The sequence below is a fragment of the Indicator indicator genome, chromosome 39 (assembly GCF_027791375.1).
Source record: "Indicator indicator isolate 239-I01 chromosome 39, UM_Iind_1.1, whole genome shotgun sequence".
NCBI classification, from domain to species: domain Eukaryota; kingdom Metazoa; phylum Chordata; class Aves; order Piciformes; family Indicatoridae; genus Indicator; species Indicator indicator.
The window spans coordinates 1,077,881-1,143,844 of NC_072048.1; the positions used below are offsets into that span (position 1 = coordinate 1,077,881).

At 61.0% G+C, this 65,964-nt stretch overlaps 5 protein-coding genes across 5 annotated transcripts; 1 reads left to right on the forward strand and 4 right to left on the reverse strand.

Moving 5' to 3' along the window:
- Nucleotides 1–8,482: 8,482 nt before the first annotated feature.
- On the forward strand, nt 8,483–28,828 carry MED24 (mediator complex subunit 24). The gene is given in 26 exon segments (XM_054396798.1): nt 8,483–8,514; nt 8,735–8,868; nt 11,625–11,707; nt 12,267–12,305; nt 13,958–14,031; nt 15,111–15,334; nt 15,814–15,925; nt 16,391–16,541; nt 16,776–16,889; nt 17,592–17,639; nt 17,817–17,899; nt 18,237–18,323; nt 18,651–18,762; nt 19,340–19,482; nt 20,656–20,693; nt 21,342–21,424; nt 23,011–23,189; nt 23,297–23,396; nt 23,702–23,877; nt 24,700–24,964; nt 25,084–25,265; nt 25,535–25,628; nt 25,969–26,068; nt 28,141–28,245; nt 28,408–28,556; nt 28,712–28,828. Coding segments are annotated over 25 exon segments (2,988 nt in total). The 5' UTR covers nt 8,483–8,514; nt 8,735–8,738.
- A 2,726-nt stretch (nt 28,829–31,554) lies between these two features.
- On the reverse strand, nt 31,555–33,547 carry CSF3 (colony stimulating factor 3). The gene is made up of 5 exons (XM_054396800.1): nt 33,355–33,547; nt 33,012–33,181; nt 32,452–32,559; nt 32,166–32,312; nt 31,555–31,725 (listed from the first exon to the last, which is right to left on the reverse strand). Exons 1-5 carry the CDS (start codon nt 33,545–33,547, stop codon nt 31,555–31,557), a joined length of 789 nt encoding a protein of 262 aa, XP_054252775.1.
- A 2,452-nt stretch (nt 33,548–35,999) lies between these two features.
- Nucleotides 36,000–40,906, reverse strand: PSMD3 (proteasome 26S subunit, non-ATPase 3). The gene is made up of 12 exons (XM_054396838.1): nt 40,720–40,906; nt 39,849–40,039; nt 39,401–39,538; nt 39,064–39,200; nt 38,744–38,934; nt 38,505–38,608; nt 38,286–38,400; nt 37,790–37,909; nt 37,579–37,682; nt 37,012–37,167; nt 36,844–36,894; nt 36,000–36,448 (listed from the first exon to the last, which is right to left on the reverse strand). The coding sequence occupies exons 1-12, from the start codon at nt 40,904–40,906 to the stop codon at nt 36,371–36,373; spliced, it is 1,572 nt and encodes a 523-aa protein (XP_054252813.1). The 3' UTR covers nt 36,000–36,370.
- Nucleotides 40,907–42,602: 1,696 nt separating this feature from the next.
- Nucleotides 42,603–47,030, reverse strand: GSDMA (gasdermin A). Its single transcript, XM_054396865.1, has 9 exons — nt 46,817–47,030; nt 46,493–46,703; nt 45,578–45,743; nt 45,409–45,502; nt 44,673–44,879; nt 44,433–44,587; nt 43,927–44,071; nt 43,299–43,372; nt 42,603–42,869 (listed from the first exon to the last, which is right to left on the reverse strand). Exons 1-9 carry the CDS (start codon nt 47,028–47,030, stop codon nt 42,648–42,650), a joined length of 1,488 nt encoding a protein of 495 aa, XP_054252840.1. The 3' UTR covers nt 42,603–42,647.
- A 6,164-nt stretch (nt 47,031–53,194) lies between these two features.
- ORMDL3 (ORMDL sphingolipid biosynthesis regulator 3) lies at nt 53,195–56,606 on the reverse strand. Its single transcript, XM_054396841.1, has 3 exons — nt 56,423–56,606; nt 54,327–54,478; nt 53,195–53,666 (listed from the first exon to the last, which is right to left on the reverse strand). The coding sequence occupies exons 1-3, from the start codon at nt 56,594–56,596 to the stop codon at nt 53,531–53,533; spliced, it is 462 nt and encodes a 153-aa protein (XP_054252816.1). The 5' UTR covers nt 56,597–56,606; the 3' UTR covers nt 53,195–53,530.
- Nucleotides 56,607–65,964: the final 9,358 nt, after the last annotated feature.

Sequence of the window (65,964 nt, forward strand, 5' to 3'; positions counted from 1 at the left end):
GCACACGCCGGCGCCACACGTGTGTCCCTGCCCGGTGCCATATGCTCACCTCACACCTCTGCTGGAGTATGGCACCCTACTCTCAGCGCCATGCAGTGCCCGGTGCTGTGGGGCACGCGTGGCAGTGTGTGGTGGGGCCGGCAGGCTGCAGGAATCCCAGGCATGCGCAGCAGCTGGGCAGCCCGAGCCTGGGGGATGCCATGGGCCTGACATCAGCCCACCCTGTGCCATAGGGGACCTGCGTGGTGCCCCCTTGCTGCCCACACAGGGGCTGTGCCACGGTACAGGCTGGCTGAGCCCAAGTCCACATCCACCCTGAGGCTCAGCAGCTCGGGCAGGCGGCCGTGGGGACACTGACCTGCCCTGGCACTGACCGGGCACCCGCAGGCCGCTGTGGCCTCTGCCTGCCACGGGCCCTGGATCACCACCACCGCAGGTACCTGTACTGTGCCCCCAACCATGGCTACCATGACCTGCAAGGTACTCCTGGTGCCACATCCAACCAAAGCCACAGTGCCCAAGCACGCAGTCAGGACAAGGTGGCAGCCTCGGCTCTGCTGTCCACACTCCTCTTGGCTACTTTCAGGTGTGCCAACATTTTGCCATCCTACCAGGGCCACTGGCTGCTTGGCAGAGGAAGAGCCACGATGCTGCTTCCCCAGCACCATGCCACTCATGCCAGGATGTGGCCAAATCTCTGTGCTTGGCTTCTCCTGGCCACAGAGGTCACCCCACAGTGACCTGCAGGCGCCTGGCATGTGCCAAGTGCCCACGGGTGCCGCTCACTGAGGCAGCTGTGGATGCCCAGCCCTGCGGGTGCCCCTGTTGCTGTGCCATGATGCTGGGGAGCTATTCTCAGCCCTTGGAGCTTGGCACAGGGACGGCGACGTTTCTAAATCGGGGGCTCTGGTTCACGTGCACCGGGACTGGGGGAGGCTCTTGAGCTCCACCTCGCCACGAGGTGCCCGCAGTTGGCACTGGCGGCAGGACGCAGGACCCGGGTCTGAGCCTGGCCTGGGGGTGTCCATCCCACATGAGAAGGGGACTCAGGGGACAGTCCTCGTGGTGCCTCCACGACCACCTGACCCCTGCCTGGCCGGGCGTCCACAGTGCCAGGGTCACCTCCGTGTGACCCTGCCCTTGGGGGTCCCTGATGCCAGCAGCACCCTGCCAGTTGCACCCAGCCTGTGCGGGGTCCCCGGTCGTCCTGCCCACGCCCACCTTCGCTTTCACGGCAGCCCCCCCCCCATTCTCCTGCTCCCCCCCGGCCTGGAAGAGGGGTCCCGGGCGTCCAGCCTTGCCCCCGCCCTCCACCGAGCACCGGCGGCTGGGCAGGGTCCAGCGGAACCGGGGCGGGGGACAAGGGGTGGGACCCTCGGTGTGGGGGGGCGGGATTCGGCCCCTGTTCCAGGCTCTGCCGGTGGGAGCGGGGAGCGGAGCGGGGGGAGTCTCGCTTCCTGGAGCGGCCTTCCCCGGGAGGGAACGAGGATGGGGGTGCGGGGTACCGGGGGTGCGGGGTACCAGGGGTGCACGGCCCTTAGCGTGCCCTACCGGGACCCCCGCCCGCGGAGCTGCCCCGCGAAGGTCACGGCCGCAGCCAGCCTGGGGGTGTCACGCGGGGATCCCCACCAGGGATCCTCCCGTGGGTGCGGGGCTGCACGGGCATCGCGGGGGGGACCCACGCAGCCGCACGGCAGCTGCGGGGGAGGGGGGGATGCGCCGCGCCCCCACCCTGCGCCAAGACCCCCCGGGCGGGAGAGCCCCCCCCAAACCGGTTCCACCGGGACCTGCCCCGGCCCCCTCCCATCCCGCTGGAGCCCCGGGGGTCCCCGGTGCCGCGGGGGTCAGGCGGGGTGAGGCGCGTCCTGGGCCCTCATTCCGTGGCCGGTGCCAGCGGTGTTAGCCTCGCGGGGGGCTGGGGGAGTCACGGCGGCTGAAGGTCGACGCGGGGCCGCCGCCTCGGCCGGTGCCGGCGAGGAGGTCGAACCGGAGGGCCGGGCAGGGCCGGTCGGTCCCGGGGTGACCTTGGCCGCGGTGCCCGCTCGCTCTGCCTCAGTTTCTCCGCTTCGCACCGGAGCTCGCCCGGGACCGCAGCCCTTGCACCGCCGGTGGCACCGGGACGGCCGCACAGCCCGGGCAGAATCCGTCCCTCCCGGGCTTGAGCTAGGGGGACACGAGTGGTGTGTCCCACACACACGAAGGACCGTGGGGAGAGGCGGACGCCACGCCCCGCTCAGCCCGGGGGTGCGGGACCTGACCCCCCGACCCGCCCCACAACGGGGACGTCTCCCTGCCCCCAACCCCCACCCCGCGCTGCCCCCGCCCCAACCGGGAGCGGCCGAACCGCCCCCCCACACACTCCGCGCCTCCCCCCGACTGCTCCCAGCACGGAAAAAAATAATAATAATTAAAAAATTAACAAAAAATTAAAAAATCGCCGACATTCCTGCCGGGAGTAGAGAGCGGGCGGGAACGGCCACGGGGCCCACCCTCGGTCTTGTGTCCCGTCCGTGCGTGTCCCCCCGCCCCGCACCACGATCACGGCCTGCCCACGGCACGGCCCCGCGCCCGTCACCGCAGAGCCACGCCGGGCCCACGGGCCCCGCCACGCCGCCACGGCCACGCAGCCGACGCGGGGCCGGACTGGGGTTGGGGCGGGGGTTGGGGGGGGCGGGAAGCTGCCCGCCGTGCAATGCTCTCCCCCCCACTCCCCCACGGGCCGTGCCGTGCCGTGCCGTGGCTGGCGGTGGGCAGCGGCCGGGCCCCGCGCTGCAGCACCGGAGGCGGAGAGGGAAAAGGAGTGGGGGGGCTTTCACCCTGTTCCCCACACACATACCACCACCCCACCGAAAGACAAGGCCCCCCCGCCTCCGGTTCCCGCCCCACCGGGGGCCGCGGCCCCCCCCCCGCCAAGCGCCCGGATTTTTCAAGAAAAATATTTACCCGTGGCTGTTCCTCACGGTGCGCTCGGGCCGGGTCCCCCCCAGTCCCCCCCAACGACGCCGTTCCCCGCCTGTCCCGGACCCCCGCCCCGACACCCCACACACACAACCCCCCTCCAACTGCACGCACCGAACTGCGCCCGGGCTCAGCCCGCGGGCGCCCGGGGTTTGGGGTGGGGGTTGGGGAACCGCGGCCGTCGGTAAACAACCGGGCGGCGGCGGGACTGGGAGCAGGGACGGGAGGCGACGGCGAGACCTTCTCGGGCCGTACCTGGAGGGCGGTGGGCGCGGAGCGGGGACCGGAGCGGGCACCAGAGCGGGGACCGGAGCGGGGCGCAGCGGCGGCGGCGGCGGCGGACGGTGCGTGGCTCCTCCCCCGGCCCCGCCGCGCCGCCCGCCCGCCCGCTCCGCCGCGGCCGCAGCCCCCTCCGCCGGCCGCTGCCGCTCCCTGCACCCGCCGCGCCCGCCCCGCGGACCCGCGTGGGGGGACCCACGGGAAGCAGCGGAGAGGAGCGGGAGAAATGGGAGGGACACACCCGCGGGACCGGGGGGGTGAGGGCCCGGGGACGGTGCCCGCGGTTGGGTGGTGGAGGGCACATGTAGAGACACCGGGATGGTGCCCACGGGGATGCCGTGGCAGTGACAATGGGGACAAGGGAAGGTGCCCACGGGTATGCCACGGAAGTGACAGTGGGGACGGTGCCCACAGGGTTTGGGTCAATACCCGTGGTAGGTTTGGGACGGTGCCCACAGAGGCCCAGGAATGATTCCTGTGGCACAGTGGAGGTGGTGCCCACATGGACAGAGGATGCTGCCCACAGGGATGCTGTGATGGTGACAGTGAGGACAGGGAATAATGCCCACGGGGATTCCGTGACAGTGACAGCAGAGTGCCCACAAGGGCTGGAGATGGCACCCTGGGGAAGACATCCACAGGGCCCCAAGGATGGTGCCTCTCACAGGGTGGGGATGATGCCCACAGGGGTGCTTTGACAGTGACAACAGCGACAGGGGATGGTGCCCACAAGGATGGAGGTCAGTACTTGAGAAGTGCTGGGGAAGGTGCCCAAAGGGCCCCAGTGATGGTGCCCACGGCGTAGTGGAGATGGTGCCCATCACAGTGTGGGGATGGTGCCCACAGAGACTAGCAACAGTGCCCAGAGAGATGCAGTGCCAGTGACGGCTGGGATTTGGAACACTGTCTGCAGGGTTTGGGGAGAGGACCTGAGCTGAATTGGAGACGATGGCCACAGAGGCCTGGGGATGGTGCCCATCACAGGCTGAGGATGATGCCCACAGGGAGCTGGCTACAGCGTTCACAAAGATGTCATGACAGCGCCAAGGGTGACAAAGAACGATGCCCACAGGGGTTGGGGACAGCACCCAGGGGGAGCTGGGGACAGTGCTCAAAGGGCAGCTGGGACAGTGCCCCTGGTGGAGTGGAGATGGTGCTCTTGGGGGGCTGAGGTCGGCACCCACAGCGAGTGGGGACAATGCCCATGGGGCGAGGGCCAGCTCAGTACCCCGGGGTGGCACACGCCTGGTACAGGAGTACCCCCCCCGCCACGGCCCCTCCCCGAGCAGGGTCCCACCCCACGGGGCACCCACACGGGCGGTGGGTCCTGCCCAGGGAGTGTGGGGGGCTGGCCCCCGCCATGGGGGTGTCAGCGTGCAGGAGAGGGGGTCGCCGGGGAAGAGCTTAGGGGTCCCCCCAAGAGTTCTCTCAACCCTCCCGTCCCATCCCACCACCTCCCAGCAGTCCGTGCGTGCAGCCCCCCCGGACTACACATCCCATCATGCCCGGCCTTAAAGGGCCGCTCCGTGTCCTGTGCCCCCCCCCCGCCCTGGGTGTTGTGCCTCGGCCGCAGGACACCCGGCGGGGCTCAGCCCTTCCTCGGCTGTACAGGCAGTGCAGTGGCACCCAGGGGGACGGGGATCCCCAAGGGACAAGGAGACGGGAGTGGGGGGGTGTCCCCAGAGGAGGGGGTTTCCAGGGGATAGGGGTACCCAGGGGATGGGCATGAGTGGGGCGCGGCAGCAGCCAGAGGAGGAAGGTCCTGGGGGGACAGCGGCTGTCAGGGCACGGTGGTGCTCGGGGAATGGGGACAGCAAGGGGACAGTGCTATCCGGGGGATGGGGCATACCCGGGGATGGGGATACCCGGGGGGATGCAGGTATCTGGGGGATAGGGATCCCTGTGGCACAGGGGAGACCCCAGCCTCTGCCCCGGGCCTGGGGGCAAAGTGACAGCGTGGGCTGCTGGTGGGTGGCCTCATGATTCCCACGGCCCCCTTGGTCCCCATACCCCCCCTGCTCCCCTTAGCCCCCTGGTCCCCATAGCCCTGTGGTTCTCCTTGTCCCCTAGATTCCCATGACCCTCCCGGTCCCTGTGGCACCCCAGGGCCCCCATCCTCAGGGGCTGGCGGCAGCGGGGGTGCCAGCGTGGCAGGGGCAGGGTGGCGGGCCCCCCGGGCTGGCCCCCGCCTGTACCGTACAGTTTATCCTCGGCAAACACTGCACGTCTGCGGCCACCCCCCACCCCCCCCAACAACGCCGTCTGCCCGCGATAAGGCTGTGGCCGGGACTGGCCCACCGGGCTCGGCCACCTTCGCACCACACCATGTCCCCAAATCCCCCCACCCACAGCCACCAGCCGCCTCCATCCCAAGGGGGAAACTGAGGCAGGGATGGGGGTCACCCGCCGGCACACGGACGGGCACCTCTCCCACCCATCGCCAGCCTCCTGTACGCCCTCCATCAGCCTGCGGGTTACCCCCAGTGCCATCCCCAGGCCTTTCTGCCCCCTGCCCTGGTGCAGGGTGGAGACCCCACGCTCTGCAGCAGCCCCCAAACTTGGGGGGGTGGGCGAGGGACGCGGAGGGGGCTGCACTACTCTCGGGGCGCAGCGCGGTCGGCAGGAACAGACTCATTAAAATTCATCCCAGCGCTCTGCTCCACCGAGCCGCTATATATAGCCTGAGCGCAGTGCCACGGCCGAGCTGAGCCCCCCCCTCCCCGAGCCCCCCAGGGGCCCCCTGGAAAGGGGGTGATGCCGACTGCCTGCACCCCCATCACTGGAGGTCCCCATGGGGCAGGGCTCGCTGCTGGATGGGGCTCTGGGTGATCCCGCGGGGGGGGTCTCCCCACCCCAGGCTGTGTATTCCCATCCGCCCTGGATTGTGTCTCCCCCCCACCCCGAACTGGGGGTGTGTGTCCCCCTGCTCCCCTCGCCTTCCCCTCCTGAGAACCAAACCCTTCACACCCTACCAACCACCAGCACAGGCGGCTGGGAACCACCCTGTGCCCCCCACCCCAGCAGCCACTGGCACTGGGGGTCAGGCTGCGCCGGTTCCCCCGCGTGGGAAGACGAAACCCCCCGCGCTGGCCCCTGCCTGCCCCCGGCCCCTTCCGGCGTCCCCCCCTCCCCGGCTGGAGGCAGCTGGGCTGGGGCGTCCAGCCAAGGCCAAGGCCACGGCCGGGGCGCGGAGCCCAGGTCTCGACGCCTTCCCCCCGACCTTGGCCCCCCTCCACGTTGGCCCGGGGGGCTGCGACCCCCTTAGCGCATCCCACGCCTCCCCCCCCAACCACACACACCCATGGGGTTGCTTTGCCATGGAGGAGGAGGAGTCCGGAGGGGCTCCTCCGGTCACCCAAGGGACAGGGACTGGTGGGTCCTCCCCCACCATCTGTGGGGAGTGGCATCCCCCCCGCCCCCGCCCCGGCACAGGAAATCCCTCCTGATGAATAGCCCCCCCCCCCCAACCTCCGGCACCAGGGCCCCCCGCACCCAGGCAGCCGCTGCTGCCTAATCCCGCCCCGGCGCGGGGGGATTTGCAGCGCCCCGGCCCCATGAATGATTCACAGGGGGGAGATTAAGGGGCCTCGGGGCCCCCCCGAAGAGGGCTGAGGGACAGCAGACCCCCACCCCCCCGCGAGGTCCCTACTCCACAGCTGTAGCTCTTTCACCCCCTTCCTGAGCTTCATGGGGCTCACCCACTGCCCGTGGGGGAGAGGGGGGGTTCTTGAGGACCGGGGGGGGTGGTCCCTGCTCCCCATCCTCCCGTTGCCATGGTGATGGCTGGCAGCAGCCGTGGGGGTATTTTTAGCTGCTGGTACTGCCTGGGGGTGGGGTGGGGGGAGACCAGCCCCATGGCTGCACGTGTGCACACACACAGCCTGGCTGCAGCTCACCCATGCACACCCACGAGTGTGCCCACCCACGGGCACCCCCTTGCACACCTCCCCCCCCTCCGTGGGCACCTAGCTCTGAACACACACACACACACACACACACACACACACACACACACACACACACACACACACGCACACACACAGAGAGACGTGTGACTGGGTGATGACTTAAGTGCACACGTGTGCAGGAGCAGGCACATGCGTGTGCAGGCAGCCACCACACAGCTCTGCATCCCCCTGCCTGGCACACGTGGGCACCCCCCTGCTCACAGGCACCCTCCCCCCTGTGTGTGCACCCATGGCCACTGCCTGCCATGCTCACACTCACGTGTCTGGGTGTGCAGCTGTGTCCACACGTGTGCATGCTCACACACCTGTACATATCCACGTGCATGTTCTGACACAAGCACACACACAGAGCTTTGTGCACAGATGTCCTGTGTGTACCCCCATGTTTGCACGCACCCAGCCCATGCCCTCCCCCCATGTCTGCACACCCAGCTCTTTGCATGCACCATCTTTGAACCTCCACACCCTTGCTCACGCCTTGTTTGCACACTCACACCTTTGCACCCCCCCTGCATTTCACAGCGTCCCCGGTGTGGTGAGGGTTGTAAGGCACCTCTGGAGCTCAGCCAGTCCAAACCTCTCTGCTCCAGCAGGGCACCCACAACAGCTTGCCCAGGAGCACAAGGCCAGGGGGGTTGAAGCTCTCCACACAAGCAGACTCCACAACCTCTCTGGGCAGGCCACTCCAGGCTTGCAGCACCCTCACAACAAAGAATTTTCTCCTCCTGTTCAGGTAGAGCCTCCTGGGTTCCAGTTTGTGCCCCTTGCCCCTTGTCCTGTCCCTGGGCACCACTGACAAGAATCTGGCTGCAGCCTCTTGCTCCCCAGCCTTTATCTCTTGCTAAGCATTGCTCAGATCCCCTCTGGGGCTGCTCTTCTCCAGGCTCTCAGCCCCACGGCTCTCAGCTTTTGCTCCTCACAGAGATGCTCCAGGCTCCCCCAGTCTTCTTAACCCTCCACTGGACTCTGCCCAGTAGCTCCTTCTTGAACTGGGGAACCCATAACTGGTCCCAGCACTGCAGCTGTGACCTCACTGAGGCAGAGCAGAGAGGGAGAAGAACCTCCCTCAACCCGCTCTCGGCCACCAAAGTCACAGCGTTGGCTACCAGCACTCGCAGAGCCTACCCAGCAGCTCACCCTCTCACCCACCATATTGATACCCCCTACAGCCTTAACCCCTAAACTACATCTCCCAGCGCCCCCCGCGTCCCTCTGACCCAATCAGCGCTCTCCTTGCTGCTGGGTGCCAAAATGGCGGTGCCCAGGCGTTAAGGGAAGCTCTGGCCGGTCGCTGCGGTGCCGGGGGAAGGTGAGGGCTAGTAGGGAAGCGACGAACCGGCGGGGTTGGGGGCGTCTCCGGGGTGGGAGCCTGTACTTCTGGTACGGGGACCGGCTCTGGAGTCCTCTCAATCCGCGCTGGGGTGGCTGAGGCCTGGCTGCGGCCTCAGGAGCTTTACCCCAGACCTCTCTATCTTTAGCCCCCCTCCTCAAAAAGCTTGTTCTGACCCGTTCCTCTCTTCCTTCTGCAGAGCTATGAAGGTGGTAAACCTGAAGCAGGCCATCCTGCAGGCCTGGAAGGAGAGATGGAGCGACTATCAGTGGGCCATCAACATGAAGAAGTTCTTCCCTCGTGGGGCTACCTGGGACATCCTCAACCTGGCAGGTCTGGGAGGTGTGGGGCTGGGGGAAGAAGTCTCAGGGAATGTGGGGTTGGGGGCAATGCAGGTGGGAAGAAATGGGGTGGTTTGGGCTTTTGTCTTGGGGTGACTTTCTAACGGTGGTCTTGTTGCTTGGACTTGAGATTAAGCAGGGCCTAAAGCTCAGCTTGTGATGGAGGGCTGGGGCAAGTGATGGGAGTTGAAATGCTTCTGGTAAGGTGACTGGGATCATGGAATTGTTTTGGTTGGAAAAGACCTTTAAGATCGTGGAGTCCAACCAATCTCTAATTCTGCCAAGTCTGGTGCTAAACCATGGTCCTTAGCTCCTCATCTCTGCCTCTGTGAAACACCTCCAGGGATGGGGATTCAACCACCTCCCTGGGCATCTTCTTCCACAGTTTGGGTTGGGATGGTTTGGGTTGGAAGGGAACTTCTTGATCATCCAGTTCCAACCCTCCTGCCATGGGCAAGGACACTTTCAACTAAACCAGGCTGCTCAAAGCCTCATCCAGCTTGGCCTTGAACACTTTCAGAGCATCTGCAACTTCTCTGGACACCTGGTTCCAGTGCCTCACCACTCTCATCATCAAACTTTGCTTCCTAACATCTAACCTAAATCTCCCCTCTGTCTGTTTAAAACCATCACCCCTCATCCTATGCCCACACTCCCTGATAAAGTACCTCCCCAGCTTTCCTGTAGCCCCCTTTGAGCACTGCAAGGCCACCAGAAGGTCTCCCTAGAGCCTTCTCTTCTCCAGGCTGAACAACCCCAACTCTCTCAGCCTGGCCTCAAAACGAATCGCTCTGCTCCATCGCCACACGCAGGTTCCCTTCACTGCCTCAGTTTCTCCCCCCTCCAGAGGGGCTGAGGACCCCATCTGCCCTGTCACTGTGTCCAGCCAAGGGAGTGAAAAGCTCTGTGAAGGAGCCAGGTGCTGCTTCCCACCCCCAGCTTTCTTTTCCCATCCCTATTCAAGGGCGTTTGACATGAATCCTGCCAAACGTTGGTACCTGCTGAGCTCTGTGGTTTAAAGATTTGCCAGGCTTTTATGCCAATTATAGAAACTTGTTGCTAGGTTTGTTTGGGGGGGGAATTTATTTCATTTAATCTTCTTTTTTTTTTTTTTTTGTTCACCCTGGTGCAGCAAGCATGTGTGTGCAAGCCCTGGAGAAATAAACAGAGGGTTTGCTGCACCAGGGGATGGAAAGGGAAACAGCTGTGCTGCAGGCAGAGATGCTCCTCACCCCACACCAAGGCAGGGACCTTTCCCCACCAGTTTTGTTTTGTTTTTTTTTTTCTGATGGGTTTTGTCAAACTCCACCCTCAAACTGGTTTTGTCCCCTACCTGTGCTGCTGTCAGCATGGATGTGCTCAGCCCCATGCCATGCGGGGCTGCAGGGGCTGAGCTGGAGCTGTGGGGCTGGAGAGGCTGAGCTGGAGCTGTGGGGCTGCAGGGGCTGAGCTGGAGCTGTGGGGCTGCAGGGGCTGAGCTGGAGCTGTGGGGCTGGAGAGGCTGAGCTGGAGCTGTGGGGCTGGAGAGGCTGAGCTGGAGCTGTGGGGCTGCAGGGGCTGAGCTGGAGCTGTGGGGCTGCAGGGGCTGAGCTGGAGCTGTGGGGCTGGAGAGGCTGAGCTGGAGCTGTGGGGCTGGAGGTGACAGACTGGCTCAAAGGGGCTGCAAAAGGGAACTTCCAAGGAGGGACACTGACACCAAGGCCATCCAGGGAGCAGGAGCTTTGCTGTGGGCAGGCAGGGAGGCTGCTGCCGAGGCCCTGGAGCTGTCCTTTCCCAAGCTCCTGCCTTTTAGATGGGAAGCACAAAGGAGGAGAAGCTGGCACGGGCTGCCAGGATCACGGTGGTGCCCAGCAAATCTATGCTGACACTTCTGCAGTGGGGAGCAGCATGTGGCTGGCTCGAGTTGACACTCCCTGACTAGCTGGGGAGGGGAAGGCTGCCATTAGCCTTCTGTCCTCGAGCTGGGATGCTTTTGGCCAAGGCCTCAGCCTTCCAGCAAGACCCAGGGAGTCTCCTGCTCCCGTGGTTGGCATCCAGCAACAGCTCCTCCTCCTCCTCTTCGTTGTCTTTGGGGCAACAACTTCCCAAACAGCTCCTGCCCCCTCTTGCATCTGGGTGCTTTGACCTACTTCGAGGCCGTGCAGCAGCCCGGGGCCTGCTTTCCGGAGGTGGTTCCTGTGCTCTGCCATAGTTCAAATGGTCAATTAAAGGCTTGACTGAGCAGATAGGACGGGCAGAGCCCCTCCAGCCTGCACCGGCCCCGGCGCTGGCAGGCAGCCGGCGGCAGGGAGGGCCAGACGTGCAGGGCTGGTCCTGGCTGGGGGCGGGGGGGAAGGGGGGCTGGGGGGAGGGCACTGTCTGCCCCGAGTTCAGCCCCAGGTGCCAGAGCTGAAAAATCACTCGGTGGAGGATGCGAGAACCTCCTGGGGAGGTCGTGGGAGGGAGGGGAATGTGTTTGGAGAGCAGCAGGCTGCGTTTTGGGGCCAGGGTGCCTGGGATAGAGCTGAGTTAGCAGGAGGCTGCTCCACGCTGCCTGAATTATACACTGGCTTTTGCCATGGGGGGGGATCAGGAAGTTGTGGGATTCAGTAGAATCTGGGGAAGAGCAGCGCAGAGTCACTGGGGTTGGTACAATCCATCCTTGCCACCTTTCCCGTGGCATGAGGGCAGAGCAGGGCTGTGTGTGAGTGTCCCTGCACCATGGATGTGCTGACCTGGGACCTCCTGGCCCCTCTCCTTTGCTTGCAGAGGCTCTTCTGGAGCAGGCCATGATCGGGCCCTCGCCAAACCCACTCATCTTGTCCTACCTGAAGTATGCCATCAGCTCCCAGGTACCCACCCCCTGCCTGCCAGGTACCCACCCCCTGCCTGCAGGCTCCCAGGTACCCACCCCCTGCCTGCCACCTCCCCGCGGGCTGCTGCTGGCTGGCTGTCTCCCTGCAGCCCTGCTCAGCAGGTGGCCAGAGACACTGGGGGGTGCTGAGTACTTCAGTCTCCCACCCGTGCCTCTCCTGGGCTGGGGCAGGTGGTGGAGGACCCAAGGTGTGCCCGAGGCAGGGCTGGGTTCTGGAAATAGCCTCTGCCCCTCGCTGGGCTGCAGGTGGGGTGGGAACCCTCAGCCCTGCCGGCGCCTGAGCCGCGGCGCTGAACGTCGCCGGGAGTTTGTGTGAAACCAATCAGCCGTCACCTAAAAACGTCTCTTTGGATTTGTGCCGGCTCAGCGGCACAGCCCCAGCCCTGTCTGGGGGGGGGACAGGCAGCGGGGCCGTGCCCCTGACCTTGCCGTTCCTCAGCAACCCAGGCAGGGCGCTGCCGGCCGGGCTGCTGCTGAGGCTCCGCCGCTGCCCGGCCGCTGCCTCACTGCTGGTTTGGGTTTTTTTTCGTTCCTAGATGGTGTCGTATTCCACGGTCCTGACGGCCATCAGCAAGGTATGGCTCTGGCAGGTGCTGCTTTGAGGTTGTTCTCTTTGGCCCCCGTGGATCCATTTCCCTCCCCAGCGCTCTCACCAAATATAGGTCAAGTGGAAAACGACCTCCTCTGCTGAGTCAGCAGCGCCGCCCCGCACCAGAGCGCTCCCCTGGCCCGCTGGGGACAGGGCTGCTGCCACCTCCTCTGCTTCCAGGGGGCACTGCCGTGGTTGTGAAGGCCTCCCCCATCCCCCCTCCATCGTGTGGGGCCTGGCAGGCTCCTGCCCCGCAGCACCCTGCGTGTCAAACCACGCCCGGGCTGCCGGAAACCGCAGCCCTCTGTGCCCGCCGGTGCTGGCAGTGCCCTGGGCATCTGGAGCTGGCGATGGGAAAACAACCAGCCAGGGAGGGCTGCCAGCACCCAGCCATGGGCTCTGAGGCCAGCTGGCTTCCCACGGGGGTTTGGTGGCCCCTGTGATGCTTTGGTGGGGACAAGCCCTCTGTGGCTGCCTCTGCTCGGTGGTTGGGGCTCCTCTGTGGGGAGTGGGGGGAGTGGTAGCCCCTTGCAGGCTGCCCCAGGCCCCCCCCTGCCCCCAGCCTCCTCGGGCAGCAGCTTTGTCAGGGTGACCTCTGATCTGAAGGGAGAACTATTTAAAGGAGAATAATTGAAGGGAGAATAATTTAAAGGAGATTAATTTAAGGGAAGAGTAATTTAGGAGGAGAATAATTTAGGGGGGAAGAGTTTAAGGGAGAAGAATTTGAGGGGGGATGGTTTAAAGCAGAATTTGAGGGGAGATGATTTGAAGAAGAATTTGAGAGGAGATGATTTAAAGCAGAATTTGAGGGGGGATGATTTAAAGAGGAAGAATTCAAGGGGGGACAATTTCTTTCCTCCCTGTGATTGCTGGGGGACAGAAGGGGCAAGTAGCCCTGTGATGCCAGTCTGGTTTTGGGGTACCACAGCTTAGGGCTGTGTCATAAACATCCCACAAAGCCCTGGTGAGGATGGGGACCCCTCCAGCTGGCTCAGCACCCCTCGGGTACTGCCCGGGGAGCGTGGTGCCGGCTGGCATCCAGCACAGCGGCAGAGCTGCTGCGGGCGGTGCGGGCTCGGTGCCCTTGCCCTGGCTGTCCGTGGCTGCCCGTTCCGGCAGGCTGGGCAGAGCTGACCTTGAGAGCTGAGTCCTCCTCCTTCAGAGCAGCATGGGCTGAGCAGAGAGCCGCGGGCTAGCTCCGGCCCGGCGGGGCGGCTCCATCTGCTCTGCGAGGGGGCGGGGAGCTGCGCTTCTGCTGCCCACCGGCCTCCCAGCCCCGCGGCCGCGCTCTTGGCACAGGCTGCCAGCCCTGCCGAGCCGGGGGTGGGCACACGGGCTGGCATCCAGCCTCCGCCGCGTTTAGAGCTCAAGCCCCCGATGCTGCTTTGTGGAAGCTGCTGAGAGAGCCCAGCCTCGACCCTGCTGCCGTGGCCTGGTTGCCTCCCACAGCAGCTCAGAGGGCACGACCCAGCCGTCGGACAGCTCTGACCTACTTCTTGTTGGAGTGGCTGCTGGGCAGCTGCCAGGACGGGCAGTAGAGCCCAGCCCAGCCCCTGCAGGAAGGAGCTGAGTTAGGGTTTGGAGCTGTTGAAGCCCAGCAGCCCCCATCTGAACTCCCTCCTTCTTCTCCTGCTCTAGTTCGATGACTTCTCCCGGGACCTGTGTGTCCAGTCCCTGCTGGAGATCATGGACATGTTCTGTGACCGCCTCAGGTACCGTGTGGCCCTTCCAGCTCTCACCTTGGCCCCAGGTGGGCAGTACCCAGGCTTGGCACTTGGGGCTTGGTGCCTGGGGCACTCACCCGGCAGAAGGGGGCAGGTTCCTCCTCCAGCTCCACCTCCATTCCCAAGCTGCTGTCCCCACTGTGGCTGCCAGCCTGGGGAGAGCAGAGGGAGTCCCAAACCCCAGCAGCGCTTGGGAGGCTGCTCTGGAAGAAATATCTCTGCTGCCATATTCCTGCTCAGCTCAGGTGGAGAGGGGTGGGCAGGAGCCCTGTGGCCTGAGGCCATCTGTCCCCTCAGGATCTTTGGCTTCTCTTGTGTGGCCTCTGCAGCTTCCCAGGGCCCTGTCTGGCAGCTCTGCCTGAGCTGCCCCAGGCAGCTGCCTTGTTTTGCTTCGTGCTCTTCCGCTGGTGTTGCAGGACCCAGGGGAGTCCAGACAATTCAGGCCACAAAAAAAAAAAGCCCAAACTTTTTTAGTAAGCTCAGAAATCTTCCTGTTAACCCCTGAGAGCCTTTGCTGGGAGGCTGGAGCAGAGAGCAGGCGACAGAGGGCTACAGGAGGAGGATGAAGAGAAAGAGGAGGAGGAGGAGGAAGGTAGCAGCTCTTCAATTAGATGAAATGAAGCAGCAGCAATGAATATGCATCAGTCACAGATGTTGACAAGGAGCTGTTGCTGGCCAACTGCAGAGCCAGGCACTTAATCCAGTCCCTGCCTAATCTGATCCTCTGCTTAATTTGATCAAAACTTCTGGCCCCGATGATTTGTGCATCAGGAGGGGAAAGCTTTGCTCACCTCTCGCAGCGCCTTGATCGATGCTGAGCCTCTCTTAGCAAGATAATTTCATTAGAGGCTTGGAAAGTTTCCCTCTAGCAGAGAGTGGTCAGAGAGGAGGCAGTGTTGGGCAGGCTTTGATGTCCCCTGGCACAGCAGGGGATGCTCGGGGCTGCGCCGCTTGGGAGCTGCGGCAGAGGAGCTGCCAGGCTGGGGCTGGGAAGTGTGGGGTTGGGATCCCTGAGCTGTGTCTGTGCCTCCAGACTCATCCCAGGTCTGTTGCTGTCCCCTTCCCAGCTGCCATGGCAAGGCAGAGGAGTGCATTGGGCTGTGCCGGGCACTGATCAGTGCCCTCACCTGGCTCCTGCGCTGTGCCACCTTCTACGGCGAGAGGCTGAAGGAGCCTCTGGAGCAGGTGGCAGCCGACAGCCAGCTGAAGATGTGCCTGGAGCGGCTGGAGAAGATGCTCAGCAGCACCAAGAACCGTGCCCTGATCCACATTGCCAAGCTGGAGGAGGCCTGTATGTCACTGCCTCTGCCCTGCCCCGTGCCCGCTGCCAGGGCTTCCTCCTCCTGGCCCCTACCTCGGGGAGAAGTTTTTGCCACCTCTCCCTTCCCCCTGCCCGGCTCCTGCCGCATTGGCCCTGCAGCTCCAAGCCCATCCATCTTCCAGCCCTGTTGCTATAACAGTCTTCTCCCTGGCTCTGTGCCACCCTCTGCCCCCTCCCTTCCCTCTGTGCTGCCCTTGGAAGAGCAGCAGAATTAATGTGAAGGCTGCAGGAGCTGTTCCTGAGTGTGTGGCATGTCCTGTGCCCCCCCAGCGTGCCTGGCACAGCCCTGCACCTTCACCCGGTGCCTGCATCTGGCCCAGAGGCTGTGCCAGGCTGGGCCTGAAGCAGGAGCTGCTGGGGGCCACGTAGTCCCTCAGCTTGGGCTAGCAGAGGTGCACTGCCTGCCTGGCCTCCCAGCCTGTCACTGACTGCCTCTCCTCCCTCCCCAGCCTCCTGGAGCGTCGTGGAGCAGTCTCTTGTCAAGCTGGGGGAGAGTCTGAGCAGCCTCAGCAGCTCCCCACTGCGAAGCCAGGCTGATGACTGCATCTCCCTCACCAAGAGGTAGCTTTGTGATGCTGTCTCCAGGGGGCTTGGAGGGTAAAACAGGACTGAGCTGCTTCGTGTGGGGGCTGAGAACCTCCTGCCTCCCTCCACACTGGCTCCCTGCTGCCCTGTCCCTTCCCAGCTCAGACCTCTGCACCAGCACTGAGCTGGGGCTGACAGAAGGCCCTGGGGCAGGAGAGGGGGCAGGGCTAGTGCTGACTTGCTGTGACAGAGTCTTGTCCAGAGGCTGCTCCTGTGGTGACTCTGGGGCCCCTCACCACCCCTCAGCTGCTCTGGCCACACCAGGGCTGCCATCCTCACCTGAATCCCCCTGGAACTGCTCCCAGGGCCTAGGCTATGGTGGGGCAAAGGAGCTACAGCCAACGGGTCAGGGGTCTGGCTGGGAAAGGAGGATGTGGCAGGAGGAGCAAGGATCCATCCCTGCAGGGCTGCAGTGACCCTGTGCTGTCCTCTGCCCCCAAGCATCCCCACCATGCTGTCAGTGCACTCTGAGCAGCTGAACAAGACTGGCTTCCCCACTGTGCATGCTGTGGTGCTGCTGGAGGGCACCATGAACCTCACAGGAGAGACCCAGCCCCTGGTGGAGCAGCTGATGATGGTGAAGAGGATGCAGGTAGGGAAATGGCATCTTGTTCTGCTGGGGCTGGGCTGTGGGACCAGGACCTTGCTGCAGCTCTCAGCTGTAACCTCCCAGTGCTTACCCTGCTCCAAGGGCATGGATGCAGCTGCTGGGAGCAGCAGGAGCCCATCCACAGCTTCACAGGGGGCTCAGGGCTTGGCTGTGGTTGGGAGGGAAGCACTTTATGGCCTTTCCAGCACTGGGTGGATTTTCCTTTGTGCCCTGCAGCGCATCCCCACCCCCCTCTTCGTGCTGGAGATCTGGAAGGCCTGCTTTGTGGGCCTGATCGAGTCCCCAGAGGGCACAGAGGAGCTGAAGTGGACAGCCTTCACCTTCCTGAAGGTAGGAGCCCAGCCCCACCACAGGCACAGAGCTCCACAGCCTTCACCTTCCTGAAGGTAGGAGCCAGCCCCACCACAGGCACAGAGCTCCACAGCCTTCACCTTCCTGAGGGTAGGAGCCAGCCCCACCACAGGCACACAGCTCCCAGCCCTGGCACTGCTGTTACCTTTTCCCTGCCTGCTCAGCCCCTGCTGAGCCCTGAATGCTGGGGTAGAATTTGTTCTCCTCTCCTGTCCTGCCATGCCCTGGCTATTCTGCAACCTACTGAGCATCAGCATTGCTGTCTAGGGTCTCTCTTCCCCATCTTTGTTGCCCTTCTCTGGACCTGCTCCAGCCCCTCAATGGCCGCCTTGGAGCGAGGGGCCCAAAACTGAACCCAACATTCGGTGTGGTCTCACCAGTGCCTAATCCAGGGGGACAATCCCTGCCCTGCTCCTGCTGGCCACACTACTGCTGCTCCAAGGGTGCCTGGATGCCCTTACCCAGATCATTGATGAAGACATCAAAGAGCAGTGGCCCAGCACTGGGCCCTGGGGAGCAGCTCTTGTGACTGGCCTCCACATGGAGTCAGCTCCACTCCCACCACCCTTTGGGTCCAGCCTGCTTGCAGGTGGCTGCTTGTGGGGGCTGCTGCTTTGTGGGGGTCCTGCCTGCAGCACTGGCTCTGCCTTGGTCTCTCACTTCCTGCCTTGTGTCTTTCAGATCCCCCAGGTCCTGGTCAAACTCAAGAAGTATCCCCAAGGGGACAAGGTGAGCCCTGGGGGGCTGTCAGCTGGAGCTGTCTACTCGTTGCAGCACTGGGCTGGGGGTGCCTGGGGGTAGGAAATGCTCCACAGCCTTCGTCTAACAGACAAGGTGGTGGTGGGGGAGGGGAAGAGAGAGGCTTCTGTTGGCTCTGAGCTGAGCTCTTGGCATTGTGAGCAGCAGGATTTCACCGAGGATGTCAACTGTGCCTTCGAGTTCCTGCTGAAGCTCACTCCTCTGCTGGACAAAGTGGATCAGCGATGCAAGTGAGTGCTCAGCGTGCCCAGGGCTGGCCTGCAGTCAGCCTGTGGCAACCCCAAGCCCATCTCCTCTGCTGGGAGCTGTGCTGTGAGCTGCTGGGGCAGCTCCTGGCCAGGCTTTTTCACTTTCTGATCCAAATCCTCCTCCTCGAGGCCCTGATGCTGCCAAATGAGGGAGGCAGTGAGTGTCTGGTGGCTGAGTGATGCTGTGTGATATCTGGAGCTGCTTTAGGCCCTGCAGTACCCTTGGAGGGGTGGGAGCAGGGCTGGGAGGACAACCCAGGAGTCCCCCTGCCCTGCAGCATCACCCAGGGCTGCAGCAGTGCTCTCCTCTCTTTTCCAGCTGCAACTGCATGTATCAGCTGCTGCAGGAGTGCAACAAGCAGGGGCTGCTGTCAGAGGCCAACATGAACAACCTAACTGCCAAAAGGTACAGCTCCATCCCTCCCAAGGCTGGGGACCAGGTGGACTTGGGGCACCTCATCTTCCTTGTCCTTCTTGGAAGGGTGGGGGAGTGTCAGGAGGCAGCTGTGGTGCCACTGCCATGCAGCTGGGGCAGGGTGGCTTGGAGGGATGAAGCTTTGCTGTCAGTGGCAGCTCGAGCACAGCCAAAGTCTGTCCTGTTAGAATGACAGCAGCTGGTGGCCTGAGGTGGTGGTGGCCTTCCCTTGGGGTGGTGGTGGTGGAGCATGAGGAGGAGTGGAGGGGCAGGCTGAGCAGTTCCTGCTCACTGGCCCCTTCCCTGTGGATCCCCCAGGGATGCAGACAGGGAACATGCTCCACACCTGAAATCAGCAGAGAATGCCAACATCCAGCCCAACCCTGGCCTCATCCTGAGGGCTGAGCCAACTGTCACCAACATCCTGAAGGTGAGGCCCCTCCTGTGTCCAGCCTGGGCAGGTGGCCTGGCCCCAGAGCCTGCTCCCAGCAGCCCCAGGCAGTGCTTGGGAGGTGCCAGATCTCCCCCTGTGCTGGGATAGAGAAAGGGAGGAATCACTCCCAGCCTTGCTGCTCTGCCATGGAGACCAGGAGCTCCCCTCCTCCTTCCCAGCAAGCTGGAGGAGCTGTCAGGTGGCACATTGCTGAGTGCCAGCAGCCTGGGCCCAGCCAGCTCTGCCCCTCCTGCTCTCAGCTGCTTCCCCACGTGCATCTCCCCTGCTCCCCACAGGCTCCTCCTCCCATCCCTGCATCATTCTCCTTGCCTCCAGAGGATGTTTGGCTGCTGGTCATGCTCCTCTGCACTGCCACTGCCATCTCCCTGAGCCCTGTGGGTCACTGGGAGGGCTTCCCCAGCCCCCCCCTGTGCCCTGCTCACGGAGCGAGGCCTCACGGGACGGCTCTGGCAGCCCTTCAGCCCTGCCCCGCGGCTGGGGCTCTGCTGCTGCTCTGCAGCACACCTTCCCCATGACTTCTTTTTCCCCTCTCTTTCTCTTTTTTCTCCTGTAGACCATGGATGCAGACCACTCCAAGTCCCCTGAGGGCTTGCTGGGGGTCTTGGGTCACATGCTGTCTGGGAAGAGCCTGGACTTGCTGCTGGCAGCAGCAGCAGCCACGGGCAAGCTGAAGTCCTTTGCTCGGAAGTTCATCAAGTGAGTGCCCACCTGGGTGGTGCTGACCAGTGGGGCTGGGCAGAGTGGGGACCCCTACAAATTCACCCCCAGACAGGGCTGGATGTGCCTCTGGCCCAGTGGCTGTGCAGCACTGGATCCAGCAGAGCCCCAGTGAGAGAAGAGAAGGCTGCAGGGAGACCTTCTGGAGGCCTTTCAGTGCTTACAGCAAGCTGGGGGCAGAGTTTTGAGCAGGGCCTGGTGTGACAGGACCACAGGTGATGGTCTGAACTCAAAGAGGGAGAGAAGGAAGAAGCTTTTGATGTTGGGGGTGGTGAGACCCTGGCCCAGGCTGCCCAGAGAGGTGGGAGCTATCCCATCCCTGGAACAATTCCAGGCCAGGTTGTTTGGGGCTCTAGTTGGAGCTGTCCCTGCTGACTGCAGGGGGGTTGGACCTTTAAAGGTCTCTTCCCACCCAAATCTTTCCATTACTGTCTGGTCTCAGGGAGGCTGCACCCCCTATCCCTGCCCCAGCCGCCCTGCCTGACCAGGGCAGGTTGGTTTCAGGGTGTGAAGAGAACCAGTGGCACTGGCACAGCCTGGGATCCAGGGCACTCCCTCTGCCTGTGCCATTGGTCCCCATCCCCCTGTGCCTTGCTTTGAGCAGTGCCCTGGCATGTGGGGCTGTGTGAGAGCTTCCTCCAGTGGGGAGACTTGGGGCAGCTCCAGCCCCCCCCCAAGCCTGGCCCTTTGGAGCCTTGGTGGCAGGGGGGCATGGCAAGAGCCAGGCTCAGAGCCCCACGCAGCCAGGCAGGATCTGGAGAGAGGCTGTGGGCAGAGGCAGCATTGCTGGACCTGTTTGGCTGCAGGGGAGCAAAGGTAGAGAGGGAGGAGGTGGCTTGGCCCTGCTGCACGCAGAGGCTGTCTGCAAAGCTGGGCCCTGCCCGCTGGGGTGGGGTGCAGGAGGGGGGCTGCAGCCCCCCTGGCTGGTAGGAAGGGACCCCCTCACCTCCTGTCACTGTGCCCTGTGGCTCTCTCTGCTGCACCCAGAGGCTGTCTGCAGAGCTGGGCCCTGCTTTGGTCCCTGCCCACTGGGCTGGGGTGCAGGAAGGGCTCTGCAGGGTTGGGGCAGCCCCCTGCCCATCCGGGTGGGGGGAAGGGGCCACCTCCCTTCCTGTCACCACCACGTCCCTGTGTCCCCTCTGCTCCCTCCAGGCTGAACGAGTTCACCAAGCAGATCGGCGGCGAAGGCTGTGAGTGTCTGTGGGGGTGGCTGGAGCTGTGCCCCCCACACTGCTCCGGGTTTGGGGGGGTGCTGTGGGGCCCAGCTGAGTTCCGCTGGGACTAGCTGTGGTGCCAGAGTCAGCTGAACCCCGCCAGGCCCAGCTGGGGGCAGGGAGCCTGGCATGGGGGGCACGTGGCTGGATGCCAGCGTGGATCTGGGCACCTGGGGACCTGCTGCCCTCACATGTGGCCATCCTGACTGTGGGGTGTTCCCTGCTCAGGGGGGGGCTCAGCTGCTTCTCCCCAGCTCATGGGGGCCCCTCAGGCCAGCCCTGTCCTGCTGCCTGCCTGGAAGGGATGATGTTGTCAGCACAGAGCCCAGATAAGGACTCTGACTGCAGTGATGAAGCTGTGCTCTGACCTTCCTCGTGTGGGGGGAGCTCAGGGGTGGGCTGGGGTTGCCTGACTTGAGGGCGGCAAAGCTGCTTTGGGGGTTGGAGAGGAGGCAGATGGGCTGGAGGGAGGCACTTGGCACCCCTGGTTCACACACATGCACCTGAGGGTTAGGAAAGCTGCCTGGAGGAAGCAGGATCCTGTTCCCCGAGCTCGCAGGGCTCCTGCCTGCCTCCCTGTGCCCCGCCTGGAGCTCTCCCAGCTCTTTGTTTCTCTTCTCTCAGCCAAATCTGCTCCAGTTCGGGCCCTGCTCTTTGACATCTCCTTTCTCATGCTCTGCCATGTGGCCCAGACCTACGGCTCCGAGGTAAGGGCTGGGGCTCTGCCCTTGCCGGCTCAGCTCTGCAGCCTGCCAGCCTCCTCTAGCGGCCAGCCTGCCACTGTCCCTGTGCCCATCGGCCCTCAAACCACCTTGGCACCTGGGGCAGAGCCAACCAGTCCTGCCTGCCCCAGAATCCATCGCTGCAGGGGCAGTCAGCACCAGCTGATGGAGCAGGGGTGGCTGCAGCCTTCCTGAGGGCTTTGCTTGGGCTCTCATTGGTTCCCTGGCACCAGTGCCAGCACTGCCTCCTGCCCCCTCCCCGGGCTGGCTCTGGTCTGATTGAACTTTTCCCAGCACTGCCTCTCTGGTTTGGGTTTTGGGGGGGCCCCATGCAGCCAGGCTGAGCATCAGCAGCCCTCCCCCCATGGAGAGGAGGAACTTGCAGCCCTGCTCAGGAAGCAGCACTTGAGCTGCATGAGAAACGTCCCAGGCTCCCCCATCTGTTTGTGTGCTGTGGGAGGAGGAACGGCACCGGAACGGCACCGAAACGGCACCGGCAGGGCCGGCAGGGGGCCAGGGGCCGGCCCCGGGGAGCAGGGCCGGGGCCGGGGGAGGGGCTGGCTGCAGGCAGCTCGCAGCAGATGTGGCCAGGGCTCATCCCCACCCCCCTAGTCCAGCCCGGAATGACTTTGCTGAGCAGCTGCTGCTCAAAACAGGGCTTTTTTGGCCCAAAATAGTGTCCCTGGGGTGCCAGTGGGGAGCAGGCTGTGGGATTCCCGCCTGGTGTCCCCTCCCGCTTGGTGTCCCCTCCCGCCTGGTGTCCCCTCCCGCCTGGTGTCCCCTCCCAGGAGCCCTCCCAGCTGGCTGCCATCTGGGCCCTGCACCCAATCCTGAGCTCAGCACTCTCGTCCTGGGTTCTATGCCTTGATCCCAGGCTCTCTGCTCCAATCCTGATCTGTACAACCTCAGCCCCACAGAGCCATGTCCCAGCTGGCACTGGGGACCCTGAGCACAGCTCAGTGGGTAGGGCACAAGTGACTCTTCCTGGGCAGGGAGCAGTGACCTCACAGCCCCTCGGGACAGGTTCTGGCCTTGCATCTGCCCAGGAGATGCTGTGGTTCCCCCACGGGGAGTCCTGTGATCGAGGGGGAAACCCCCAGGGCACGGACTGGAAACCAGTGCCTCGGTTGGGGCTGACCAGTGCCTTACTGGGAGCTGTCTGCGCGCAGGCCACAAGGCGGCGCTGTTCCCATGGCCGCGGCCTTGAGCTCCCCGGGGTGCGCAGGGCAGATCCCGGGGTGTGCAGGGGCAGACCCCAGGGTGTGCAGGGGCAGATCCCAGGGTGTGCAGGGCAGACCCCAGGGTGCGCAGGGCAGATCCCGGGGTGTGCAGGGCAGACCCCAGGGTGTGCAGGGGCAGATCCCGGGGTGTGCAGGGCAGACCCCAGGGTGTGCAGGGGCAGATCCCGGGGTGTGCAGGGCAGACCCCGGAGTGTGCAGGGGCAGACCCCAGAGTGTGCAGGGGCAGACCCCGGAGTGTGCGGGGGCAGACCCCAGGGTGTAGGTTTCTCTCTGGCAGGCTCCCAGTGGGGTGCTAGCTGCGAGGCAGTACCTGTGGTGGTTGCCCTGCAGGTGATCCTGTCAGAGTCCAGCCCCCCTGGCGAGGTGCCCTTCTTTGAGACCTGGATGCTGACCTGCATGCCCGAGGAGGGCAAGATCCTCAACCCCGACCACCCCTGCTTCCGCCCCGACTCCACCAAGGTGGAGTCCCTGGTTGCCCTCCTCAACAACTCCTCCGAGATGAAGCTGGTGTAAGAGCTGGGGCACAGCAGGAGGGGGGAGCCCCCACCCCACCTTCCCTGGCTCTGTGGCCACTCTGAATGCCCCCCCCCCCCCGGCCTCCTCTCCTCCCTGCCAGGCAGATGAAGTGGCATGAGGCCTGCCTGAGCATCTCAGCTGCCATCCTGGAGATCCTCAACGCCTGGGAGAACGGAGTCCTCACTTTTGAGTCCATCCAGGTGAGCCTGCTGGGAGGGTGGTGTGGGGCAGGGGCACTGCCGTTGTGCTGTCTCCTGAGGAGTGGCCAAGGTGCCCTCTGCCCCTGCCCTGGACGCTCCCTGCAGCCACCACAGAGCTTGCTGCCTCCTTCCTGACTCGGGTGGAGAGCTGGCACAGCTCCAGCCCCTCGGTGCTGCCCCGGTGGTGGCAGTGGGGCTGGCAGGGGCAGGTTCACCTCCTGGAGGAGAGAAGGGCTTGGAGCCTGCGGCTGTGGGAGATGACACTGAGGTGAACCCCTGGGGTCCTCATCCCCCTCTGCCGCCAGAAAATCACCGACAGCATCAAGGGCAAGGTGTGCAGCATGGCTGTGTGTGCAGTGGCCTGGCTGGTGGCCCACGTCCGCATGCTGGGCCTGGACGAGAGAGAGAAGTCCCTGCAGATGATCCAGCAGCTGGCGACCCCCCTGCACGGGGAGAGCACTCTGCAGTTCTACAACGAGCGGTGAGCGCCCGGCCCCGCCCCGCAGTGCGCTGGGATGGGGTGGGAGGGGCTGCAGAGATCAGCTCCTTCCAGCCCCCTGCCATGGGCACAGACCCCTCCCACCAGCCCAGGCTGCTCAAGGCCTCATCCAGCCTGGCCCTGAACACCTCCAGGGAGGGGACAGCCACAGCCTTCCTGGGCAACCTGTGCCAGTGTCTCCCCACCCTCACTGGCAAGAATTTCTTCCTCATCTCTAGTCTCAATCTCCTCTCTCCCAGCTCAAAGCCATTGTCCCTCATCCTGGCACTCCCAGCCCTTGCCAAAAGTCCCTCCCCAGCTCTCCTCAGGTGCTGGGAGGCCACCAGAAGGTCTCCCTGGAGCCTTCTCTTTTCCAGATTGAACAGCCCCAACCCTCTCAGCCTGTCCCTGTAGGGGAGGTGCTCTGCTTCCTTCCTTCCTTCCTTCCTTCCTTCCTTCCTTCCTTCCTTCCTTCCTTCCTTCCTTCCTTCCTTCCTTCCTTCCTTCCTTCCTTCCTTCCTTCCTTCCTTCCTTCCTTCCTTCCTTCCTTCCTTCCTTCCTTCCTTCCTTCCTTCCTTCCTTCCTTCCTTCCTTCCTTCCTTCCTTCCTCCCTTCCTCCCTTCCTCCCTTCCTCCCTTCCTCCCTTCCTCCCTTCCTCCCTTCCTCCCTTCCTCCCTTCCTCCCTTCCTCCCTTCCTCCCTTCCTCCCTTCCTCCCTTCCTCCCTTCCTCCCTTCCTCCCTTCCTCCCTTCCTCCCTTCCTCCCTTCCTCCCCCCTGCCTGCCCCCTTCCTTCCTGCCACATGAGCCCTGCTGTGCCCACTGCAGGGTGGTGATCATGAGCTCCATCCTGGAGCACATGTGTGCAGATGTGCTGCAGCAGACAGCCACCCAGATCAAGTTCCCCTCCACGGGCATGGACCCCATCCCCTACTGGAACCTGCTGCCCCCCAAGAAGCCGATCAAGGAGGTGCTGGTGACAGTGTTCACCAGGGTGCTGGAGAAGGGCTGGGCTGACAGCCACTCCATCCACATCTTTGACACCCTGCTGCACATGGGAGGGGTCTACTGGTTCTGCAACAACCTGGTCAAGGTAAGGGCTGCCCATGAATGCCAGCACCGTGCTGAGGCTCTGGTAGTGCCCAGGAGTTGTGTCTGGAGCAGGCCCAGTTGTGCCCCCTGCCTCCCTCATTCCTGCTTGTGGCCTGGCAGGAGCTGCTGAAGGAGACCAGGAAGGAGCATACCCTGAGGGCTGTGGAGCTGCTCTATGCCATCTTCTGCCTGGACATGCAGCAGCTGACACTGACCCTGCTGGGCCACATCCTGCCCAACCTGCTGACAGACTCCTCCAAGTGGCACACCCTGATGGACCCTCCGGGAAAGGCCCTTGCCAAGTAAGACCCCAGACCTGTGGGCATCATCTCCTTGGGGCCTGCTAGTGGAGGTGGGGAGATGCTGTATGCTGGGACCCCTGTCCCAGCTGCCCCAGTTCCTGCTCTGGCCCTGGCTTGTGTCCTGGGCCTGTTCCCTGCTGCCTTTCATGGAGCAGGGCCCTGGTGTGTCCCGTCCCAGGGCACACTCTTGGCTCTGCCACCTTCTCTTGCTCTCACACTGCCATCTGAGTGGGCTGGCAGCACTGGCAGTGTCCCTGCTTTGTCCCCAGGCTCTCTGTTTGGTGTGCCCTGAGCTCCTACTCCTCTCACAACAAGGGGCAGGCCTCCAGCAGGCAGAGGAAGAGGCACCGGGAGGACATTGAGGTGAGACTTTGGGTGGAGGCTGTGAGCAGGAGGTGATGGTGGCAGGAGGGAGTGGGCAGCTGAGACCAGAGCCAGCCCTGTTTGGCTTCTCTGGGCTGCCTTGAGATCTTTAGACCTTAAAACAGAGACTTCTCCCTGCTCTTGCCTGGGGAAGGGGGGTCGGTGAGGTGGTCTGAATGTGCTTGGCTCAGGCTGGGATGCTGGAGGTGAACTGAGATCACAGCCCAGGGCTGTGGGGCTGTGTGGAGCCCAGGGTGGGTCTCAGCCTTGGGCAGGGGGCTAGGGTACCTCCTTCAGAGAGGAACCAGTGGGGCTGAAGCCCTTTTGCTCTCCCCCCCAGGATTACATCAGCCTCTTCCCCCTGGATGACACTCAACCCTCCAAGCTCATGAGGCTGCTGAGCTCCAACGAGGAGGATGCCAACATCCTCTCCAGCCCCAGTGAGTGTGGGTGGGGAGGGGGCTCCTGGGGGAGGCACCACCTTGCTGCCTGCTCCTTTTTGGGGTGGGAAATGTGCATTGGCACAGAAATGTCCCTCTGCTTCTCTTTAGACTGGAGATCAGGAAGAAATTCTTGGCAGTGAGGGTGGAAAAGGTCATGGATGCTCCCTCCCTGGAGGTGTTCAAGGCCAGGCTGGATGAGGCCTTGAGCAGCCTGGGCTGGGGGGAAGTGTCCCTGCCCGTGGCAGGGGGTTGGAGCTGACTGAGCTTTGAGGTCCCTTCCAACCCATTCTGTGATTCTGGGATCCCACTGCTGCTAAGGAGGCAGCCAATGGAGCTGCTGAGTCCCTGCTGCCCCATCTCTGTCCCCACAGCACAGTGCCCCAGGCTGTGACAGCTCTGGGAGGACACTCCAGGGGGATTCTGAGGCCTGGTGCCAGTCACAGCTCCCACGTGTGCTGCCTGAGCTCCTGGGCAGGCAGTCAGGAAGCTCCTTGGGTCGTTGTTTCTCCTGCTGCTCTTCAGTTTTCAGCTCACTCCTCCAGCTGTGGTTTCTGTTTCACTGCTGTTGCAATTTGGGGTTTTCCCCTTTCTTTCCTTATCTTTTTTTAACTCTGGAGGCAGTTCCACCTCTTCCCACTCTGACATTCAGGACTTTTTTTGTTTCTTTTTTTTATTGGGGCTGTTTGCTGTGGTGATGTGGAAATGCTGCTTCCTGCAGCAGGCAGGGAGGTGATGATTCCATGAGAAAAGTGTGGGAGGAATCTTCTTGCTTTTATTGGTGAGCACAAGGAGGTAGCTCCTGCTGCTTTGGGCACTGGCTGTGTACTGTAGGGTCTCCACAAGAGCCTGCCCAGGAGATCCCTGTCCTGGTGGACTGGAGGTCACCTCAGTTCTTCTTCTGCAGGAGCACCCAGCAGGGACTTCAGTTGGGGCCAGGTGACAGAACGGTTTTGGTTGGAGAAGAACTTGGTGATCCTCAAAGCCCTGCCAAGGCTGGGGCTAAGCCATGGCCCTCAGCACCACATCTCTGCCCCTTTGAAACCCCTCCAGGGATGGGGATTCCACCACCTCCCTGGGCAGCCTTTGAGAACCCTTCCAGTGAGGAAGTTGCTTCTGAGGTCCAACCAGAACCTCCTCTGGTGCAGCTTGAGGCCATTTCCTCTCCTCCTTATAACCCCCTGTGGTCTGTGCCAGGATTTGCTGCCGGTCCCTTGGAGGTGCCTCAGCTCTGGGAGCTGAATTGTACCCTGAGAGTGAGGTTTGAGGGCTGCTGTGCAGCTGTTGAACATCTGGCTGGCTCCACAGGCAGCAGGAGCAGTGCTGCTCTCCTCTCCTGGGGGAACACCGCTCCTGCCCAGGCTGGGCAGCAGGGACGAGTCACAGCCCCAGTGAAAGCCAGGCAGGGACACACTCCTGGCCCCACACATGCTCTGGAGATGCCATCAGGCTTGGTCAGGCTCAGAGGAGCTCTGGCTTGTGCAAGAGCCAAATGTCACACCCTGAGAGCAGCAGCTGGAGCCCTCCCCAGGCTCCATCGTGCCTGGGGCATAGAATCATGGAAGAGGTTGGAAAGACCTCAAAGCTCATCCAGTTCCAACCCCCTGCCATGGGCAGGGACACCTCCCCCCAGCCCAGGCTGCTCAAGGCCTCATCCAGCCTGGTCTTGAACACCTCCAGGGAGGGGGCAGCCACAGCCTCCCTGGCAACCTGTGCCAGTGTTTCCCCACCCTCACTGCCAAGAATCTCTCCCTGATGTCCACTCTCAATCTGCCCTCCTCAAGCTTGTGTGGGCCTGGGCTGCCTGCCAGGGCTGCCCATGCCTGGCAGAGAGGGACAGTGATGGGGCAGAGGCTGATGCCTGCTGGGTGTCCCTGCTGTGTCCAAGCAGCAGGGACTCTGCTGCTCTGTGCACAGAGGGTGCCAAGGAGCCATGGTCCAAACCCCATGGCTCATGGCAAAGCCCTTCCTGGAGCACAAGGGCTGGGCAAGCTTGAATGGCTGGTGATGGCCAGGGTGGGCACATTGGCACTGCCAGGGGGGCCAAGAGGCTGTTGGAGCCTCCCTCCCAGCCTGACTCCTGCTCTCCTCCCCACCAGATCGCTCCATGAGCACTTCGCTCTCTGCCTCCCAGCTCCACAGCGTCAGCATGAGAGACCCTCTGAACAGGGTGCTAGGTAAGGGGGGCACCGGTGCCAGGGCTTGGCTCTGGGGACAGATGCAGCCATGCTGAGACACTGCTGGCCATCTGGCACCTCTGGGGGAGGCTGGGGCCACCCCCAGCCCCCCCTCCCCCTCCCCAAACTGGCCTAGCTTTTGATGGTGCTCTCTCTCCACAGCAAACCTCTTCCTGCTCATCTCTTCCATCCTGGGGGCCAAGACTGCTGGCACCCACACCCAGTTTGTGCAGTGGTTCATGGAGGAGTGTGTGGACTGCCTGGAGCAGGGCAGCCGTGGCAGCATCCTCCAGTTCATGCCCTTCACCATGGTGAGTCCTGTGGCCATCACCTGTTCCCCCTAGCCAGAGGTCACCCTGAGGTGCTGGCCCCAGGGCACAGGCAACACCCAGGGGCTGGCATCCCCTGGGCCCAGCTCTGGTGGCTCCATGCTGGGCCTCACTTTGTCTCTGCTCTCTCTTGGCAGGTTTCAGAGCTGGTGAAGGTTTCTACCATGTCCAGCCCCAAAATTGTCTTGGCCATCACAGACCTCAGCCTGCCCCTGGGCCGCAGGGTGGCTGCCAAGGCCATTGCTGCCCTCTGAGCAGGGCTGGGCCCTTCTGCCTGGAAGGAGAGGGCATCCCTGAGACCCTGGGCTGCCTGGGACAGCCTGGAGCATCCTGGAACAGCCTTGATGTCCCTGCAGGCTCAGCCTGCCCCTGCCTGGGGCCATTACCCTCATGCTGAGCTGCCAGAGACTGAGACCCCCTCCCCCTGCTTTGTTTTCTATCATCAGTGCAGCCCTTTCCTAGAACCAGGCTCTGCTTCCTTGCTTTTTGGCTTCCTGACTGCAGCTCAGGGGCTGGGAGCTCCCCACACCCTCATCTGCTGCTGGGGGTGAGGGGAGAGCAGGTGGCCAAGAGCTGCTCTGTGCAGGGGGTGGAAATCACACTGCCCCTGCCCCCCTGCCCCCCTCCCTCTGCTCCCCTGCCCCTCTGGGAGCCCAGCAGGGGGGGAGGCTGCCCCTGGTGCCAAGGCCATTGCTGGGTGGAGTGGAAGAGATTTTGCTGCCCTGCTGCAAGCTATGAGCAAATTCTGCTTGGAAACTCCTCCCTGGGAGTGAGTTCAGCCCAGGCACCAGTGAGTAACCATGGCCTTGGCAGTGCCAGGCTGGCAGAGGCTGCTCCACAGGGCTGAATCTACCTCTATCTGTGCCCAGGCCCTGACCCTGAGAGGGTGGCAGCACCAGGACACCTTCACCCCCCTCCCTTCCTTTGTGTTTTCTGCTTTGTTGACCAGAAAGGGCAGAGTGGTGCTGGTGGTAGCTGGGCTCAGTGCCCACTCTGTGCCACAGCCGGGCCTGAGTCCTGCTGGCACTGCCCTCTGCCCAGGGCCGGTGGCAGCTCCTGCTGGCCCGGGGGCAGCTCTTTACCGTTAGCTCGGAGCAAAGAGCAGGACCCAGCCCTCTGTCAATATTTGCCGGCGGCAGCTCCGTGCTTGGCTCCCGGAGCTTCGCCTTCCAGGAAGGGGCTGGGGCCGGAGGGGCTTCCTGTAAGCGCCGGGGCAGGAAGGAGCCTCGGCTGTCACCGGCGGCTCTCCTGGGGCTCTCCTGGGGCTCTCCTGCCCCTTCCCGGGCTGGCCAGTTGGCAGAAGGCAGCAACAGGACCCTCCTGCCACCGAGCGGAGCGCGGCCGCGGCTGCCCCGGGGCTGGGCTGAGCGCGGAGCGGCGGTGCCGGCGGTCACAGGACCCAACCACGGGAGCCGCTGGGGCAAACCCACGGCCGCGGGGACAGCCCAGGGCGGCCGAACACCCACGAGGGAGTGGGGAGAGGCCATGGGATGGCTCTGGGGCTCGCCAGGGCGAGGGAAGATGCCCAGGCCTCCTGACTCTGCCAGCTGCCCCGGGCACAGCCCTCTGTCCATCAGCTGCTTTCCTCACTGCTGGAAGTCCCCAGCCCGTGGCGGTGGCACCAGGAGGGCTCCAGGAGTGCCCCGGGCAGCTCTGGGGCAGACTCCCAAAAGAGGGGAGGCCAGACCCCCACAGCTGCCACCAACCCCAGAGCCCACACTGAGGGCACAGTGCCCAGGTCAGCTCCAGCACTGCAGAGCACTCAGCATACCTCTGCTTGCCCTCCTGGCACTCCCTGCGTGGCATGGGGATGCTCTGCGCTGCCAAGGCAGGGCCGAGCCCCCACCACACCAGCTGCTGCAGGGGTCCTGGCATGGCGCTGGTGCCAGGGTCAGCCTTGGCAGGCTCCAGTGCTTTCTAGGAATCAGCTCTTGCCCAAGTGACGCTGCCGGGCATGGGAGGAAGCTGCCACCTCCAGAAAGGCACATCCGGGCACCCCCTGGGTGCCTCCCAGCCCTCGGGGAGTGGGGGGGGGAGGGTTTGTGCCACAGTGCAGGGGTGAGAGGGCTGGGGGTGCTGCTTTGTACTGGGGCTGGGCACCACTGAGCCAATGCCAGCCCCATGTGTGCCCATTCCTCCATGCCCATCTCTCTGTGTGGCCCCCCATGCAGTGTACCCCCCATGCAGACAGCTCAAGACTCTGGAGCCATAAATAAGAATTTATTTCTATATTTTCTAAGGCATATATAAAAAACAGCAAATGTTTGCCTGGGGCTCCCCCAGCTGCAGCAATAAATACAATACAAAACTCGGTGCCAACGCAGCCCCGGGGGAGCTGCTGGCACCCACCCCCGGGGCAGGAAATGGGCACAAATAAGTTAAACTACAATAAATACCTTGGAGTTTAGAGGGGAAGAGGCACAGCTGCTGGCACTAAAACCTCATCCTGGGAGGCTGCTGCGCCCCCGTGGCACCTCCCGGCCTCTCCTCTCTCCCCTCATGGCTAATAAATATTCATTAGTGTAATTATGCCTAATGGAATTACCCCCCCTGACAGGGGGATGCTGCTTTGGGCACCCCCGGCTTGAAGCAGGGCATCCACGGATGGGGTCTTGCTGCAGGGGGTGCCCATAGCTCCTCATGCCAGCCTAGGGAGAGAGGGGAAAGCAAGGCAGAGGTGGTGCTCAGGGAGGGCTCTGCCCAGCTCCCAGACCTCGTAGCAGAGATACTCTTTAGTTTAAATATTAAACAAGGCTAATGCTGCCCACAGGCAGCTGCTCCCCGATGCCACCACAGGGCTGGGCACCCTGCTCGGGGTGGGGGTCCCATGGGTGGGTGGAGGGGGGGTCATCCCCCCCCCCCAGCCAGATAAATATTAAATAGCCATAAATATTAAATAGGCAGAGAGCTGGCAGCTCCTGAGAGGGTTGCTCAGGGTGGGACATCAATAAATAGGGTGCAGTGGTGCCAGGGCTGGGCATCAGAGGCGGGCAAGGTGCCGCAGTGCCCGGTAGGCTGTCTCCAGGAAGCGCTGGAAGTTGGCCAGGATGAAGAAGCTTCCAACTTGGTGGTGGAAGTGGGAGGAGAAGGTGGGAAGGGGGCTCTGAGCCTCCGTGGGGAATGTCACCGTGGCCAGGCCAAGGTCCTCCATCTGCAGATGGACAGAGGCAGCAGGTCAGTGCCAGGCTCAGAGATGCCCTAGGAGGGTAGTGGCATCCTGGTGGTGCCCCTGTGTGCCCTTCCCATCTCCACAGGGATGCAGACCCCCTGCCCCCATGTGCCCTCCCCAGCTACCTGAGGTGCTGAACCCATTGCCCTCATGTGCCCTCCCTGTCTTGCCAAGGATTCCCTGTGCCCACCCTCTGCCCTTCTCATCTCCCCACATGTGCAGACCCAGTGCCCCTGTGTGCCCTCCTCATTGGTGCAAGCCCAGCAGTGCCTCTCTGTGCCCTCCCCATTTCCCCGGGGGGCTGCAGAGCCCTGTGCCCCCTCCCTGTCTCCCCAGGGCTACAGACCATGTGCCCTCCCCAGGGGTACAGCCCCTGTGTGTGCCCACCCTGTGCCCCCCATATCTTTCAGCCCCTCCCTCACCTGCTGCTGGATGTTGGAGGAGAGGTTGGCAGCATCCAGCTGCAGCGTCTCCACCAGGTTGGCATGGGAGGGCAGCAGCTCCAGGATGGCAGCCAGGGAGCCGTGGTAGACACGGAGCCCATTGCGGATCTGGCTGAAGCAGGCCTCCTGCAGGTGGGCACAGCGTGGTCAGCCTGGCACAGCTTGGCCGCCCAGCCGCGGTGGGCTTCGGGCCGCCCCGAGCAGGAGGCAGCAGGGGCGGGGCTGAGGGCGGGCGGCGGGTGGCAGGGGCAGGCTTGGCACTCACCGCCTGGAAGGTGCGGCTGTGGCACTGCTCCAGCGCTGCCTGCGCGATGCCCAGGTGCTGCCGCACCAGCAGCAGCTCCTCCTCCTTGCACAGCTGGAATGTGTCACACTGCGGAGAGGGGTACAGGCTCAGGGAGGCTGGGGGGTGCTGCCATCCTCTGCCACCCCAGGCCGAACTGTGGCACCGCCCCCAGCCCACCCAGGGGGAGGGTTGGGACGGGCGAGATGCCAGCTGATGAGACGGGGACTGGACAAGAGCAAACCGCGGGGCAGCTGCTCCGGCTGGGATGTGCCCGGTGAGGTGCCCACAGGTCACCAAGGGACATGACCGTGGTCACAGCCCCCACGGGCGCCCCAAGACCCCACCGGTGCCTCAGGCCCCCACGAGTGCCCCAGGCCCCGCGGCTGAGCAGCGCAGTGGGAGGCTGAAGCGGAGGGGACACCTCCGGCTCCTGGCCTTGTGCTGCTGATAAGGCTGGGGAGGGGAAGGTCACTTTATCTGCGACCCCACAGCACCCATGGGCACTGCACCCCTCCCCCCCGTGGGCACTTGGCACTCACCACCACGCGCTGCAGCGCTGCCACGTCCCCCTTGATCTTGCGAGTGAACTCCAGGTTCTTGTGCAGGAAGAGTTGGAAGTCCTGGTCCCCAGAGAGCTCTGCCAGCGGTGCCCCGTGCAGTGCCCGCCACGGTGCCCACAGCAGTGTGCCCAGCAGCAGCGCCAGAACGCCTGTGGGGACAGCGGCTCAGTGCCCATCTCGGGGACATCGACTCGGGGTCTGGGCTCGGCGACTGGGTGCCCCCCCAGGGATGGTTCTACGATGGTGGCACCAACGCAGCCTGGGGACGGGGCAGGGACCCTCGGAACGAGGGGAGGGGGACTGGGCGCTGCCTGCATCTCACCGGCAGCAGGGTGCCAGGGCCAGGAGGCAGCAGGTGCTGAGGTGCAGTGGGTGCCCAGGTAGGTGCTGGGGGTGGCACTGGGAGGGTACTCACGGGTGAGGCAGGACATAGTTGGTGTCTCCAGCTCCCAGCAAGCACGGCCCGGCCCGGCCCGGCACGGCTCCCTCCTGCCCCGGCTCTGGGGCGGCCTCATCGATCAGGGCATTTATAGCAGCCGCGGGGCTCTCACCGATGTGGCAACCCCCCCCCGATTGCTTCATTGTCTTAATCACCACCCTGCGAGTCCCGGGAGCTCCGGCCGCTGCCCACTCCCCGCTGCCCGCGGGGCTTTCCCGGGGCTGGCAGGCAGCGGCGCCCCCCGGTGTGGCCCTGGGTGCCCAGCAGAGCCCTGGTACTGCAGTGGGTGCTGAGTCGGTGCTGCTGGTGACTCATTAACTGCTCGCTGGCTGGTGCCCAGTGCTGCAGGGTCATCCGTGGGTGACCGGGCAAGGGGACTGTGGCATTTCATGGGCGGTGTCCCTCTGGGACCGCTGCCATCCCCAGCCCATGTGGGCATCTCCTGTGCCAGCTGCCCAAGCCCCTCAGCCCAGTGTCAGGGCAGGCACCACCTGGGTGACCTCCATCCTGGTGAGATCAGCTGGAGGTGGCCAAGGTGAGACCCTGTCCAGGCACCTGCCCAGGGCCACAGCTTCTCAGCTCAGCACCCTGGGACCAGATCCTGCCCCACTGGGTGCCATAAGGGCCAGGTTGTGCCCAGAATCCCTGTGTGCAGCGCTGAGCACCTGGCTGCATTGGGAGCCTCATCCCCACCCTGGCAAGGTGCCATCCCCACCTGGCCCTTCGGGGAAGTGGCTGCCAGGGCAGCCCTAGGCACGGCGCCGGCTGCTCCCTGCCCCTCCGCGGCCCCAGCACTGACCTGGGAATTTTGGCTCCTGCTGCTTCCTGCAAGCACTTCCAGGATCATCCCTTGGCCCGGTGCCAGCTGGGTCAGCTCCTGCCCGGCACGGGGCTGGCCAGGGCACAGGAGGCACCAGCTTGACCCCACAGTCCCGGGGCTTGGAGGGGGACCAGGCAGGATGACCCTGGGGGTAGTGCTCAGCAAGGGGTCTCACTGCACTGCTGACCCCTGGCCTGGGGGCCAGCACTGTCCCCCTGCAGGCGCTGGGGACAGGGATGGGGACAGGGACACCCCAGCTTTGCACACTGCACCAGGACAGACCGAGGAGCCAGTGGGGTACAGCCTGTGGGGTACTACCAACAGAGGCACCCCAAGCCCCGGGAGCTGCTCCCCCTCCCCCTGGGGTACAGAACCCTGCAGGCAGCTGAGGCCAGTCCCTGAGCAGCACAGGGCCTGGCCCAGCACTAGGCAGCTGTTAACCCTGGAGCTTAACGATGGCTCCAACCCCATCCCCTGCTGGCACTCAGTGTTCTGCTCCCAGCCTGCCTGAAGGACCTGGGCAGTGGACCATGGGACCCCCTCTCCCCCTGGTGCCCACCCTGGAGCTGAGGGAAGCTGGTGCCCTTCTGGCATGGGAGGGCACGGAGGGGGCATGTCCAAGTTCCTGTGCCCCTGGTTTCCAGAGGGCAGCTGCCACCTCAGCAGCTTGGTGCTTTCTAGAATTGAGGTGGGGGGAGGTGAATCAGCACCCCAGCCCCTGTCAGCTTTCCAAGGAAGGAAGTGGTGACCTGAGCAGAAACCTCGTGGCTGGGGGTGGTGGGGCTGGCCCAGGACAAATCCCCCCCAGCAGGGCTGGAGCTGCCCAGCCTGGCCCCGGGACTGGCCCCAGGCACCCACCCTGCTGTGGTTGTGCCTCGTGGGCATCCTTCCGCTGCACGAGGCCTGAGTGGGCACCCCCTGCCCTCTCCCAGCAGCTGGGGGGTGCCCCAGTGCTGGATCCAGCACCCCCGGGGCTGGCTGCACTTTTGCCTTCCCTGATTCCCCCCTCCCGGGCTGTGCCTGTCAGCATGGGGCAGCCCCACACTTGATCCCCAGCCCCTGGCCCCTAGGCCAGCATTGCCTTGCTGGGAGATTCCCAGATTGCCCCAGAGAGGGCTCCCAGCTCGTCCCAGCTGGTCCCAGCTGCCGGCAGGACCCACCCCGGATGGCTTCACCTCCCCTGCCCCCATCACTCCCCGGGGCTGGGAGAGGGAGGGTAGGGGACAGGAGGGGCCCAGCCTGAGCCCTCCTGTGCCTCTCCCGGCAGGGGGAGGGGACGGGGTGGGGGCTCAGCCCTTTCCCCCTGTGCTGCTCACATTGATCCCAGCTCTGGCTGCAGGACAAAGCAGGTTTGGGGCAGGATCCACACAGCTGGGCCCTGCTGGGCACTCCCTGCCTAGCTCTGTGACTGATGCCCAGTACTGGGTGCCCAACAGCTCCTCCCTGAGGGCCTGGAACCCCCCCAGTCCCCTCTCCCTGTGCTGCCAGAGGCAGTCCCAGCACCACGGAGCTGTCACAGCCCCCAGGCAGGAAGGCAGAGCCAGGTTGGTGTTTTTCCAACTTTTATTTTAAAAGTCATAATTGAAGCTTAACAAAATTTGACCCCATTATTGTTGTGAGAGCTGGGGGACCCCGGGGGACCCCGGAGGACCCCAGTAGGCCCTGCAGAGCTGAGCTCCTCTTCTTTCCACCCACCCACACCCCCAACCTCCAACCCCCAACCTGTCCTGGCCCTGCTTCCCCAGCAGCTCCCAGGCCCTGGGGCTCCTCTGCTGGGCTCAGCAAACCATGACCACAGCAACCTTAAAAGAATGGTGGTTTGGGGGGGAGGGGAGGGGAAAAAGGGGTTCCCACCACGGGTGGAAGGGGCCAGGAGAGGGGGGCAGGTGGCTGCAGGCCCAGGGAACCCCCCTCCATGTCCCCCCTCCCACAGGACAGACATGCAGGTGTTTATAAAAGAAAGGTAGATGGGGGAGGGGAAGGTGGGATGGGGGGGCCAGAGCTGTGCTGGGGGAAGCTCCCCTCAGACAGGATCTTCCCTAAGGACAAATAAAAAAAGGTAGAGCCAGGCCAGAAGGGTCAGGGGAAACCATCATCATCATCCTCTGCCATCTCCTTGGCGAACTCCAGGTCCTGCTGCTCGCGCTCCCGGCGCTCCTGCGGGCAGAGGCCAGGGGCTGCAGGGGGCCAGGGGCACCACGAGGGGCTGCAAGGGGGGGGCCAGGGGCACCACGAGGGGCTGCAAGGGGGGGGCCAGGGGCACCACGAGGGGCTGCAAGGGGGGGGGCCAGGGGTACCACGAGGGGCTGCAAGGGGGGGGGCCAGGGGTACCACGAGGGGCTGCAAGGGGGGGGCCAGGGGCACCACGAGGGGCTGCAGGGCAGGGGGGCCAGGGGCACAGGAGCTGTGTGTCCTGGTACAGCAGGAGGTGTCCCTGCCTGTGGCCCAGGGTTGGAACAAGACCTTTAAGCTCCCTTGCAACCCAAACCCTTCTGTGGTTCTCTAATCCTGCCCTTCCCACAGCCTCTGGTGGCAGCAGAGCCAGATCTTACCTCTGCAGACTCCAAGTCCTTGTTGTAAGATTTGGGTGGGAACCTCATGGCCTGGAAAAGACACCAAAAAAAAAAAAAAAAAAAAAAAAAAAAAAGGGAGAGGAGAAGCTGTGAGTGAGTGGAGGAAGAGCTCAGAGCCCTCCCTGCTGGGGCAGCTGCTGGCCTCACCTTGACAGACATGTTGTGGATGTCGAGGCAGAAGGAGATGCGCTGGTGGAAGGCCAGCTGGGGCTCCCGGGTGGAGTAGATGTCAATCATCTCCTTGGACTGGACATAGCCCTTCTCATGGTTGATGCTGGCCTCGATCACACCATCCCTGATGGCCTGCAAGCCCCAGGCTGCACGGTCAGGGCACCCCCTGCATGCCCAGGACACCCCCTTGTGTGCCCAGGCCGGGGGCGGCAGCTCAGGGGGAAGGGAGCAGCTGGCTGCTGGGGCAGGAGCACTCAGCTCAGGACACAGGAAGGGGATTTGGAGCTGTGAGTGTTCCCTTTATGAGGGGTCCCCACTTAAAGGCAGCGCCAGGAGGGAAGCAGGGGGCTGTGTGCTGCCCAGCACCTGACCTCAAAGGTCAGTTCCAACCTCAACAGTTCACCTGCAGGGAGGTGGCTGAATCCCCACAGCCCTGAAGGGCTTTCAAAGCTGCAGAGAGGTGGTGCTGAGGGCCAGGGCTTAGCCCCAGCACGGAGAGGGGATGGAGAGTGCCTTGCCAAGTGCCATGGCTGCAGGAGCTACCTTGGCCACGATGAACTCTGCATCCTCTGGGCTGTCCAGCTGCAGCTTCTGGGCGATATCGGCCAGGGAGATGCGGGAGTAGGAGAGGCTGATCATGCGCACACCTGCAGGGCAGCAGCAGTGTGGAGCCCCCCAGGACAGGCAGCCCTGGGCCTGCCCAGCCCCTTGAGCTGGCTGTGGTGAGGCCCCCAAAGCAGTGCCAGGCTCCCACCTGTCTTGATGACATTGTGCCTCAGGCGGATGATCAGGGTATAGGTGCCGTCGGCCTGGAACTTGTCCCCAAACTGATCAAGGACTTGGTTGAACTTGGCCAGGTTGCCTGTCCTGACAGCTGCAGGAGAGAAGGTGACCATCAGCTCTGCTGCAGCTCAGAGCAGGACACTGGGGAGTGAGTCAGAGCAAGGGAATGCGAGGCAGGGCTGAGTCCCAGGCTCCTCCTAGGAGCTACCTCCTCCCCAAGCAGAGTCTGCAGCTGAGTCCCACCAAGGGAGAGGAGAAACCTCCCTGGAGATGCTCAAGGCCAGGCTGGATGAGGCCCTGAGCAACCTGGGCTGGTGGGAGGTGTCCCTGCCCATGGCAGGGGGGTTGGAACTGGCTGATCTTGAAGCTCCCTTCCAACCCAACCCATTCCCTGAATAAATCTATGACAGAAAGCCCTCCCAGTGCTGCCCTGCAGTGTGGGGAGCTGGGCAGGGGCAGGCTCCTACCCTGGGTCAGGAGGAAGTAGGGCATCAGGGAGCGCTTGAGCGAGGGCTGCCGGAACTGCAGCCTGTCTGGGATCTCCCCCAGCAGCAGCTCCACCACGATCAGCAGCTTGTGCACCTTCAGAGGAAAGAGAGCACCCAGTCCCAGTGAGTCCCAGTGCCAAGGAATTTCCCTGGGTGGGGGGTGGAAGGCACCCAAGCCCCCAGGCTGCCCCTGCTCACCGTCTGCTTGAAGCCAACCGCGGTGTGCTGCGGAGCCTTGCGCAGGGCATTGGTCATGGTCCTGCGTGCCTCAGAGTACTCCAGCTGGATGGCCTTGATGCGCCCTGCGGTCCCAGGGGGCAGGAAGTGGCTGAACCCAACCAGGCCCAACCTCCCCAGGCCTTCAAATCCTGCCTGCATACCATGCCCCCGGGTCCTCTGCAGACCCCGAGCCCTGCACCATGCCCTGGGCAGCTCACCTGTGTAATAGAGGTACCGAGCCCACTCGTTGTTGTTGGCCTGCTCAGGGAACACAGACTTGGAGACCAACTTCTCTGCTTGGTCGTAGAGATTGTAGTGGAGATAGTTCCTGAGCAGCAGGTTCAGGAGGGTGGCCTGGCCGTCGGCGTCATGCCGCAGCGTGGCCGTGCGGAGCCGGGCGTGCAGGAAGCTGCCAGGGAGGGACAGACAGGGAGAGGGGGAGGGAAAGCACCTCAGGGAGGAGGAGAGGAACTGCCCTGCTTGCTGGGGCACACAGGGTTGAGCTGAGGGAGAGCCCAAGTGCCAGGGCCCAGCCTACCTCCGGACCACATCCAGCTTGTTAAGGAACTCGTAGATGCGGGAGTGGTAATAGTAACACTTGGCCACCACCAGGTCCAGGGCCCGGCGGTTCTGGGAGCTGATCTTCTGCATCAGGTCATCAGACACTTTCTGAGCCTGCCAGAGGGGAAAAATGTCAGAGCAGAGGAGGAGACTGTTGCCCAGCAAGGGCAGAGAGGCCACAAGCAGCTGAAAGCAAGGGGAGAAGCATGAGGCTGCAGGTCCCCAAGGCTCTTCAGGTCTTGCCTGGCACAGGAGCGCCACGGGAAGAGCTCAGTGGCAGAGCTGGCAGCTCAGGGCAGCTCAGGGCATCTCACCTCCGGGTACCGCTTGCTGTTCATCAGGTAGATGACAAGGAGCAGCTGCAGGTAGGTCTCCACCTCTGGCAGCAGAGGGGCTGAGGCTGCCTTGCCCGTCCGTGGGCGAAACTGCAGCTCAGCTTCTGTGTCCATGGCCTGGGGGTGAGAGAGAGGTGCTGGAGCCCTCCCAGTGCTCCTCAGCCCAGCCCCAGGGGCACCTCTGCTGACAATAGAGCCAGCCTAGGGTGCTGGCACTACAGGTCCAGCCCTGCCAAGAGCTGCAGTGCCCAACCTCATTTCACACACAGCCCTGAGCAGCTGGGCTGCATGTCCCTGCTGTCCCCAAGCCCCTGCCGTTTCCAGTGCCCTCCCCAGCCCTGCACAGCAGCACTCTGGAGACTCCTCGGTGCAGGAGAAGTGTCCCCTCAGCAGCTGGCCACCTCTCCCTGCCCTCTTGTCTCCATACCTCCTCCAGGAAGGCCAGGAGGAAGTCCCGCAGGGTGGTGTTGGAGGTGAAGAAGCCATTGATGGCTTTGTGCAGCACGTTGGAATTGAGGCGGCGCGAGGTGGAGGGCAGCGCCCGCAGGGCACGCAGGACGTAGCGAGGCTCCTTCCCTGACACAGCCTTCTCCAGCTGCTTCACGTGCTCCTTGATGTCTGCAGGAGCACAAGGGATGTGCCATCAGGAGGTGGCTCCCAGAAGCCTCTCCCAAAGGCAGTACCAGCACAGCACTGGGATCCTTCCAGGTACCAGGTGCTCTGTTCTGCTGCTGTCTGGTCCTGCTCAGGGGCTGTGTGGTCTTAGTGTCCTAAGTGACCTCACCTGCCCCCTGCTCAGAGTAAGGGGTTGGAGAAAACCTCTCCAGAAGTCGCTTCCTCCTCATTCCCCTTGTGCAGGCCCCACTAGAGCGTGTCTGGAGCTCCCCCTGCCCCTCATTGGAACCCTCCAGAGGTTTCCCCAGAAACGTACCTCGCACCTCCCTCCTCTCAAAGTGAGCCCCAGTTCCCCTCTTCTGACACCTTTTCCAGTGTTTCCCCCCAAAAGGCAGCTCCATACTCCCCTTCCTCTGCAGAGACCCGGCCGCCTCCGGGGCTCATATGGCTCCCCTGCGCCCCAGACCCTCTCCTGCAAAGACCCCTCACAGAGGCTCCCCACAGCCGGTCTTGGTCTCGCTCTTCGCCATGAGCCCTCAGCCGACACTCTCCACAGCAGATCCCCGTTATCACTCCGGTCCTTTCCATCTCTCTCCGAGACCACTCCCCGCTACCTCCCATCACAGGGACCCCTCTCCGGTGCCCTCCCATTCTCTTCAACCCGCCCCCCCCCACAACCTCACCTTCCAACGTGATGGCGTCAAGCTCTCTCTGCGGCTGCTTTTCCCCAGCCGTTTCGGCCGCCGTCGTCGTCGTCGTCGTCGCCGCTGCCTCCTCCTGCATCTCCACGTCGGGAGGTGCCGGCGGCGGCCCGTCGGGGGGGACTTTGGCCTTGTCGCCGCGGCGGCGGGAGGCGCCCTCCTGCTTCATGGCCGGGCGCGCCGGGCCGGCCGTGACACTGCAACAACCGCGGGGCACGCCGGGAGTCGCCAGGCACGACCAGCCGCGGCCGGCCGGCCTCAGCGCCAGGCCCGCGCAGTCGAGCGCCGAGCTAACCCCAACCTGCTGGCTCCTTGTGATGGTTTGAAACTGTCTTAATTTGAAACTGTTTTAATTTTTTCCTTGCAAAGTTCAAAACAGAGAAAGTGAAAGAGTGTAAATAAGTCACTATTGGGTGTAAGAAAGCAAAATACTGATTGTTCTAAACACTTCCATTGGATTGATAGAAATGTTTAAGAACTATTACCCAGAACAAAGTGGGGCACTCTGCACACTCTGCGTTCTGCAGTGGGGGCAGTTGCTGGGCTGTCTGGCTGCTGTTTCTTCTTCTCCTCTGGCCGAAGATAACACATACTGACCTTGGCAGCTAAGTTAACAACCTTCTGCTTAACTAACTCTGCTTCTCTGTCCAGGGGAGTCTTGGGGGGAAGCTCTTGGGAGAGAGAGAGGCCCCTTTGGGAAGGGTCTCCTTTGGGGGGAAGCAAAGGGAGATCGGTTGTGCTTTTCTGTTGACTGTATCTATTTGTAAATGTTGTGAATTTTGTATATTTGTACATATTCATTGCATTTCATCGTAGATTGTAGACTCTGCTTGTAAATATAGCCTTCATTTGCTTCCAGACTGGGCTAGCCTGGTTATTGTTGGGGGGGGGGGGGAATTTCAGCTCACACCGACACACTCCTCCCGCCGCGCTCGCTCGGGTATGTCCGTCACGCTCTCGGGCGTTTCCGACAGGCACTTCGGCATTTCCGTCCGCAGCTCGGTTCTTTCCGCCCCTTTCCGTGGCGCATGCGCCTCTCGCTGGCTCGCTGAGGCGAGGTGCGAGGCCCCGGGCGGGGGGCGGCTGTCGGTCCTCCGCCTCTGAGGGCTCGGGGCTGGTGCTGGGCTCCCCTCATCGCTAGTGCAGAGCGTGGCCAGGGCCCTCGTCCTGATGGTGCCCCCCGGAGTCATTGGTGACTGGCCAGGTGAGCAGCAATGCCCCTTGCCAAGGGAGCCTGCGGGGAGCTGGGCCTGAAGGGAGCTGGGCCCTGGGTCTGAGAGGATCCAGGCCTGGAGCCTAAGGCAGCACCCCTGAGTGACTGGTTAAAAAGTGGGCTTTGAGAATGTACTCAGTAAGAAACGATTATTTTTATTTATGAAGCAGTCATCAAAGTGTTTGTCAGCTCCTTCGGAAGCGTGTGACCTCCCTTTCCATGGGCTGTGTGTGGTGGAAGTGCCCTTTTACACCTGTGCATCACAAATTTCTACCATTTAGCACCTTACTGAGGCACAGGTGAGTGACAGAGGTGAGCAGGCTGAGGGGATTCCTGCTGATGAATTTCTTTCTGCCTTCTTGAGCCCTTGAGCAGTTGTGTGCTGATGTTTGTGAGGAAATCCAGGACCACATAACCACAAGCCTGTCAGCTGCACTTTCTTTGGGCTGCTGGATGAGTGAATGCCACTCTGCATTCATACAGGGGGAGAGAAAACTTGGGTTTGGTATCCATCTTCTGCATTCCATAAGGAGTTTTCTTGCCTTAAATCTGTTTTCCCCGCTCATTACAAAGCAGCACTGAGCATGAACAAGCAGTCTGTCACCTTGGAAGGAGTAAAGAGTAGAGCGAGAAACTGGATTGCAGGGGGAGGCTTTCAGCTATGTTGTTTGCCTTTAAATCACCCCAGAACCTGGGCTTAGTTACTCAGGAGATTAAGGACATGCAGAGATGCATACAGGGCTGCCACAGGTGGGAAGGCTTTTTCTGGCAAGACAGCAGATCCATCTTCTTGGAGTGCCATCCCACTCTTCTCAATCATGGCTGTGATCAGTGCTTGTTCCTCTTGTGAGAAGGAGCACAAGAAGGTGGCCACGTTGAAAGGGCTGCACACACCCTCCTGTGCCAGGATGCCTGAAACCTTCACAGCAAGAAGAAAGCAAGCCAAGTCAGTATTTTAATGCTCCCAGCTATGGAAGGCATTAAAGAAATGACCTCTTTGACTTGTGAGGTGCTTCAGTGTCTTTACAAGTGCATTAAATAGTCTACATTTGTATGTGGGACTTCTCATGCTGCAGGGTTATTGTGCTCCTGTGTATCCTGTTCTCAGTTTCTGGTGAATTTGGTGTGTCCAGAAATCAGAGGATGATTTGGGTTGGAAGGAAGCTTAAGGATCCTCCAGTTCCACCTATGGGCAGGGACACCTCCTACTAGAGCAGGTTGCTCAAGGCCTCATCCAACCTGGCCTTGAACACTTCCACTACCTTCAGCATCATCTAAATGGTGCTTTGCTTGGAATACCACCTCCCTGCCCCTTCATTTTGAGCCCAAATGATGTGTGTTCTCTCACCATCTTAAGCTGCTGGGGCACCATCTTCTTGTCCAAGGACTCCAGCAGCAGCAGCAGCTGATCCTCTGTTAGCTCTGTGAAATTAAACCAGGTTTGGACCAGAAGAACTCCTCCAGTGTCCCAGGGACAGCTGGTGGGATATGGAGGCTGTCCATTGCCTATCTCATAAGGCAAATCTGTTTGGTCAGAAGTTCTTCAGATGGTCCAAGGGGGCTGAGGGGAGGTTCAAGCCTCACCTGGCCTGGTGCAGGAGGTTATTCCCTGCCAGGAGCAGGACCCTGCACTTGCCCTTGTTGAACTTCATGGGGTCCCTCTCAACTCTCCAGCCTGTCCAGGTCTTGCTGAATGGCAGCACTCCTCCCACTTTATACCATCAGCAAACTGCCTGAGGCTCCACTCTGTCCCTTCAGCAGGTCATTGATGATGCTGAACAAGACTGGACCCGGTCCTGACCCCTGGGGAACACAAAACTCACCTTCCCTCCCACCATCTAAGAAAGGGCTTTCTGTAAATCCTCTGCCAGTCCCTCCTGCTTCTGAAGTTGCCTTACTCTGCCAGCCCTGTTGGTGGGAATGTTCTTGACATCTTCTGCTGGAGTTCTGTGTTCAAGGGACAGGGCCAACCTTACCTTCCAAAGCATCAAGAGTGTAGGCAAGGGCTCCTGCCAGCCTGGAGTGTTCTGAAGAGTGCTGTAAGATGCTCAGCAGCTCTTCTAAGTCTGGGCTTGCTGTTTGCAGCTGACAACTATCAGCTCCATCAAGAACTGTATTCACCTAGGGGGGTAAGAAAGAGAAATGTCAGGATTTCAGAGGAGAGGCTACTGATGGTCCCTTCTGGTCATGGAGTCTGTGATTCCCCTTCCTCAGATACTCATTTGGCTGTCAGTGAGGCTTTAGCATCCACCCCAGCTCCAGTCAGAACATGAAATAGAAATGGCTTTGACCTCCAGGTCCATCTGCTGGGCTGTGTTCAGGAAAGCTCTGTCCTGAGCACCGTCTTCTCTGTGTGGTGCTGGAGACCAGAGAAATGTGGCCAGGGAAAGAACTGGGCTTGATGTGGCACAGGAGAGGTGACTCCTTGGGCAAGATCAGAGATGTCTCTGCAAATCCTGGCAGTAAAGAGAACCTGACTTACTGTGTGGCTCAGCTCTTCAAAGAGGTTCCTGTCTCTCATCACAGCTTTGATGGCCTTTAAAAATATGGCAGGCAGATGAGGAGCCAACGGCAGGAGAACTCCACAGCTCCTTTGTACTTCTGTCTTTAGTTCTTCAAATCTTCCTGCTGATGGACCTGAAAAGCAGAAGGAGTCCAAACACATCACTCTGAGCTGGGTGATGCCACAAGAAGTTCTCTCAGCTTTGATTTTAAAACATACCAGGAGCAAAGTGCAGGTCAGAGCAGGACAGGTCTCCTTCAGGTGTCAGCCAGTGCTCTGGAGGAGTCACATAGCTTTGCAGCTCTGCTCTGCTGCTGAGATATTTTATCCTCTTTCCCACAGAGGCATATGTAACACGATCCTGATGTGCTCTTGTGCTATCAGACACAAATGTGGATGCCCTTTCTTCTGGGAAATACTTCAGATCTGCAGGGAGAGCAGAAGGACATTGCTGATTGAGAAGGACACCTCACAGACAATCACAGAGTGCATCAGGTTGGAAGGGACCCTCCCAGGTCTGCCCAACCCCACTGCACTGAGCAGGGACATCTCACAGAATCACAGCATGGTGGTGTTGGAAGGGACCTCTGAGGATTGTGTCCAACCCCCCCTGCCAGAGCAGGATCACCTAGGGCAGGTCACACAGGAACACATCCAGGTGGGCCTTGAAAGTCTGCAGAGATGGAGACCCCACTGCCTCCCTGGGCAGCCTGTTCCAATCCCAGACCACTCTTGCAGCAAAGAAACATTTCCTCATCTCCAACCTAACTCTCCCCTGGTGCTTTCAGGCCATTTCCTCTCCTCCTGTCACCTCACACTACATGGGCACATCCCCATGTGCTTGCAGATGACCTCAGGGTGGCCATGAGGCTGGATGATACTTCAGAATTTTTTTTTTTTTCCCTTCTGTGTTGTCTCCTGAGTGGAGGGTTGGGGTCTTCTGGCAGGTACTTACTCCATGGCCCGTCGGTGATGGCCAGCTGGATGGCCCTGAAGGCCAGGGTGCAGCCCTTGGGGATGGTGATGCTTTGTTTGCTCTCCCAGGCACCCTGGACAATGACAAAAACACTGTTGCTAGGTCTGGGTGACACAGAGACACCACTGAGCCTGAAGAGAAATCAAACCTTGGCACAAAACTTGGCGTAGAGCTGGGCCATGAGGCTCCCATCTGCCTCGGTGAGCTCCACGTAGTTGGCCTCCTCCGAGGTTTCTATGGACTCATGGACCACGTACAGGTTCTGGCCTGCTTTCTGGAGCTGCTGGATGAAGGGGTGCTCCATGTTCACCTTCCTGAAAGACAGAAGGGTGCAGTGTCCTGGCTGTGAGTTCTGACACCTGAGGCTGCTTCTTGCTTGTGTCCTTCCTCCCGGTAGAGAACAGGATCACAGAATGCCTTTCTTTGGAGGAGACCAAGCTCACCCAGGCCAACTTTTGATTCAGCCCTGCAAGGTCACCACTGCCCGCTCCCTGGAGGGGTTCAAGGCCAGGCTGGATGAGGCCCTGAGCAAGCTGGGCTGGTGGGAGGTGTCCCTGCCCATGGCACAGGGGTTGGAACTGGATGAGCTTGAAGGTCTTCCAACCCAACCCATTCCATGAATCCCTGAATCTCAAGGTGTTGCCACCTCTGAGTAACAAAGAAATCATTACCATGGCAGAGCTACATGAGGAATCTTTCTGCCTCTCCTTCCCATCCTCCAGAGTAAGTCTAGAAAGGGGAAGTGTGGGGGGGCTGGAAGGGACTTCTGGATCTCATCTAGTCCAACCCCCTCTGCTCCTGCAGGGCACCCACAGCAGCTTGCCCAGGAGCACAATGGTCAGGGAGGGTTGGAAGCTCTCAGAGAAGGAGACTCCACAACCTCTCTGGGCAACCTGATCCAGGGCTCTGAACCCTCACACCAAAGAAGTTTCTCCTCCTGGGGTCCAGTTTGTGCCCATTGCACCTTGTCCAGTTGTTGGACTCTCAGGTCTTAACTGTGGCTGTTGGGGACCCGTGGAGGCTGCAGGAGGGTGCCCAGTGGGCATGGTGGGCTCTGCCTGACCTTTCTGCTTTCACTGCCTCGAGCTTTGGCACTGGGACTTGGTTCTTCTGCAGCTTGATGGCCCATCCTTTGGAGGAGGAGGCAGCTCCTTTGATCTCCATGTTTGTGAGGTCAATGTTGATGTTCAGGCTCCCATCCACCTTGTCACTGATGATTTTTTGGACTGTGAACTGCTGTGAACCCTGCTCAGCTCCGCTGGGAAGGAGGGACCCTGCAACAGTCCCATGTGTTAGCTCAAGCTGCACAGGACTCCCTGGTAGAAGTTCAGGCCCAAGTGAGCCAGAAAGCTTTGTCTGAGGAGATGGTGGCACCTGTGGCCTTTACCTGAGCTTTTGTCACCTCCTCCAGGCAGCAGCACATCCTCCAGCCTGTACCAGGTCTGTTTGTAGCAGGGGGATGACTGGAACTTGGCTTTTCTTTTTCTCCTCACGAGGCAGAGGGGTTGGAAACGCTCATGGTCCAAGATGCTGTGAACTGGGACTAGGTCTCCTCCTGGATCCATCTGATTCACTATGGATTTGGTGACCTTCTTAAACATCCTGCTGGGGCTGGGTGTGCCTTAGGGAAAGAGGCTGAGATGAGATAAGCAAAGTGACTTAATTATGGTCATAAGGTTGGAACAAGAGGCATTAATTAGGAAGAACTTGTCCAGATGTAGAGTGACCACCCCAAAGGCCCCATTAGTACAAAGACTAACCTGGAGAGGCTGGGAAGGAAACATCTAGGGAAATTCCCTAAGGACAAGTGGAAAGTTTTGCATCTGGGGAGGAACAGCCCCATGGATCAGTACAGGTTGGGGGCTAAGCTGTTGGAGAGCAGCTCTGGGGAAATGGACCTGAGAGTCCTGGTGGACAACAGGATGCCCAGGAGCCAGCAATATGTCCTCGTGGCCAAGAAGGCCCCTGGCATCCTGGGGTGCATCAAGAGGACTGTGGGCAGCAGGTTGAGGAAGGTTCTCCTGGTCCTCTACTCTGTCCTGGTGAGGCCATATCTGGAGTACTGCATCCAGTTCTGGGCTCCCCAGTTCAGGAAGGACCTCATGGAAGTGCTGGAGAGGGGACAGCAAAGGGCTGCAGAGATGCTGAGGGGACTGAAACAGCTCTGTGACAAGGAAAGGATCTTCCATGGACACCTTGCTCTGATGAAGGTTTAAAAATCAAAAAGCTTGAGCAGCTTCTTCCTGGTTTCTGTTGCTTCCTTTCTTCCTGTGCCCCTTGCTCTTGGCAGACAGGAGGAGATTTTGGGCTCATTTTGAAATGATTTTGTCCAGCCATACTCAAAGGAAGTGAAATTGCTGAGGGTGAGTAGTGGGTGGTGGGAGGAAGTAAGAAAGTTTATTCCACTGCAGATTTCTCCCCAAAACCCACCCCCATCTGAGCTATGTGGGAATGTCCTGGTGTGCTCTGCCTGCGTGCCCTGCAGAACAGAGCAGGTTCTGGAAGAAGAGGAAACCAAATTGCTGTTGGGTTTCCTCTTGTGGCTTGTTTTCACCCCAGAATTTCAGGTTTGCTTCTTGTTTGTAAGATGTGATGTAGAATTTTGAGCTGCAAGTGAAGAACCTTCCTGAGCTTGATTGAGGAGGAGGGAAGAATGCAGCTCTGCCCCTCCTCTGCACCCTCCTCCATTCAGCTCTGGCCAGAGAGGAGGTGCTGAGCCCAGAACCCCAGCGTGGTGGGGCTGGGGACCTCTGGAGCTCATCCAGTCCAGCCCCCCCTGCTCCACACCCCCAGCAGCTTGCCCAGCAGCACAGTGCCCAGGGGGGGTTGGAAGCTCTCCACACAAGGAGACTCCACAACCTCTCTGGGCAGCCTGCTCCCCATTTTTGGCTCAGAGGAGCAGGCAGGGCAGTATCTCCCCTCTCCCTAATGTCCCTCAGGAATCTGATTTAGTCTGGTGCTTCCAGAAAGCAGGAAGAGCCCCAGTCCAAAGGCTGCTGCACGCAGCCAAGCTGTGTGGGTAACGCAGGATCCTTTTAGTAGCACCCACAGGAATTACTCTGCCAAAAGAGAGAAACCTTCCCCACGAACATCTTCCAATCCCACCTCTCATTCCCTCCCACAAGCTCCTGACGCTGTACTTGCCTGTGGGGAGTGCCTGGGATCTCCTCTGCGGTGGCAGGAGGGACAGGGCAGCTCTGTGCTCCGCAGAGAGGTGGCCTCAGAGCGGCGTGGGCTGGGAAGTGCTCTCTGCCCGGCCCCCTGCCGACAGAGCCGGAAGCAGCTGCTGGAAGAGGGCACAACCAACACGGCAGAGCCTTGTGCAATCCTTCTTCCAAGAAGTGGCTGTTGTTGACTTGAGTCAGTGTGGCATGGATGGGTGAGCTGGCATGGATGGGTGGCATCAGCTGGTCCCACAGCTGGGGGATTCCTGGCAGATCTGTTTCGGTTTCAGTATGGTTTTGCTTTCGTTCAGTGGTGCCCAGTGACAAGGGGCAGTGGGCACAAACTGGACCCCAGGAGCTTCCATCTGGACAGGAGGAGAAACTTTGGTGTGAGGGGATGGAGACTCCAGCACCTCTCTGGGCAGCCTGCTCCAGGCTCCAGCATCCTTCAGTTCAAGGAGTTCCTCCTCATGTTCAGATGTGCCAGTTTGTGCCCATCACTGGGCATCACTGACAAAGCCTGGCCCCATCCTCCTCCTGCCACCCGCCCTTGAACTATTGATCACTTCCTCCCTCAGGCTGCTTTAGGCTCAACAGCCTCAACTCTCTCAACCTTTCCTCCTCACAGAGCTGTTCCAATCCCCTCAGCCTCTTTGTAGCCCTTTTCCAGCTTGTTTTAAAAGCAGAAGCAGCCCAAGTGGAAGCAAAGGCCTCACAGAGGAGTTTTTACATGAATACTTTATTAGTTTCTCTTAGAATACTGTACAAAGGAGTAATAAAAATATTCACACTTTTCTTTTAGAAAGTTCTCTAGGTGAGACTTCTGCAGACACAGCAAAAAGAAGGGCGACTGGGGGAGGGGGGGAAACAAACACCAACAACCAACCCTCAAACTCTGTACAACCTCAGAACTTCCCATCAATGAAAAAAAAAAAAAAAGAACAAAACAGCACAAACCAAAAAAAAAAAACCCAAAAAAACCCCCAACTAACTTAGCTCCCAAACTGCTCCGAGGAGGAGAGGTTGCCACAAACACTTCTGCATGCTTAAAAGAGGCTTTAGGCAAAGATAAAAGCAACCTAAAGTCACCATGAGAAATATTAATGTGTTAAAGAAGATAACCAGCTGCTGGCTCCTCTCCAAGGGGCCAAGCTCCGTGTTTCCATTAAAAACAAACAAATTCAACAATGATTAAAAACCCCCAAAGTACCCAGGAATTAAGTAGCTTCAGACCTCAGGCTTTTGATTTTCTCTGTTTAAAGGCTTTTTGTTTTGTTTTTCCTGGATGACATCTTGTTGGCTACGGGAAAGGGATCAGGAGACAGGAGCCCTAATTTGGAGGCATCAGGCTGTCAGGTCTCCATTGTGTCCTGGCTTTCCCACTCTGGCAGTGGCTTGGAAGAGGCTTTGCCCAGGACAGTGTGGGGCAGAGGGATAGCTTCTGCCACTGCCTGTGAGCAGCTCAAGTGGTGCTTTGCAGAAGCTTTTCACCTTCAGCATTCATGGTGAAACAAAAGAGAAAAACCTTCCCAGTGCCCCCCTTACCCAGTGATTGTTTCTTGGTCACAGGATGGAGCCCACCTGTTCTTCCTGATGTTCCTCACAGGGAGCCAGAACAAGTTGGAGAGGAAAACCTCTCAGGTGTGATCCAAATCCCACTTAAAATCAGTAACAATCAACTGTCTCCTTCACACAGGCACCTGGAGAGGATTCCACAGTCTCAGAGAAGGGCTGGGCAGTCTCTGTGCTCATGTTCTGCCTCTCCATGCTGCAGGTTCCCCTCACACCACTGCAGGTCCACAGCTGAGCCCCCCTCATCCTGCCCACGGTGTCCTGCTGGCCCTTCTCAGGAGTGAGGTACCCCAGGAGGGTGCTGGGACTGCACTCTGTGTGTGCCAGCTCAGCCTTCCAGTGCTGAACTCACTCCCACCTGGATTTAACAAACCCAAACCAGCTCAGTGCAGACTTCCAGGACACCCAGCACTGTCTGCTCCTTCCACAGTACCACAGGCAGCTGGAAACTGAGCTGTGACCTCTCAGCCTCTGTGACACCAACTGGAAGGAGCCACAAACCCACACTGAGACCAGCAGCACGCAACAGCCAGAACTCTCTCAGGTCCTCCTAACAAGTAACAATTGTGGTTTAATGATAATTAACTTGGGGGCTCTTGTCTGCTTTTGATTAATTCTGATGCTGACCTTGAAGGTGAGGTCCTGGGGGGAGGTGGGGTCCTGGGGGGAGGTGCCATCAGATAGAGATTTGTTCAGGTAACTCTTAATCCCATGGAGATAACTGACAGCCTCCATCATTAACACAAAAATCTTCCTTCACCTCTCTCACTCCTTTCCCAACTTCTCTACCTTTTCATTTCTGTTTCCCTTGATTGGATGAACCTTTGTGACTCTGAGTTAAGCCCTGATGGCAAAGCTGTGTTGCAGTAATGCCTTTTGCCATGGGACCCCCCAGCTGTCTAATGGCTCTTTGTAATAATTTCAGTGTGAACAAGCTACAGCAGAAAAGCTTCCTGTTAGAATTAAGGCTTTGCCTAATAACTTTGAGCCCTCCAGGCTTTAAAACTTGCCCTTTTGGGGCCATTTCTGGTCCTGGTCTGTTTTACAGCTGCTCTTTAATTCAGCCAAACAGGATCAGGTGTCCCCAGTGTCAGTTAACAGCACAAAAAAAAACCAAAAAACCCAAACAAAATAAAAACCCAACAAAACACAACCCAAACATCTTCAAACCTTCAGCTCAGGCTTTGGAGGAAGCTGTCAAGTGCTGGACTCCATGGAGCTGAGCTGGCCTTGACTTTCAGCTTCTGCTCACACTAAAAATGCCAAACCTGCTCTGAGTGCAAGGTGCAGACCCTCAGAAATCAGCCCTGTGCCTCGGTCTCTGCAGGAGTGATGGTTTTAAGCACAGCAGCAACTGTTTCTCTTACAGCAGAGTTTGGCTTTCCCCTCCTCTTCTACCCACATAAATATTTTTCCCAGAGCTCCACCTGGGAGGGCAGCATTCTGGGGACTGACACTGTCAATTTCCAAGCTGATTGCTGAAATACCTCTGTTTTGAAAACAACAGAAATCTTTGTTTTGAAAACAAGAGAAATCTTTTCCCAAAGTCATTGTCCAGTAGCTTAAAGACTACATCAGCTTCAGGGCACCCAGTAGCTGAATTCAGCAGCAGTCCTTGTGTCGTGGTGCTGAAAAGGTTTAACCTCCCCACACCCAGCAAGCAAACTGTCAAACCCCCTTGCTGGAGAACAGCCCTGAGGATCCAGCCAGACTCTTTTCTGCATTCTCCCTTTTTTTTTTTTTTTTTTTTTTTTCTGTTGCCCCTTTTCCCACCAATTATTCTGATTCTCTGCCTTCCAGCAGCCCCCCGGGGAGTAAAGCAGCTCACCGAGAAGGACGCCTGGAGCAGTACAAGACCTACACAACCCTCACCTACCCCTGCCCCATGTCCTATGCTCAGACCAGCAAAACAACTCAGCAACGTCCAACTATGACCTCTAAAGCTAGGATTGGCTAATGCAGGACCAAAAAAAATAGCATCTTGAAGATGTCTCTACCAAAGGAAGATGACACAAGCACTAAGACAACAAAACCACAGCTGGCATGAGGAGAAACCACCTCACCCATCACAACCCCAAGGGAAAAACTGAGGCTTGTGAGCAGCAGGAAGCTGTCTCAGCCAGTAGAGCTGAACCTGCTTTATTCAGGTGGTAATTTTAGGGGTGTGGGGGGGGGGAAGGCTGAATTATGTTCCTAGAGTAAAAGATTCTCTCATTGGGAGCTCAGCCTGGTGCTGTTCCCTCCTCAGGGATGCTGCTGCTGCAGGGTTTGTGCGTGGAGCTGAGCGACAGACTTCAGGTGGAACCAAAAAAATGGAACCTGGAGCCAGAGTGAAGTCCACGGGCAAATCCCAGGAACGTGTAGACAGACTGAAGCAAGCCAGGAGCTGGACTGAGGAGAAAAAACTCCTCAGTTACAGTCACTCACTGGCTCTGTGAAATCAAATCAGCCTTCAGGGTCTCCCCTGCTCTGTGTCCTGAGGAGCTCAGGGGTGGTTGTGGTCGATCAGAAAACACAACCTGCAGCCCTTAATCCAAGCACTGCACTGCTTGGAATGTGCTTAAAAAAAAAAAAAAAAAGAAAGAAAAAGAGGGATTTGGGGGTGGGGAGCAAGATTTTCCCCAGAAGTTTGGGTACAAGCTGAAAAGAAGAAGGGTGATCTGGGATCTGTTCATCTCTTTCCTGAACCCCACAAATGGTACCGTCAAGAACTGAAAGCTTTGTCCAGTCACAGGTTTGGTGCTGTCTTGAGTGAAGGAACTTCCTTCCTCAGTGGTGTCCCAATCAAATCAGTCCTTCTCTTCCCCCCACCCCCAGAAAAAAAAACAAAACTAAAACCAAAGGAACTCAAACCTCCCCCAAACAATCAAGACTTTGGGGAAAGTCTGGCTGCATCTCTTTGAATCTCCCCTCACCTAATTGCTTTAAAGCACCAAGCTTCAGAATGGGAGCTCTACTGTAAAGTGCATTTACCACAGCAATAGTACCAGCACTAAAAAAAGCTTTTCCCTACCCCCCCCCCGCTTCAATCCCTCTTCTCTTCCTTCAGGATCTGGGATGGATTCCCCCTCGTTGTACCTCAAAGTCTCAGTGTTATCTGCATCTAGTGATGGAGGCTGGGAGGAGAAGGAAACCCAGCGTGGCGCATCCTGCTCCGCACTAAACTCTACTCAGGAGCTGGCGGTGGCTTGGCTGGGCAGGAGGAGCCAGCATGCGGCGTGGGTCTGTCAGGTACTGCCTGGAACAGCTGCTTGTGAGGTTCAATCCCAGTGTGTGCAGGGCTGAGGAGGAGCCAGGATTGGGGGGGGGGGAGGAGGGAGAAGAGAAGGAGCTCCCCCCTGCTCCTCTTGCGTCGGGCTCCAGGTTCAGTACTTGTTGATGCCGAAGATGCGGACGCCGTGAAGCTGCGGCAGCTTGGGGATCAGGACGCTCATCAGGGAGATGGTGTTGATGACAAAGTGTATCCGGTCATACTTGGTGTAAAAGCTGGTTAGAAAATACCTGGGATGGGGGAAAAAGACACAGGAGGAACCACTGTCAGGGTTTTGTGTTTCCCAGGCCGGCAGAAGTGGTGATGGCTGCACAGGAGCTGCCCCAAAGGAATCGGAAGTGTTTCGGGGGGAAAAGACCTCGAAGAGGTTGGGGTTGTTCAGCCTGGAGAAGAGAAGGCTCCAGGGAGACCTTAGAGCAGCTTTCCAATACCTCAAGGAGGCTACAGGAGAGCTGGGGAAGGACTTTCTGCAAGGATTTGTAGTGATAGGGTAAGGAGCAATGGCTTTGAGCTGGGAGAGGGGAAACTGAGACTGGAGATGAGGAAGAAATTCTTGAGAGTGAGGGTGGGGAGACACTGGCACAGGGAGATTGTGAATGCCCCCTCCCTGGAGGCATTCAAGGCCTAGAGCAGCCTGGGCTGGTGGGAGGGGTCCCTGCCCATGGCAGGGGGTTGGAACTGGCTGATCTTGAAGGTCCCTTCCAACCCAACCCATTCCATGACTCTATGATCATCGAGTCCCACCACTGACCCAACACCACCACAGCCATTAAACCACAGCCTGAGAAGGTACTTCATGACCCCCGTTCCACACCAACAGCCTGGAAATGCCGTTTGAATGTCCAGGCTGGGGTTTTTTTTTGCCAGCTGAGTGGGAGGTGAGGACTCACAGGACGATGGGCATGATGGTCAGGAACTTGCGCGAGGCTGTGAACTGCACCCCGTAGTCCATCTGCTCCCAGTGCGTCAGCAGCCGAGCCTTGCCCTGGTCTGGTGTCTCAAAAGGAGTCCCCTTCACGGTGTGGAGGAAGATGTACATGCTCTGAGGAGAGACAAGGGCAGCAGGAAGCACACAGTGCTCTAAAGAACAGCTGAGGGAGCTGGGGGTGTTCAGTCTGGAGAAGAAGAGGCTGAAGGGAGACCTCATTGCTCTCTGCAGCTCCCTGAAGGGAGGCTGGAGTGAGGTGGGGATTGGTCTCTTCTCCCCACTATCAGGTGATGGAGAGGAAATGGCCTGAAGTTGCTCCAGGGGAGGGTTAGGTTGGAGATGAGGAACAATTCCTGTCCTCAGGAATTGGAACAGGCTGCCCAGGGAGGTGGTGGAGTCCCCATCCCTGGAGGTGTTCAAGAAAGGTCTGGCCATAGCACTTGGGGACATGGCCATGGTGGTGCTGGGTTGATGTTAAACTGAATGATCTCGGAGGTCTTTTCCAAGCCAAACCATTCTGTGATTCTCTACACCTCAGCTGCAGCAAAGCAGCCCAGTGGTGCTTGCAGCAGCCTGGAGCTCCACTAGAGGGACGCCTGGGCGCTGCTGGAGAGCAAGCAGAGGAGGGAGGACTCCGGGGAGGAGAGCTGCCAGCCAGGCCAGCTCAGCTCGGCTGCTACACGTGAGGCCTTTCCTGGCTGTCAGCCAAGAAGGTGGTTGGAGATTGGGGCCCTGGGATCTGTGGGATCAGGAGATTAGCCTGGGCTGGCTCTGTGGGCAGCATGAGGCAGGAGGCTGTGCAGAGAGTCCTGGTGGAGCTGTGGGCAGTGAGGGTCTGGTCCTGCTCTGATTAGAGTTCACCTCCTGCTGTGGTGGAGCACAGGCCACAGATAAACAGCAGGTGCCTGGCTACCTCCCAGCCCTTACTTCCAGCCACCAGTGGCCCTTAGGTCCTTTCTGTGCCCTCGATCTAATGGTTTGAGCTCCCAGAGAAGGGGAAGCAGTCAGAGAATCACAGCATGGTAGGGGTTGGAAAGGACCTCTGGAGCAGGTTCACCTAGGGCAGGTCACACAGGAACACATCCAGGTGGTCCTTGGAAGTGTCCAGAGATGGAGACTCCACCACCTCCCTGGGCAGCCTGCTCCAGGACACTGCCAGCCTCAGTGTAAAGAAGTTCCTCCTGGTGTCTAGATGGAGCTTCTCATGTTCCAGTTGATGCCCATTACCTCTTGTCCTGTCACTGGGGCCCACTGAGAAGAGTGTGGAGGGAAGGAGCTGGAGAAGCAGGCAGCTCATGAGCTGAGCCCTGGGCAGCTCTAGCTGGTGGGTTTGTAGGCTGGCAGCCCAGTAAGGGGCTGGGTTTGGCTCTGCAATATTCTGGGGCTGAGATATTTGAAATAAAGTACACCACAGTGATCACTGCAGCTGTGACAGACTTTGTCCCCTGGGCCTGAGGCTGCCCAGGACCCAAGACCCACACAGCAGGATGGCAGAGGCACAGCAGAGAGTCAGTCAAGCAGCTTCTGCCACCCCTGGTAGCCCAGAACCCCCCAGGACCTGTGTCTGTCTGCTGTGCCCACCTCGTACCCCAGGGCTCTGACACCCCTGCACTCAGGGACCTGATCCACAGGAGGGGAGGATCCATCCCTGAGTCTCTTTTCACTGGAATCAGAGCAAAGGTTGGGTTGACTCCTGGGATGCTTTTGACTCCAAGGCCAATTCAGATTGTGTCACTGAGTGAAAGCTGCTGTGCCAGCCTCTGGGGCCCCTCTCAGCTCCTCCTCCTTTGGGGGGGGACATGACAAAGGGGCTTAACCTTCAGGCAAATGAATTCAGCATCCCCCCATCTCCCGAGCAGCCTCACCAGGCTGTCTCACCAGGACCTAAGCTGGCTTTAAATACATGACCTAGAGGCAAAGGTGCCAGCCCAGGAGAGGAGGTTGAGCAACTCACTCCCTGTCTTTGGAAAGCCAGAGGAGGGAATTGTGTCAACAGAGACCTGAGCAGATGGGAGCTGAGATGACCTCCGGGTGACCCCAGCCACGCCCTTCCCTTACCATGTTGTGAATGATGTTGGTGAGAGTCCAGACCACAGGGACGCTGAAGAAGGGGATGCTGAGCAGCACGACGTGCAGCAGCCCGATGCCCAGCACGTATGCCAGCCAGATGCCTCTGCTGTTCATCACCCTGGTGTTGGGGTTCACCTCGCTGTGGGCAGTGCCCACGTTCATGGTGCCTCCTTCCGTGCCACCAGCACCCCTGCAACTGAAGCAGACTTGGGTCAGAGCTTGGAGCCCCCCCTGCTCCAAAGCACTTGGGGAAGCCCAGCCCTGTCTTGCTGTCCAGCTCTGCTTGCAGATACACAGAGTCAACCTCAGTCCTCTCTGCACCTCCTCAGCCTCACTCCAGAGGGGAAGCTGGAGCTGGGATTTGGGAATGGGCTGTGGGAAGCTTGTCAGTGACAGAAGCTCCTTGTGAGCTACTGAAGCCAAGGTGTCAAAGCTTGGACTGGAGCAGTGCCCTGTGAGGAGAGGCTGAGAGCCCTGCAGAAGAGAAGACTGAGAGGGGATTTAATCAATGTTTATAAATATCTGAGGGCTGGGGGTCAGGAGGCAGGGGCCAGGCTCTGCTCACTTGCACCCTGGGATAGGACAAGAGGCAACGGAGATAAACTCCAGCACAGGAGGTTCCACCTCAACATGAGGAGGAAACTTCTTCACTGGGAGGGTCACAGAGCACTGGAGCAGGCTGCCCAGAGGGGTTGTGGAGTCTCCTTCTCTGGAGGCCTTCAAGACCCATCTGGATGCATTCCTGTGCAACCTGCAAGAGATTCTGTGGTCCTGCTCTGGCAGGGGGGTTGGACCTCAGGAGGCCCCTTCCAACCCCTGACATCCTCTGATCCTGTGTGTGATCCCCACAACAACCTGACAAGACAAATGAGTCTACACCCACTGCTGAAACCACCACCACAGCCTTGGGACACTCAGCACCTGAAGCTTCTTCCACACTTCCAGGTTCACCAGACATTAACCCCAGGCACAGAGCAGGAGGATTTGCAGAGTGCAGGCAGCTTTCTATCAACAGATCTCCTAATGAGCTCAACTCAATTAGCAGGGTTCTGCTCTGCTCTGGAGGCTTGCTGGGCTCCTGGGCCTACCTCACATGGTTTGATTCCAAATTAAGACTGAGGGTGGGGGGTGTGGAAAGAAAGCAACAAAAATAATTCCCCTGCAACAAAAATAACTCCCCTGCAGGGAAGGAATGAGATTCCTCTTGAGGAACTGCAAAAGCTGGGATGTTTCAGCAGCAGGAACTGCAGAGGAGATGGCTTTTCCCCTACCTGGAAGGAACATCTGCCACACAGGAGGACACAGAGATGTTCAGCTGAACAATACCAGGAAGCAGGACAGCTCTGGACTGGTGCCCTGGGGATGCTGCAGGTGTGGGAGTAGGTTTTGGGGCTGCTGCACTGAGCAGCAGCAGGACGTGGGGCAGCTCTGAGGCTTCCTGGGAAGATGAGAGCTTTGGTTTATTGGTTTCCAGGGGCTCCAGGAAACAGCACAACTCAGAAGTGCTGTAAAGCTGAACATAAACCCATCTCTGTCTGTGTCCCACAGGGCTGCAGCTTCATTAGGCCCCAGGGTCAGGCCCTCCTTGGCCAGAGGACCCCATGCTGAGAGCTGTTTCCTGCTGTCTGGCCCTGTGGCTCCCACAGCTGGAGGAAGGTGCTGCTGTTCTCTCCAGCTCTCCCATCTCAGGGGGTGAGTGGGAGCCAGCTCCCTCCTCACACCCTGTGTCCTGCCAGAGCTCTGGGCCTGCCTTCTTTCAGCAGCTGGCGCTCGCTCCTCTTCCTGCCCAAGGCCAGGACACAAAGCACATGCAGGCTTCTGGCTCCTGGGATGCTCCCTGGAACTTCCCAACCTCTTCCCAGTGTGCAGTTGGGTGTTGGGGGTGGCTGTGGTGAGGCAGAGCTGCTGGGTGAGCAGAGCAGAGGCTACCTGGGGTCAGTCACAGGGCTTGTATCTGGAGAAGGAGAGGCTGCAGGGTGCTCCTTGCCTCCTGGGTCAGCTTGAAGCTTGGTTTGGGAGCAAGACTTGGAGGCAGGGTTGAGCCCTCCAGCCTTAGCAGGGAGAGTGGCTCCATCCTGAACCTGGTGCAGCTCTGAAGGGCTTGTGGAGGGAAGTGGAGGAGTTGTGGTGAAGCACAAGAGGAGTCCAAAGAAGTCAAATTGTTGCAACAATAAAAAAAGAGAAGGCCAAGAGCCCTGTGGAATGTGTAAACAGCAGTGCTCTTTGCCAGACACTGGGAATAATCCTCCTGGATACTGGTGAGGCCTCAGCTAGATCCTGTCCAGGTCTGGAGGAGCTGGAGGGAATCCAGGGGAGAGCAATGAGAATGAGCAGAGGTGTAGGAAAAAACATGACCTGCAAGGACAGCCTGAGGGGAAGAGCTTTGTTTAGTCTAGAGAGAGGCTGAAGAAAGTCCTCAAACCCTGAAGGGAGCTGCACAGAGGGAGGGAGACAACTGCAGGGCTGAGACTTGGAGTGGAGGGGACAATGCAGGAGGTCTGATGTTGGGGTGAGGCTTGTGGGAAGCCTCTGGGAGCCTCCCTGGGGCCTTTCCCAGCAAGCTGAAGAATGAAGGTTGCTCTCTGCCCTGGTAGCATTGGCCAGGTAGCCTCTTCAGGCCTCCCTTCTTTGGAAGTGATGTCCCCAAAAGCCTGCAGGAGCTGGCAGCCCTCCCTGCAGGCCCCCAGCCAGGCCTGCCCCATGCCTGCCTGGCAGTGAAGTGGCACTGCCAGCTGAGGACACCCATTGAATGTAATCCTCATGGAATAAGGAGCAGCTTCTCCTTGGTCCCTGCTGCAGACCTGGGCAGGGGCAAACCTGCAGGAGGGTGCCAAGGGCCAAGCTTAGAAGCTGTTTGTGAAGCAATTCTCCTCCTGCCTCAGTCTCCCTGTTTCTAAACAAGGGGGGGAGGTGGCTGCCATGCTGGAGACATGGAGACATCAAGCATTCAGCCTTGCAAGGAGGACAATTCTCTGCTTCTCCAGTCCTCTCCTTCCCCACCTACCCTTCGTCTGGGCATCTGCCCCTGCTCCGCCCTGGCATGTGCAGCCCTTGCCCAAGCTCTGTGCCCACATCAGGCTGCAAGCACCACACAGTGTTGCAAAAGCCTGGTCTGGGGACTCCCAAAGCTCCAGTCCCTGCCCCCATCCCACCTCATCTGCCTTTTGATTTTCCACTGGGAATGTGTTCACCTGCAGGCACCATGGCAGCAGGAGGAACCCTGGCTCCCCCTGGCACGGCTGGCAGCAGGGCTCTGCTTTCCCACTGGGACTGCAGGGGCCTGGGGACAGAAAAGCTTTTAATGTTTCACCAGACCCAGAGTGAAGGTCAGGGCTGTGCTGACACTGGACAATGTCCATCCAAGTAGGGGAAAAGTCCTGGCTGTGGTCAGAGGCAATGAGCAGATGGTGGAGCTGAGCCCTTCCTCTGATCCTTCACATCCTGCTGCCTGTCCACAGCTCTGCTGGGACAGATTCTGGGGCTCAGAGCTCTGGCAGCATCTCCCCACTTCTGAGGTAGGGGGGGAACAAAACCGACCCCAGCAGCTTCCCCCTCACTTTATCAGCTGCTGAGGACCCACAGCCTCTGCCCACAACCATGCCACCAGCACCCCAAGGGGCAGCCCCTTCCCCACTGCCTGTGCCCAGCCCCTCATGCTCCAGCCCCAGCAGAGTCATTGCTCTTCCCACAGCTCTCCTGCAGGATCACAGCCTGGGCCCAGCAGCCTGTTCTGGCTCATTCCCTGTCAGGAGCTTTGCAGAGGGAAGGAGGACTCAGGCTCAGGCTCTTATCTCGATCGATCTTCCTGAGTGTTCCCAGAATGCCAGCCATGGTGATCCTGCCCTGGGGAGCCCAGATCCCTATCTCTGGCACCACCAGCAATCACCATCTCCCCAGCCAATAAATATTTCAAACCTTTCTCTGCAGGATGGTTTCAACCAGAGCTTCAAGTACACCAAAGACCTTGGCAAAGGTGGCTGCCAGAAGAGGTGAGGGAGCTGAGCCAGAGCTAGCCCAGGCACCACCACCTCCCATCCTGGTCACTGTTGGGAGTTTAGACTCAGCACAGAACCATGGAATTGTTTAGGTGGGAGAAGACCTCTGAGATCATCGAGTCCAACCATTAACCTAAGCCTACCCTGGCCATTAAACTATCTCCCATCTGAGCCCCAAAGCTGCTGGGTTCCTCCTTGGGAACCCAGGAGGGCCTGGAGCTGGTGGAGCTGACAGCCCAGCAGTGGGCACCGTTGGACCTCATGATCTTTAAGGTCTTCTCCAACCTCAAGAACTCTACAAGCAGAACGTGGGGGGCTGCAGAGCTGCGGGGCAGCCCCAGCGAGCAGGCCTGGAGCTGGTGGAGCTGACAGGAGAGCAAGGAGCATGGCTGTGCTCCATGATCTGCAAGGTCTCTTCCAACCCAAGCGATTCTGCGAGCAGAACCTGCGGGCTGGGGAGCTCCAGCCGCCGGACACGGGGCCGAGGAGAAGCTGAGGCGGTCCCGGGGTGGGGGAGAACAGCCGAAGCTTGGCCTCCTCCCGGTCCCTTCCTTCTCAACTTCGAGGGAAAGTTTGGGGACGCGGCGCGTTGGGGTCTCCGGGCGCATGTGGGGGACCCTGCTCACCTAACCCCCAAAGCCCTGAGCAGGACCCTCCCCTCCCCGCCCCGGCCGGGACCGCGGGGACCTCTCCGCGCCCCGGAGCCTTCGGGCCCCATCTCAGCCCCGGTTAATTTCTTTGGGGGTGTTTTTTTTTTCCCGGGAAAGCCCCACTCGAGGCTGCTTTTCCCGCTGCCCCCGCCCGTGGGGCCGGGACCGGGGCTCGGCCTCCTGCCCGGGCCCACCGAACTGCAGGCAGGCTCCGTAGCCCCGGGAGTGGCCGGGGAGGAGGCGCCGCGCAGGGTCCGCACTCACCGCTGCTCTGCCCGGTTCCAGCCCGGCCCGGCCAAGCTCGGCTCGGTTCGGCGGGGCCGGGGCTCGCTCCGTCGCGCTCCCCGCCGCCCCGGTGCGCTCCCGGCGACCACCTCGGCAGGGCTCAACCCACCGCCGCGGCACGCCGGGAGCTGTAGTCCCGGCAGCACCGGGAGAGGCCGGCCCCGGGGCGGGGACATAGGCCGTGCTTACCGTGCTTACTTAGGGATGGAGCAAGCCCAGGGAGGCGGGGGAAGGGTTTTCAGTCCCTCCGGTACCGTCCGGTGCTCGGGGCCGGTGGCTCCTCCGGCCACGGCACCGCATTTCGGCCAAACCCGAGCCGGGGCTGTGGCCCCCGGAGAGTCCGCAGCGTGGGGCCGCTCAGTTTCCTCCCCCCCCCAGGAGCTTCCAGCCTGCTCGGGAGCTGCATGGTTGGGGGCTCAGATGCCTCTGGGTGCTTCCAACCCTGCTCAGAGCTTGCATCCCGTGGGTCTCACCCCCTGGCTGTTGGCACTGGACAAGTTCAGTCCGGGCAGGCTGGCTAAGGGGAGGGTCTGGGGGTGCAGGATTCCTGTGCTGGGGTGCAGCGGGGGACCATCTGTGCTGGGCTTTTGTTTGCAGATCAGAGCTCATCCCTGGCGCTGCCGCAGACCCTGGGTGCCATCTGTGCCCCGTTCTGTGCCGGCAGCGGCTGCAGCGCTTTGTGCTGCGAACCCCCTGCCCGGAGCTGTGCCCGGGCCCTGGGGCTGAGCACAGTCCCTGGTCTCGGGTGTGCTGCCCACAGCGTGGTGCCCCCCGGCTGCCCATGCCGCAGCTCAGCCTGTGCCACTTGCAGCGCACCCCCAGCCCTGCGCGGCTGCTCCCAGCCTGCCCCTTTGGCCAGGATGGGTTCACAGCGCTGCTGGGTACAGAAGAAATGGAGGATTCCCCGAAGGGGGTACCCCTGAGCCTCCACGCCAGCCCAAGATGGACATCCTGACCCTGTGTGTCCCCATCCGGTCCCAGCACCAGCTGCAGGCTTAGGATATCTCCAGCAGGCGGCTTGGTGCCTGCTGGGCATGGCAAGGGCACGGAGACCCCATTGGCTGCCAGGGCTGGGGCTGCCTATGTGCTAGGTGCTGGCACCGAGCTGCTGGCAGGGCACCAGGGGTGTTCCAGGAGCCAGAGCTCTGTAAACTGCTCGCGGTGAGCCTTGGGCACGATGAGGCACACATGTGGTTAAAGCAGCTGTTGGGCTGCTGATGGGCACCAGCCAGGAGAACCAAGTCTCTGCCCAGCTTCTCCAGGGTGCCCTTGCTGGCAGGGTGAGGCGTGGGGGCTGCTGCTGTACCAAGGTGAGGGATCCCATGGGAGCAGGGGAGATGAAGTGTGGTGATGCCAGCGTGCCAAAACAGGGGGGATCCCACGGGAGTGGGGGGGCGGTGGGTGAGGTGGGGAGATGCCAAGGTGCCGAGGGATCCCACGGGATCCAGCCTTGCTCCGCAGGAGAGCCAGGCACGCCCGGCAGCCTCTATTTTTATCCCTTGCCCTGCCTCCCTGAGCGGTGCCATCGCATTTAGCAGCTTCCCTGCCCCCCGCCGGCTCCGCACGTGAGGGGGAAGCGGAATGCGGCAGCTATTTTTAAACCCTCATCAATATTAAATCCCTCTCGGTGATGCAGCGGCAGCAGCAGCAGCAGCAGTAGCAGCAGCCTCTCGCTGCCAGGGAGAGCGCGGGGGCGGGAGGGGGACACCCACTCTCTGGGTTCCCCACACCGGGCTCAGGGAACCCCGGAACCGGGGGCAGGGGGTTCCCCTGGTGGGGTGGAGGGGATCCAGCCCCATCCACCAGCTGCCAGCTGCCTGGCCCTGGGTTCTCCCCTTGCTCGGGGGGGTCTGTGCCCGTATGGATTCCCAGTCCCTGCTTGCTCCTGGTGTTGCCGGGCTGTGCCCACCTCCCGCTCTCCCGGTGCCGCTGCCCGGTCGATGTTGGTTATATTTAGCACCGCGGTGCCAGGAGTGGCTATTTTTAGCCACCTTTGCTGCAGCTGCAGCAGGGAAGGCTCTGTGCAAGGTGGTGCTGTACTGCAGGTGCTGGGGTTTGGAGTCCTGTGTCCTGGCACGGCGGGGGGAGACAGCTCGATGCTGTGGTGACCCAAAAGCTTGAGCACCCCAAAGGGCCCTGCCTGGCACCCTGATTCCTACAGGCCTTGTCTCTGTGTGATCCAGAGCGGGTCCCAGCTCCAATTCTGGTCTGTGCACAGCTTCCAGTGGTGCTGGCACTGCTGATGGGCAGTGCTTCGCTGCTATGCTCCCTGCCAAATGGGTAGATGCCAGCCAAGGGGCCCAAGGGCACTGACTGTGGCTCCCTGACTGCCACCATGTCCAGGGCCAGCCCTGCCCCAGTGACCCCCAGCCCGGTGTCAGGCCTGGCTCACGTCCCAGCCCCGGTGATGATCAACTGAGGCACCTCGAGCACGGCCCCCTTGGCAGCCCCAGAGCCATGCCCGCAGCTCACCCTGGTGTGTGCCAAACCATCACCCCCCAAACCCTCGCTGGCTGCAGCACCCTGAGGTGTGGGACCAGACCCGGCTCCTGCTGCACTACCGGCTCGGCCCCGACCCCTCTACCGGCCCTGACTAGAGCCCGGGCGTCTCCCGAGGAGCGCGGGGGGTCCTGGAAGAGCGTCTGGCTCCGGCCCTGCCCGGCTATGCCTCTCCCGTCAGGTTTTGTTCTCCTAATGGAGCCGAGATCGAGGCCAGGCGCCTCCTAACCGCGTTATGGTCCCCGAGCAGCGGCAGAATGTGGCCGCGCAGGGCTGGGCTCTCCCTCCCTCCGGGAGAACCGGGGACGGGCCGCTGGCAGCCGCTGCTGCAGGACGAGGGGGGCCCGATCCTGGCCCTGCAACCCGGGGTCCCGCCGGGTCGACCCCCGATGCTGACGGAGCTGCAGCTCCGGTGATGCTTTAAGCAGCAGCAGGGGGCGGGAGGCTCGCCCAGCTCGGGGATCCCGGACGCACCGGCGCCCGGTAACAGTGACCGCTCTCCATGGTCCTGAGCCGGTCCCGCAGGTCCCCCGGGGTGCCGGGACCCCGCCTAGCACGGAGCTCCTGCCCGGTCCAGCGACCCTCGGTGCCGGACAGCTCGGGGTTGGGCTGGGGGGCCGCTGCGGACCCCCCGGTCCGCCCTGCCCCAGCTCGGGTTTCCCCGAGTAAGCGATGCCGGTGCCGGGTGGGGGCTGCGGGCAGCGGGGGGACGCCGGAGGGGGGCTCCTGCTCGCCCTGGCGTCTGTGGAGGAGCTGAGGGTGTTCTGGGCGCTGGGAGGCGGCGGGGACAGAGCCGTGGGGCGCAGAGCACCAGGGAACCTGCGGGTCCGGAGGTCCGGGGATGCTTGCGCGAAGATTCGGGGCCGGGGAGGGGACACGCGGCGGGGGGGGGATCTCTCCGCGAGACGCTGGCTCCGGTTGCTCCGGGATCGGGGGTCCCGGCAGCTCCTGGTCGAGTCTCTCCGGTTCTTCTCCCCTTTCCCCAACCCTGTGCTGAGGACTCGGGGCAGACTCTCTCCCGCGGGGCAGGGGGGGAGCTGGAAAAGCCCGGGTGCTCGGCCGGGGGATGCTCGGCGCTGTCCGGCCCCCCCCGGCGGGGCGGTCCGGGGGCGGGGAGCCCCGGGGAGGCCCGGGCGGAGGGTCCCGCCCACCGGCCCCGCCGCCGCCGGCTCCGGGCCCGCCGCGCTGCGCGGGGCGCGGCCGCTCCGGCCCGGGGCGCGGGGCCGCTCCGCCGCCGCGGGGCTGCTCACGGCAGGTGAGTCCTCACCAAGAACCCCCTTGTCTACCTCCCCCGCGGGACACCGGCGCTGGGAACGGGCAGAGAGGGAGGCAGCGGTGGGGGAGGTTCCCCGCAGCACCGAGCTGAGCTTCCCCCGGGGAAGCACCGGGGCTTCCCTCGCCCGCAACGCCCCTGGTGCCCAGCGGGGCCGGGGGGGAACCCCGGGCATCTCCGGCTGCATGGCGGGTCCAGGAGCTCGTAAAGGAAAACCGGGCAACCTCCGCGACCCCCCGGGAACCTCAGCCTCCCTCTCCGAGGCTGGCGCCGTGTCCCGGTGTCGGACCGGGGACGCCCGCTCCCGGCTGCGGACTGGGGACGTTGTGGCGGCGGGGGCGGGTTGTGGCGGTTCTCGCTGAGAGAACCGCGGCTGGGTATCGTCTGAGCCCTCGGACCCGAGAGCAGCGTCCCCCTCGCGGGGGTCCCCCGGGTCCCATGGGCGAAGCACCCCCGGTCCCGGAGCAGCGGCTTCCGCCTCAGCCCGGTGGACTTCCCGCGTTGCCCGGCCCTGGGCTTGTCCCCGAGCGGCGGAACGAGGGTCCCAAGGTTCTCCCAGGTCACATCCTGCAGACTTGGGGGAGGCGGTTCCCCCTCTCTGCGGAGGCACCAATGTGGGGCTGGGTTCCCGGTGCCCTTCGGTTGCTCCGAGCCCTGGTCCCCCCTCAAGGACCCCGCGGAGCCCGGGGTGGGGCTGGCGGCGCAGGGGTCGCCTCGAGACGGGGGTGACCTTGGGGTGCTGCGGCGCGGGTGGACTGCGTTATGGTGCCCAGCAGCCGGGGTGCTGGCCTAGGCTGTACAACCCTTGGATGGGCACTTCTGCCCCTC

Excerpts from the sequence above, each read along its gene's own strand:
- PSMD3 (XM_054396838.1), bottom strand. The coding sequence starts at position 40,906 with ATGAAGCAGGAGGGCGCCTCCCGCCGCCGCGGCGACAAGGCCAAAGTC. Across the intron at positions 39,201-39,400 it reads ACAGCAAGCGGTACCCGGAG|GCTCAGAAAGTGTCTGATGA; the intron begins GTGAGATGCCCT and ends CCCCTCTGGCAG. Across the intron at positions 37,910-38,285 it reads CTACTTCCTCCTGACCCAGG|CTGTCAGGACAGGCAACCTG; the intron begins GTAGGAGCCTGC and ends TCTCTCCTGCAG.
- CSF3 (XM_054396800.1), bottom strand. The coding sequence starts at position 33,547 with ATGAGGCCGCCCCAGAGCCGGGGCAGGAGGGAGCCGTGCCGGGCCGGG. Across the intron at positions 32,313-32,451 it reads ACAGCCGCACCTTCCAGGCG|GAGGCCTGCTTCAGCCAGAT; the intron begins GTGAGTGCCAAG and ends GCCCACCTGCAG. Across the intron at positions 31,726-32,165 it reads CCTCCAACATCCAGCAGCAG|ATGGAGGACCTTGGCCTGGC; the intron begins GTGAGGGAGGGG and ends GTCCATCTGCAG.
- ORMDL3 (XM_054396841.1), bottom strand. The coding sequence starts at position 56,596 with ATGAACGTGGGCACTGCCCACAGCGAGGTGAACCCCAACACCAGGGTG. Across the intron at positions 54,479-56,422 it reads CCAACATCATTCACAACATG|AGCATGTACATCTTCCTCCA; the intron begins GTAAGGGAAGGG and ends GTCTCTCCTCAG. Across the intron at positions 53,667-54,326 it reads ACCATCATGCCCATCGTCCT|GTATTTTCTAACCAGCTTTT; the intron begins GTGAGTCCTCAC and ends CCCCCATCCCAG.
- GSDMA (XM_054396865.1), bottom strand. The coding sequence starts at position 47,030 with ATGTTTAAGAAGGTCACCAAATCCATAGTGAATCAGATGGATCCAGGA. Across the intron at positions 46,704-46,816 it reads AGGAGGTGACAAAAGCTCAG|GGTCCCTCCTTCCCAGCGGA; the intron begins GTAAAGGCCACA and ends GGACTGTTGCAG. Across the intron at positions 45,744-46,492 it reads GAGGCAGTGAAAGCAGAAAG|GAAGGTGAACATGGAGCACC; the intron begins GTCAGGCAGAGC and ends TCTGTCTTTCAG.